Source organism: Boleophthalmus pectinirostris, unplaced genomic scaffold (assembly GCF_026225935.1).
Source record: "Boleophthalmus pectinirostris isolate CB_2022bp ecotype Guang Dong unplaced genomic scaffold, ASM2622593v1 HiC_scaffold_16, whole genome shotgun sequence".
Lineage (NCBI taxonomy): Eukaryota > Metazoa > Chordata > Actinopteri > Gobiiformes > Gobiidae > Boleophthalmus > Boleophthalmus pectinirostris.
The window spans coordinates 20,948,883-21,020,971 of record NW_026571095.1 but is presented as its reverse complement, the minus strand read 5'-3'; the positions used below and the strand labels follow the sequence as shown (position 1 = coordinate 21,020,971).

Genomic DNA, 72,089 nt, shown 5'->3' with positions numbered 1-72,089 from the left:
ACAAACACGAGCAAATGGGCCAGTGAAAATGTGTACAAGTGTTTACAAGTAGTTGGCAACACGGTTGACACTTTTTGAAGTATTTTAGTCATGTTATGAAGATACACAGAGGATTTCATGTATTATTGATAGTGAATATTTCCTGAATTTAGCACCAAATGAATTTTTTATCAACTGTATTAGAAAATTAACCATGCATACATTCATATTAACATATATTAGCAATATGTAGTATTAATATTTTATTGTGCAGTATTACATGGCATACACTGACCACATAAACTTTTACTGTTCGGTTAACCCTAACCCTAACCCCTAACCTAACCTTAAACTCTAACCTAAATTTTACCCTATCCCTCCCCTAACCTCTAACCCCAGATGATCACTAAATAAATCTGATTAGATGTATCGACTCCTACCTTCTTCTGTTTCACTGTCTTCAGTTATGTCATACAGCATAGCGTGGCTAATATTACTGACACTGGGGCTGTTGTCTGATGTCATAATTCAAGTGTACCTTTATTTCTGTAGACACAAATTATCAAATTAATTTACATGAATAATCAAATTATTTGTACAATTATTTGTACCATTTATATTTTTGCTCTTGGTTTATTATATTATACTATGATGTGTGAGTTACAATGTCCAAATAATACCTTAACAATAAAACCTTGTGGATCAATACAGATTGTCTTAAGGCAGCCACACACTACAGGAGAATTTGCCCAATTTAGGCTGTGATTTGCTTCTCCCTGTGTTCGGGGAGGGGTGACCCGACTTTGTGCCCTCATATTTTGAAGCTGCTGCGCCAGTCAGTGTTACTCTGAGCTGCTTTGTCAGATCCCAGTCTCTGGTCAGATCATAACCACCAAAAATCAGCAATGCTATGGGAAAAGGCAACAGAGCATCAGGGGCAGATGGAGTAACGGACACAGACACTTTATTACTCACCTCTCGTAAAGTTGTAAAGCTAAATTGCAGCATCTTTGTCCTTCACAAATAATGACACCAAGATCACAAAACCGCACTGTTAATCTAGTTTAAAAAGTTCTTTAAAGATAAAATGGTGAGAGTAGCTCGTCACATGTCTGTATACATCCACGCAGCGCGCAGCCAATCTTCTGCATTAAAAATCATGTCTCTTAAATATTGCACCACATTTCACAAATAATAAGAACAGTTTTGTATTGTATCTAAACTAAAAGTACAATGCTCTGATCGCTGGAACCCTTAAGAGTTGTTTCACTGTAGAGAGGAAACAGCTGACATGAGATGCACTCACATTTGTGTCACCTGTAGTACCAATGAAGCCATATATCCTGCAGCTGTCTTTGTGATCACAGATTCAAAATCTCATAAGATTGTCCTTGTGTCTGTGGTGTGCACTTTTTGTCGCATGTTTAAAAATCATTTAAGACCAAATAATCCTGTAGTGGGTCTCAGCTTTAAGTCTAAATCTGTCATAAAAAGCCATGAAAATCAATATAATAGTACACCCACTAATATTATAAGCATGAAACAGTTTATGTCCCTAAATATCTAATTTATGAGGAGGTTCAAACTAAGTTCTTCTTTTTGTGAATACAGAATATTCAGAGCTGTCACACTGAACACATTCATCTTACCTAGTGCTTTATTTCTGTTCAAAATCACAAATCCCCTGAACGCAGTAGCAGAATCAAAATGGACTTGTAAATATTACCGTAATTGTGTCCTCCTCACTCTTCATCGATTTGGTTAGACCTGATAAAGAGGCACACCTGAGACTCCCTCTGCCTCTGTCTCTTTGTAAGATGGAAGACAAAGAACCTTGACACTTTTAAAACAAACCTTCAATAACACAATGATTTAAATACCTGTTTGTTTATGCACTAGTGAGTATTTTAATTACATTTTTGTCTTTGAAGGAGTGGAGGTTAAATGCAGACACATAATTAGGCTTCTGTGTAAAATGCAACAAAGCAACTGAAGAGAGTCCCTGATTTTTATGCTAATGCACTATTTTTCTGCAGTTTGTCCTTACAGACTTCAAAAAGCTCCTATATTATGCAAAACTGACTCTTGTGGGCTTTTAGTCATGTTTTAATGCTGTTCAAAATCATACCTTGTGATGTCATGTAGTGGTAGTTTTCATTTAACCTTTGACCTTTTCTTCAGTAGCGTTTGGCAATTCCAGGGCTGAAATGATTTTAATGAATCTAGTGAAGGTGTATGGAGTTTAAAAACACAGTGGAGCACAGGAGCAGGGTTTGTGAGTAAAATGTGTGAATGAAACAAAACACAACTTCAGGCATGTTTTTGATGAGGACACAATATTATAACATAGATCAGAAAATAGTGTAATATGGGCTTTGTAACACTCATTATGCAGAATGACATGATTAAAATGGGTCAAGCTTTATTAAATCCATCAATGCAGTGACCTTGTTTGTAAATGAGTAACAGTATGGACCATCCCTTTGTAAATGTAGATTGCATTCACTATTTAGCAAAGATTTAACTGTATTATTCCGATATATTTTCTGTGGGATACACGTGTAACTGTAAGTTCTATGGCTTCATCCAGCATCCAGATTTGATGTTTTCTGTTTTCACACATTTCTGAATCCTGAAAGATGTTGTGGGTGAAGTGCAGATGTTATTTGTTGTGTCTTTATATTCTTTATATTATTTAGATCCTTCAAACACTCTTCAAAGTTATTAGAGTTATCAGAACTTTTTTTTTTTTTGCCTGAGACACTGAAGATGTACTACAAGAAATATTGCCCATATATCTTGCCTGTACACATACTTTAATGTCAATTGGTTGAACAACATTATCCAGGTCTTTTCAATAGGTTATATACATGTTATTGCTCTTGCGGGAAATGTTTCCTTTGCATTCGACCCATCAATGACCCCTGAATGATCTTGGGCTTGCTTGATCTGTACTATCTTAGCGATTATCTTGAGTATTCTTTCAAATATTTTCAACCCTGCTGGAAATATACTGTAGCGATGTGGGCTTTATTGCACCTTGAGCCGCCTATAAAAGTGGTCCTGTCGCCTATGTTTGGTCCCACCCAACGTTAAACCATGCCAGGAGGAGCTGGGCAGTCATGGCCGTGAGCCAAGGCGCGAGAAGAGCGGTGCGGTCATAGCTGACTTACTATTTATAGTTTGAACCTACAATAATATCTGTAGCTACAAGTTTTTCTTTGGAATGAAACCTTTGGAATGAAACATTTTTAGCACATCACAAAGACTGTATCAGACCATGCTATCTTCCCTCAGTAACTCTAGATTATGGTGAACTTTGGGCCACTTGTGAACAGAGAGCTCTTCCTGCTCCTCTCCAAACAGGCCTATTTTAGGTGAAACAGAAAGGTAAGAGCAGGGACAGACCTATTTCACACTTTCAGCTGGAGCATAAATGGCTGCTTCTTCACACTCACAACAGATGATAGGGGAGGTGATGTGTTTCTTCTATAAATCTTTCTAAATGCACTATTTAAGATCTCAATTTTAGGGTTATATCCACAGCTTTCAGAACACTGAGAGACTTTGATCCCAAAAGTGCTGGATCAGAAAACTCATGGCATATAAACCCCAAAAATAACAATAAATTCAAATATTTGTGCAGAGAAACACAAATCTATTACAGAAATGTTTTTTAATTGATGAACTCTTTCTTTTAAAAAAATATTATAATATTATGAACAACCTGAAACTTTAAGAAAAATGCAATTTTAACACAATGTTTTAACATGAACTTGTACGTAAACAGGAATAAGTAAATTTTTCTTGGAAAATCCTGCACTCGGCTCCACTTTTCTCATTTTTGACATTTTTCTGATGAGGGTGTCACGGTCAACAGTCAAAACGATCGTCCTTTAAGAGCATTTGGAAAGAGACAAGTCTTCATTTGTGCTGCTCTGGAGGGAGGGGCCACGTACAGAGACGCTGGAGACGCTGCTGTGATAAACACTGCAGAAAATTAACAGTATTTTAATAAAAATAGAATCAAAATATTTTAGTAGAAAATCAGCCGAGGGCCAGATTAAAGGTCTTGGAGGGCCGGATCTGGCCCCCGGGCTGCATGTTTGACACCTGTGGTTTAAGACAAAATATCCCTGGGTTGATTAATAAAGGCAAAAAAAAAAAATCCCAACTTGGAATGGTAAAACGTGCTCAAATGTTGCGTATTAACAAAGCCATGAATATTCTGAACAGTAAAATGCTTCATAACTACCTCTAATTATAATCTTGTTTCTTTCTTTGTTTATAGACATATGGAATGGTTGATGGATTCATATGGGACATGATCATTGAATTAGAAAGACCTAATCATATTGTAGTGAAAAACAATAGCTACTAATTCCACATAAATTTAAATTGCAATTTGGGTCTCACTAATTTGCTACCTCATAATACCAGTGCATGAACTAAACTGGCAGATTAGTAATCTAATGGGCATCATTCCCACAGTAACAAATGAGAGGTATGAAAACAAACCTGGTGTTGCATACGAAGAAGTACTACACCTGAATATGCATCCCTATAAGCAACTGTGATCTTTCCCTTTTGACAGGATAAAAGGCCAGAGGCTGAAATACTGGTTTGTGTGAATTGGTTATTATGCCAAACATCAACAGGCGTTTATTTATTATTCATATAACAAAAGGAAAATGCAACAAATCATATGGAGGATTGAAGAGGTGAAGAAGAAAAGTTAAAAACAAAACATTATTTAGAGATGATAGATAACTGTGTTATTGTGAATATCAACCTGAAGTTGTGGTATGTCAAAGACACTAGAGGGTCAAGGTTTATGTATAAAACAAGTTTAAAATACATTTCGCACTGTCCAAAGTGCTGTACAAATTTAAAATGAATAAAATACATAACAGTGATAAAATGCAATAAATAAAACTGTGTTATAAAAAAAGAAAAAGAAAAAAATATGTATATATACAGAAAGGTGTGTTTTCAGTAGAGACTTAAAATTTTCCCTGTTCGAGGCAGATCAAATGTTCAAAGGGAGGCTATTTCAGAGTTTAGGTTCAGCGACCGCCCTGTCACCCCTGGAGTGGGGACAATTTAAAAGCATCCTGTCACATGACCTCAGGACTCTGACAGGATCATACACAGACAGCAATCCAGACAATACACAAGTGCCAAACCATTTAACGCTTTCAAGAGAAGCAGTATGATTTTGAACTGAACTTGAAGAGGCATTTGGAGCACTTCAGGACCAGTGTGATATGGCCAGAGTGCCTTTTGCCAGTTAGGAGACACAGGTGTATTCTGTACCAGCTGTAGGCATCAGATGGCACAGGAATCAAGTCCATAATACATATACACAGAACACAAATACTGGTAGTTATAATAGTCCAATCATGTGGTGATGAACATGTGGATGACGTTCTGCAACTGATCTGATGGTAGAAATTGTTCCTACTTCTTTTAAATGTGAAATATGTAACTTTTGTGACAGAGGGTCCACCACCTGTTTTTCTACATTGATTTAATCTATTGCATTGTATTTTTTTGTATGCTATGGGGGCTTGCCTCTCTACAGATCTGACCTCTGCACCTTTAAAGTCTGTGTGCTGCTTTATCATGTGTATGTATGTCATGATCCCAAGAAAAATGCCAAAACCAGCAACATACGATTGGTATGTATAGGATACAATGGTTGCCCTTTCAAAACATATTCATAAACCTTTGCTTTGTCCATTTTAAATCAAGACTTGAAGTCCTATGGGGTTTCTGTTAAGGTCATCAGTAACACTGCCTATACAATACAACACTTCCAAGTTCTGCACATTATCTACCAGCGAGAATGACATGTGCAGAATAAACAGCGACTTTATTGCCTGTATTCTGTTTACATCCAAAGCCCAGCAGCAGTTGGCAGCAGAGAGATAGTGTTACAGCATATGGCCTATGTTGACTTTGGATCTCAGCGATCTGCCATAGTGACTGGCATGGTAATGACTGGTTTCAGCACAGAGAAGCAAATGCATGTCCCAGGGAACGTGTAATGCGCAGAAACCAGGAAAAATCACACATCAGAGCTAAAGTGTCAGTGATGAGGCTTCAGAGCTCAGATCAGTGCTGCTGGTTGGGCGGTGAAAGCTCAAAATTGGGATACAAATTGGTACTGTAGTTGATATAGGTACATTATAACCCAAATATAGAGTAAAGATAAAAACAAAACAGCATCTTTACCCAGCATGTTTGCTTTTTTCAGTGCATGCGTTTGAATGTTCTACCACATACAAATTAATATTCTGTCATCTCAGTATAAACAACTGGGAAACAATAGTGTATTTGTTGGTTGATTGTTCATCCTTTGGTCTGAAGGTTGGTGGTTTGAATCCTGCTCTTGACATAGGCCAGGCATGGTAAGTTATCTTATTTGTATTGCACAATTCGCACACAGAGTAATTCAAAGTGCTTTACAGAATAAGAAAGACACAATAGAAATCAAAACATAAATAATCATCATAAAATTTACATCAAAAGAGAAGAGAGAAGACTGTGGAATAAAAACCTTTCATATACACAGGTAAACAAAAAACCTTGTATAGTGGTGAGATCCCCAGGCCCTCAGGTTGGCAGTTTTATCTAAGCTACCACAGGTGAATTTTGTTGTTGTGTCTTTAGGCAAGACCTCAAGGATGTGTACCCTGGTGTGTGGATGTGTGTGAATGACAGACTGGTTCCTTGATGTAAATAGCTTTGCATGGAAAGTACAAAAACACCCTATAAATGTGACCATTTACCATTTGACAATAAAAGAGGAGGTATAGAGGAACAGACAAACTTACGCCATTGATCAAAGCGCAGATCTATCACACTAAAACACCAGTGGCATCCTTTCTGTCTTCCTTGGGGCATTTATATAGACTAGAAGCAGAACCTTCAGTTGCATGAAGAATCACCCAGCACAACTGCGTCCTCAGGCACAGAGCTGCAGCGCCAAAACAAGAATGAAATACCACTGCTCCTGTCTCTCAAGACCTCTGACTCATTAACGATACTGCAGGCTAAATTTAATGCATTCAGTTTCATTTTACAATTTATGTAATGACAAACATGCAAAAGTTAAAAGTGAGGACCGTTTTCTTGCCAATTACAGGTGCAGCATGTAACCTGATTGTCTCCATGGTGATGTTATGCTTTGGAAAAATCTCATTGCATTTAACTCATTCATCTCCATGGAGAGCAGCAAGGTATGCAAGAAATAAACACTAAAAACATGTATTTCAGATTAAAGTCTAATGCCATACTGTGGAACATTCTGACCTTAACCTACCCACCAGAAGGAATGCAGGTCAAAATAATTGATCTTGAAATAGAACTGAAATGGAACTGAACATGTAACACTCTTTCTTTACTTCTATCATCACCCTTACTCCTTAAAGCCCTCTGAATCCCATTGAGAGGCAGTTTCTTATCTTTCCAGTTCATCATGGAAAACCAGCTCGCTACACAATGGACTAGCTCTTTTAAAGCGGAAAGACTGGCTATGTTCCTCTTTATAGATTGAGGTCACATCAACAGCATGGCCAGAACATGAAAAATGGACAACACAGAGAATCTTCAGGAGGGCACAACAGGGATTTAATGGCAAATACAACACACATCTATAAAATAACAGGGACATACATTAAAGGGAAGTGGAGTGCTCTGACCTATAATAGCAATAATTGAAGCTAAAAGTAAGGCTCAGGCCTCGGTAAGGTTTGTTTTTATGCACTATAATGCTAGGAAGTTAAGTTGTTTGTGATTCCCAGACCTGACAGTGCCCATGAGTGTTGCCCTGATTTTGTTAAGTGGGGCCAAGATAGAAAAACAAATTAATAATAATAATAATAATAATAGAGACAATGGTAGAGACAAACAAATTACAAGCAACCTCCAGCCATAATAAATGATAAAATTGTACTCAAGTAGTGCTACTTAAAAATGATATGACTCAAGAAAAAAGTACAAAAAAAAAGTACTAGGGAATCTCTTAGGGGTGCTTAAGTAAAGCTAAGTTTTGACGGCACATCAGGTCATTCAGTTTACATGAAAAGTCTGTGTGGGCGTTATCATGCGTTTCTGCATCGCATCTTCAAGCGCCAGCACTGTGTAGAAATCTGGCATTGACTACAGGTGTTGGATGTGCAGGACATGAAAACATAACACCAGAGTTGAAAAAGGAGAACTTTCCATGTGCAGTGTGGGCCAATCAGGGACTACTCTCCAGTGATGGAGCAACATCATTATCTTGAAAAAGGAGAAGAAACAGAAACCCGGGTAATGCTGAAATTGGTGGTCATCCATACAGAGCTCCTATAGCAAGAGATGAAACTCGACAAACTTGGAACACCTCTGAATTGTGTCATGGACCCAGACATGCCACCGTCAAGCCACTTATGGGTTACGTCCACAGCAGCATCCAAGACATGCATTCAAAGTGTCTGCCCTGAAATGCAAATGTGTCCAACTAGAGGTGTCCCATGAGTTTTTCGACTCAACAGTCTGAACACAGTTTATGAGAACTGTCTGGACTCACATCTTATTTATAGTTTGAAGTGAAGTTATTGCATAGACAAAATATACTATAATTAATAAAATATATTACTATCTTGTCTTCAGTAGTTTGCATGGATGAGTAGGTGGGACATATTGTTTAGCTTCGTGAGACCACAAGCTAAACTTTGTCAGAGTCAGCTGAGTCTTCGAATGGTGAGAAATAACTTCCCTTTAAGCTGTGAGTATCTCCACTTCTCTTAATGATGAAGCCTGAGCATTTCCAGCTACTGCCCCATTGCACAGTATCGATTGTACGCTGCACATGGAAACAATCATTTGCCCAGGGCTGAAGCTCGGAGTATGAGTGTTAAGACTAGAATGATCCACAGTATGGCACTAAACTTATTTATCTTGCTGTTCTTTATTTACAGACCTGTAACTTGTCCTGGTGGCATCATCTATCATCGTCTCCATGGAGAGATAAGTTTAATGTCATATTATGGAACATTTAGGCAAATCAAGAGCATCTTTTTTTTTTTTTTTTTTTTACTGCATATACATTCACTAGAATCCTTTGGATAATTTCAACCCTGGAATTACCAATCTCTACTGAACTAAAGGTAAAAGGAGCTGTTAACCTGAAATCTAAAAAGGTGGTTCAGAGCATTTTTTGCTCTGGAGATGTGAACAGTATTTTCCGGACTATTGAGTGCACCAGAATATAAGCCGCATCAACAAAATTTTAACAAAATTTTTAAAATTGTACATACATAGAGCGCGCCTTAATATGAGTTTCTTCAAGAACGTTTTCAAGTTCGGACCGTCTGCTTTAATTGCCTCTGAAAGCTTTTGTCATCTTTTTGCATTGAGTCAGATTGTCACGCTGCTGTCGACAAAATCTCACCATCGACTCACCCATGCCGAGCTCACATGCAGCAGCTCTATTTCCTTCTTCAACAGTCACATCAATTGGCGTTAACTTAAAAACTGCATCATTTGCATTTCTTTGTGTATTTTCCACGAGGAGGGTCTGTGCATGAAGAGCAAAATAACTGTTCAAAACACAATCAAACAAGCATCTTCCTCAGCCCATCACCCTGTCTCTCCCCGAGCTCTACAGCGCATGTCTCCTGCAAGAGGCGCTGTCCTGTCTATATCATGTCAGTGTCTTGGAGGATTTCAGCAGATTTCAGGCTCTCTCAGGAGCAGGCCTAGTTCTATCAATCAGGTATAAGTGGATGTCCGGCTACTGAAGTTTGAGACGCTTCTTCTCATCATTTACGCTACGGGTAAAACGTTTCCTCCTCACTAATGTTCATTTAGCATCATAACTCATTTTATCACATGGCGATATCACCAGTTAGTGTAGCAACTTCATGTTAACCCTAAATCCACATGTTTCCCACACAGACAGCGGCGTTTTCTGCACTCATACTGCGCACACCCACTGTGTTGCCAAACCACAGACCGTATATATGAATGGACAATGTACCAAACAAAGAATCCACCCATATATTAGCCACATAGTTTTACTAACTGCAGGGTTCAAAGTGTGAGAAAAAAGCAGTGGCTTATAGTTCGGAATTTACTGTAATAACACGTGTGAATGAAACAAAACACAACTCCAGGTATGTTTTTTGATGAGGTAACTATAGTCTGACATGAAAATCTCACAAGAGTCAATTTTGTGTAACATAGAACATTTAAGTAAGTACAAGTTAATGGTGGACACTCCAACAGAAAAGTTACTTAGTACACCTTTAAGTGGTCATTATGCCGTGGCTCGTCAGTAACACTTTCTCTCTGTACAGCTATGAATAATGGATCTAAACACTCAAACACAAAAACATGGTTCGAGAGCTGCTAAAATCATTAGTAGCTGATGATAAAAATTCCCATCATGCACTTGGCGACGTGAAGCCTGGTGAAGCTGTTTATTCGACTCCTGAGTTTGGCACTTCTCAAACTCATTCTCCACTCAGCACTAACACCAGCGCCATGAAAGTCTGCTCCTCTGACTCCCGCAGCTTGTTTTACGTCAGCTGTCATTCAGACTAAGCCAAAGCATAACAGGGAAAAAGCAAGAAAGTGCATAAAAAGAAAATCTATTCTAACTTACACCAAAATTACTGTTCTTTAATCCATGCGGTGTTTGATTTCTTCTAGTTCAGGAAAAGGCCCGTGCAGTTTTGTCGTGTGTTGTTTTTCTGTTAAAAGCTTTGTTTGATGAGAACCATGTGGAAACAATTGACTGGGATTTTGAGAGAATGAGAGAAGAGGCAAAGTGGATGACACATTATTTCTAAATGAAACATGGCTCCTCATGGGTCAAAATCAGCTATAAGGTCTTTAAGGACTAGCCAGGCTGGCACCACCTAGTGCCTCCGCTCAATTTCATTTCTCCCCAGCGATTAGGTCAGGAATCGGAATACACTAGATGTTTCGCAAAAACCCCGAAAGTGGGAGTCCAGGCACCAGCCAATCAGTGAAGAGTCATACATTCTGTGTTGGCAATGATTCCTGAGATCGAGAATTTAAAGCTGGAACAAAGAGAATGTTTGGTGAATTTTATCAAGGGGAAAGACGTTATTGCCCTTCTTTCTACGGGATTTTGGCACATTAGACATGCCACGACCAAATAGCAGCGATTGGTTAAATAAAAAGCACCCACCTATCTTTAAGTGAACTAATTCTAATGCTGCGAGGTCAGCCGGTTTGTACAAATTTGAGGACAGCATTGCCTGGATTACCACCTGATGAAGTCATAAATTGGAACCAAGCCTTCTGAGCTCTTGAGAAAAAAATATGTCAAAAAATATATCAAATTTGCACAGTATTTCAGACATGTATGAATGAAACTCAATATCATGTACAGTATTTTGTACATTTTGTATGACATGACATCACAAGTTGAATGAAACAAAACTCAACTCCAGGTCTATCTGTGATGAGGAAACAACATTATAACTTAGAAACTAGCCTAATATGGACACTTAACATTGGACAAATTAATTAACCTATGAAGTACTTTTAGGCTACGTTTATATGATGACAGTCTGAACAGAAGATGCAAAAGAGTTGTCGCATCTTTACTTTTTATTCCGCAAAATCTGCGTGCATACAGTGATGCAAAATTGTGTGGAATTCAACTGGGTATGCATGCTAGGTTTCTGTGTACTGTATGTCTGTGACATAAACTCATCCACGACGTGAACAGATCTGACCAGAGTTTTGTATCTTGGGCAGTGTAGATGGAAATGCTATGGTGGAGTGTATTCAACTTTTCCATTCAGATTTTTGTGTTTTTGAACCCCAAAAAAGCCGTCAGCATCTAAACGAAAGGCACTTCGGATCAAATTTTTTGATGTTTTACCCTCAAGCATTCTCGTGTTAGCTTCCCTACTTTTTCAGACTCTGCTTTGTTTTTTTAAAACTTGATGTCCAAATTAATTTTATGGTAAAGACCAGCTTTTTCCAGTTGAGGCAACTGGCCAAATTGAAACCGATTTTATCTCATCACAACTTAGAAATTTTAATCCATGCTTTTATAACCTTTCATTTAGGTTATTGTAACTCATTTTACTCTGAACTCAGTAAAACCTCACTCTCCCGCCTACAGCCACTGCAGAACGCAGCCGCTCGCCTTTAACTGGATCACGTAAATTTGACCACATATCTCTCCACTGGCTCCCCGTGCACCTCCGTATTGATTTTAAAGTTATTTTATTTGCTTTTAAATGCCTCCATGGTATGGCCCCTCAGTATCTGTCTGACCTGCTTGTACCTCACACCCCCTCTCATGCTCTCAGGTCAGCAGATCACGCTCTCCACCACGTCCCAAACACCAGGAGAAAACAGACAGGAGATCGAGCATTTGCAGTGGCTGCTCCAAGGCTGTAGAACTGGCTCCCTTTGCACATCAGGCTGACTGACTCACTGCCTGTTTTTAAGTCCCTACTAAAAACGTACTTGTTTTCCTTGGCTTTTAACACAGTTTGAGGTTGACTTTTCACTTGTATTTGTATTGTAGTATATTTACCTGTAACTGTCACTGTATTTGTCATTGTTTGTTCTCTGATTGTGTACACAGTACACACTTTGGTCATCTGTGTTGTTTTTAAAGTGCTCTAGAAATAAAGTTGAGTTGAGCTGGGAGTTGTGTTGTTTTTGTCTTTCAATCCGCACACTCCTCACCTCGCCCTCTCTTGGGTACATCTTATTGCTTTCTTCTGGTCTTGTAATAGATCCAAAGTCCAGGTTGTCATTTGTGCCAAATGATCTGAAGCACAGATCAATACACTCTCATCTTCTATGCAATACAACACAAAAATGACTGCTTCTTCAAACATAAAGACCACAGGAGTGCAGACTGAGCTTGTGTTATCCGGTTTTATCATCAGAGCAATATTATAAAAGAAATAAAAATAAAATCTATTCAAATCCACATAGCCATCTTCTATAGCACATAGAGGACGACAATAGCAGGGATGATTTAAGGCGCATTTCTCATTATGTAGCACTTGTCACCAGGGCCATGTTTTTGAGTTCACCAGCATCTGTCTTCTGTTGTGCATTAGGGAGGTATTGAGGTATAGGATTGAGCTGCAAATTAAACATTCACTGTATAAGCTCAAGAGAGTACTGAATGTGTGAAATGCAACACTGAAGAGGGGAGCTGTTCTAAATGCTATTATGATGCACGGGGGAGAAGTCACTTAAAAGGTTCAATATAATCGACATTAATCAGAAACTTCTTTGATTGCTTTGTATTTATGTAGTAAGTAAAATTACACTATAACTTTCTTGGTAAATTTTTCTCCATGGAATTTGTGCTTTTCTGCTTGGAATGTGCCAGAGTATGGTATTACACTCACATGTCATAATCACTGGTTGAACATATCAAAAAATAAACCTTTAAAAAACATGCATTATTACTGTGAGTGGGCCTGCATTACCTCAGATCTGACCAGTAACTTGGCCCAGCGCATTTGGTAGGGTCCACTGATTTTCTCCATGAAGATAGAAAAGATTAATGCCATGCTATTCAGTATTCCAGGTGTTGCCTCATATTTCTCAGAGGGTTATGTAGTTCAGCTTTAGAACAATGTACTGTGTTGGAAATACCTCACAACCTCAGTAAGAATGAAATTTATCTATTAAACAACAACAGTAGATTGCACAAGGACTGCATCTGATGTTGCATTGAAGAGGCAAGGAGACAGACAATGATAACTGTAATCAAAAAGACAGTAATGGAAGTGGTAATAACATAATACAGATCATTAAGAACAGACAGCACTGAAGGTGTCTAAATTCGTTTTTATGGTTCAGCTGTTGTTACCTGTAAAATGTCCTGATTGAATGAGTCAGGCTTTTAAAATGTTCAAATGTTCTGCGGGTGATGATATTGGGGGTTTGGCTGGGGGTCAGAATCTTAGGTGTATTACTTTTTCAACTCTATTGGCATGATGCCTGATATTTTTGAAGTGGAAAGATGCTGCCCCAACCACAGTGTCACACTGGATTAAAGATGTGCTATTTCATCTTAAATCAAAGAAAATTATATTTGTCTCGAAGGGTTCAGACAATAAACTGTATGAGGTTTGGAGGCCTTTCATGATCACTTTTGATCAACCATCTACACAGACTTTTTGTTGTGTCTGGTATATTGTGGCTGACTTTGTCACTAAAGGTTTTTTGTAATCAACAGTGGATGTGGGTGTTGTTTTTAATAAATAATTTAAACACTAGAATGTAAAAGTGGTGGAAGTAGCAGAATAATTGGTAGTTTATTCCATGTATGTGTTGCACCTCCAAAGTGTACAAACAAACTCACGTTCATCTTAGTTTTGGGCAACATTTAAGTACAGTTCTCATTTCATGCATTTTGCTTTCTGCTGCACATAACAAATCAATGCACTCCTGTGCCCATAATACCTTGTTTATCACATTAGTAAGTAACATGACCATGAGTTTTTTTTTTAAATTAAAATAAACTTGTGGATTTAAAATTATATTTCTGCTCATTTATGGTTCATTTGACTGTCCATTCACTTCACTTTTTGTACAATACTCAAAGCTCAACTAAAGTCGTCAGATCACAGTTAGCTTGCGTTCTTGATTTATAGTTTATAAACTTTGACCAAATGGCTTGTTCACTTGTTTAAATTGTTAGATGTATTATCTGAGACATGAAGTTGGCAGCAGATGAAATTGTAGTATTCAGTAAAAATGTGAAGCAAACCTCTTCTAAAGCCTGATCTCTACAGAGAGGTGCTACTTCAGAATGAATCTGCACATCTGACTGTTTGTGTCTACGCAGCCATTAGACCTGTTTAATGTTTCAATGGATTTTAACTGTTACCTTCAATATTGTTCTAACATGTGGCCTCACCTCTTATCACATCAAATTGTTGTCTAAATTGTCTCCACTTCTCCCATAATTGGCCTGATGCTATTTTGCCAAAGCAGCTAAATCTACCTTTACTTTGTGCTTGTAAATCGGAGTAAGGATTGAATAAAAGAGGCAAAAGCAGCATAGGCAATATTTTCACTGCAATAGCTACCAATGTGCGTCTTATAGAACCTGGATTTAACAGAAGTTTTGGTTATTGGTTAGAATTATAGTACAGTCTTACTCCAATTAGCACATACATGTAAAAGGCCTTTATTGTGTAAATAAATACAATTTCACCTTTCATCTGTGTCCTATGTTACACATAACAGTAGAGGGCACAAAAACTCCTACTTGATTCTTTAAAACTGGAGCTTCATACACAAAAAAATGTGGTGTAGCCATGAAAATATATATTTATTTCTGTTATTATTATTAGGCTACTATGTACAAAATGTCAAATTGGAATCATTTAGTAACAATACTAATTCTGCACAACTGCACATTGTATTATCTTGTTCGGTTAAAGTAGGCTGGTGCCTGGTATTTTCATAACAGTAACAATCTTTTCTCTGCCTTGGCATAAAAAAAATAAAAAAGACAACAGCAGACAATGGCTGTTGTGCTCTGAATCATGCTGAGTTCCTGCATTTCCTTTCCCAGTGCTCTAAATATGGACTGAAATAACTCACCAGCAGAGGCTCAAGGATGCACCAGTGGGATGCCATACATTTTATATACTGTGGCTTTCAAACACTTTTTAATGCATCTGTTGAAATTTCATATATTTTATGTACAGCTGGAGCATTCCTGTAGGCAGTTACAGTAGACATATTATTCTTGTTATTGTGAATGTCATTATTTCTTTATAGTCTCTGAACTGGCTCTTGGCTTTAGTCTTGGGGATGCTATTAGGACTTGAGGGGACTCCAGGGGGCGCTGCAGTAAAATTTGTTCAAGTGACTGAGTTCATGCAGAAGAAACAGGTGATACATTCAGAGACATGGATCTATTAGAGCACATCTGAAGACTGTGTGGGATACCCTTGAAGAATTAGTGCAAGGCAAATGGGTTTAACTGATTGATCAGAGAGAGACATGCTCCATTCACATCAAAAACAAACACGGTAGTTTACAAGTGAAAAAGGAGGAAAAAACAACATAAAGCACTGAGAAATAGAGTGATGTTTTTTTCAGAATCAACAATCAAAGCACCAAATTATTACTTATCTCAGATAAAAGAAGTAATATGTTTTGTTTTGAATGATACAAAAGGAGATGTCTTCCACATTTGAGAGATACGTGCTACGAATTAGCGGCTGTAGTTTCAAGTTTGGGCGGAGATTTTTTATGCTCTGTGGTTCGATTCCAGACACTTTTGGATTCAAACTGGGTGCAGAAGGGACTGGCTGGTTTGGCAAGCATTTTGGTAGAAATGGGTGATGTCTGGTGGAGATCATATATTCCATAGTATTTTTAATCAGGCTTTTGAATAATTTCTTTTTGTTTTAGCATATTCCCATTTATTTAACAGGAATCCAACACCTGCTTGCCTCCATAGAAAATATTCCAAAATTATTTCACAGTATAACATTAGCATATATACTGGTGGAGCAAACATGAGCAAATTATGCCATACTGTGTAACATCAGTTGTAAATGAACATGAAATCTGAAAATGTTTTCTTTGCACCATTGCACACGTGTTAATATGTCCAATTATTTCACAGTTGTTCCCCATGTTTGCACAGTGGGTTATGTTGCAGGAAAAGTGTCACCTGTGCCTATTTTCTCCACACGTGCAGAGGTGGAGCTGCATTCACAACGATCAATTTACAGAGAGAAACCGACCATAGGCTCACGCAAGACTGAAACAATCCCCCCAATCTTTTATAGAGGCACATGTCAGTACATTATGGGACCATATGTGAATAGGAACACTGTGGAAGGTGAAAGCGCATAATTCAATTTTACGTGGTGGGCATGATTCTGTGGAATGAAAATCCAGCATATATCTGTATGTATCTGTAAGAAATGTACCTACTGTGTGTGCCATCATGAGGAGGGAGAATCTGTGAAGAAAAAAATCATTTAAAATTGTAAATGAAAGAAGGAAGTGGATTTCATGAGAGGCCATTTGATGCAAAAAGCTCATAACAATACTATAGATTACTACAGATGATTTGTTGTGATGATCCTGGAAGAACAAAAATAATTGAGATGATTATGTTTGATAATAGGAATTTCAATAGACAGATATAAAGCTAAAAAGACACTTCAGGATAATATAACATGTTGTTTCACACATTATTAACATTTCTGTTTTGTATTTGCAAGGCTAATTGCATAATTTGCCTTAGAAGTTGACCAAAATAAAAATGAAAACAGTGAGGATTCAAAAAACTGCACTCAAAAGCAAAGACGTGAACACAAAAGCTTAAGCGTTTGTAGATATGTTGATACTTTACAGTCACAACACAACACACACATTAACAAACACTGCCCAAAAAACTCAAGAATAAATACAAAACGGATGTAAACAACACATTTTCATGGTCCTGTTTGATTTACAACAGAACAGGTGAGAGTGACTAAATAGCTTCTGTAGTTTGTGACTGTAATTTTATTTGAGAGGGACTTGTTTAACAGCACTGCACACAACACTGGAAAAAAAAACAAATCTAGGTAAGTTAGACTTAAATTAAGAACATTTTACTTTATTTGAGTAGATTCAACTTGACAAGTAAAATGATCTACCAGCGGAATAAGTGTGTTTTTCTTAATTTATGCAACATTCAATTTTGTTTCTTATTTTAAGTGCCAAAACTTGTTGTTTGTCTCATTTTAAGTGTAGCAAGATGTATTTTCAGATTCTAAGTACAAAAAGTCTTGTTCCACTGGCAGATAATTTTACTTGTCAAGTGAAAATTACTCAAATCATGATAACATTTTCTTAATTCAAGTCATCTTAACTTGACTAGATTTTGTTTTTGTTTTTTTGCTGATACTCACAGCAGTAACATAAACATAAACACAGTGCAGGAATGTTGCAAGGATAAACACTGGATTGAAAAAACTAAAACAACAGAAACAAAAGCAATAGTGTTAACAAAAATGACCTGTTACCCAACCAACCTTTGTCCTTATCTGCGTCACTGGTGAATGGACCCACGTGACCCAACTGCCTCTCTCCTCTGGGTAGCAGCTCCCCACACACTCACAAAAACACACACACACACACTCAAGACGTGTCTCCTGTACCGTGCAGTTAGTATCTGGAGACTGCCGATTATGTGTTGAGGCTTATCTAACACAGGTTTATTTCGAAAATGCTATCTGTGCATGCAGGCAAAGAGTAGAATCAAGGTAATTACAGATTATGATTGCAGAGGGGTAGCACCTTGTACCCTCAGAATAGAAATGTTTTGTGGAAATGCATGTAGTGAGCTAATGAATAAATCTAAGACGCCATAGGTTTATTTTTTTATTGGCTGTACTACTCCAACGTGACCAACAAGAGCTCCTCTAATCATCTGGAAAATCTTTGAACTGTTGAACGCCTCTGGGTGAACAGTAAATCAATATCAATACATGTAATATTGAAAATGGTGTTCTTTTATTATTTATTATATATTTTATATTTCTGTTGTTTTTGTGGATATTTTAGCTTCTGTTCACTTTTTATGCTTGAATCTCAACCAAAATCTGCAGGCACATATTTACGGATTGTGAAAAATATAGTTATCAGGATAAATAAACAATATTAAAGGTCCTATATTATATAAAATTGATTCTTGTGAGCTTGTCATGTTATCATGTTGTAAACTCATGAAAAATGTACCTGGAGTTGCATCTCATTTCATTCATATGTTTGAGAAATTCTTTATTATTAGTATGTCTACATGTCCAAAGCTCAAAATCCACCTTGTGAGTTTTCAGGTTAACAGCTACCTTTTGCCTTTAGTTCAGTAGAGATTGGTAATTCCAATCCAGATGATTCCAGTGAAGGTGGATTGTGCTGTTGAGAGAAGAACTCAGCAGGGTGTGTGTGTTAAACATGTGTGAATGAAACAAAACTCAACTCAAGTATGTTTTTGATGAGGAAACAACACTATAACAATCAGAAAATTTATGTTATTAGGGTCGTTTTTCAGACCAAGAGTTTGTTTTCATACCTGACAGTTTCAACGGCTCACTAGCGGTCTTCCTACGAGTGGTCATGTGATGTTGCTGTGACGTGTCTGGTCATCTGATTTATACAGGTTTTGACACATTCTTCCTGCTGATGGAGGCAGGATGACAGCATCATCTGCAGTCCGACTTCCTCAGGACAGTATCTCAGGTGTGTGAGAGTAAAAAGCCCCTCTTCCCGGTTTATAGTCCAGTGGGCATGTTTCCCTATTTCGATTGCCTCTTTAATCTAGCGATGGTGTTTGTTTTCCTCTGTCTTAGTGATGTTTGCTCCATCCTAGTCCATAATGTGGTTCTCTTTTTAGATCAGAAAATAACATAATATGGGACCTTTAACATTTAAATATTTGTCTGTATTGCTTCCCCCAGTGGTAGCCTACTACTTCAATTGGTTCCAGTTGCAAGTATTTGTATATTAACATTTACAATCTACAATAGAATAGAAGTATGTCATAATCAATCTAACCTAAAATGTTAATATGGCGAAAATCTGGTAGCAATTAAATGGTTTTCTCAGAGCACACACTAATTAGAGCTCATGCATTAACTGTAACATCTTTTAAAAACATCTGAACATCTGAACTAATCTCACATACTGAGCAAACCGAGCCTCATTTTGACATAATGAAGGAACACCAGTGACCAGGATACAGAACCATCTCGGCTTAAGCTGCCTCATTACGTTCAACATTAGCAGTCAGTCGTGCCAGCTCTTACCGCTGAGGGATATTAAAGGTATCTGAATGACAAAGGGAAGGAGTCAAAGTCACAGCATGCACAGCCCAGCAGGAAATTACAGAAGGAGAGGATAAAGACAAGAAGAGGACAGAAGGAATTCATTGTCACATTGTTGATTTAAGCATCTTTAATGTAATGTAATGCAATGTTTTAAAGCAGAATTAGCAATGTTAGAAAGGCATGCATACACACAAAATACCATATTTAACGCGAAATGATGAAAATGGTTCAATATAGAATTTTTCCGTCACTAATCCAAAAGTTTCAAATTGAAATCTCTACTCCTTTTCGAGAAATGTGCTTTTCTGTTGTTTACAGTGTATATATAGTATGTATGATTATTGTTTCTCTCTTGGCACAAACTCGAAATAAAAACAAATCAATCAAATCTCAGTTTTTTTGTTGTGTTTCCCTATTCACCAGTGTTGCACCAATAGACTAAAGAAGAGGACTATGGCAGTGTAACGTCATCCATAGTGTTCAAGTCCACAAAAACAGCAGGGTCATGTAAAGTGGGTGACAGTTTTTCGATGTCAAGTCAATCGGACCCTTAGCTGATGGAGCCAGAAGCATCCAAGCCCCGGAGTTTCAAAATGGCCGCCAAAGTCAAGTTAATGGGCCAAGTTCAATGGCGCATGATTCCAGATTCGCCTTTAGCCCGACTAGGTACTTCCGGTGGCTGTGGGCCAATTGAGCATGCGCAGTAGTACTCTTTTCTCCCACAGGCACACACGTAATCTCGTGTATCACATAATCGCTTTGACCAAATTACAATACATTACCACATTACAATGCGTTTTTTAAGACAACTGAAGGGTTTTGAGCTGAGAAAAAGTTTATGATCTAAAAATAGGTAAAAACTGGCAACAAATCTGACATTTTTGAAAGTTGTAGGTGCCCTGTCAGCCGAACATGAGTAGCTTATGATTACATTGCTCTCTATGGGAAAAATCCTTTCTCAGCCCAGGGGATTTTTTCCGCTGAAGTTCCAGTGAGTGACCACTACATCAACTGGATACAGCCACAAGCAGCAATACCCTTATCAGTTATTTTAATAGATCCATTGAAGCACCCCCATGTTCACTTCCTTTTGGGAACGTGGCAGCTACCAGGTTAGCTATGTCCATTTGTATATACAGTCTGTGATAAGATAAGACTTGTATCATTTTGACTGATAACTCCATGTGTACGTCGGTAACCCTGCACGCTTCATAGTACAAAACATGTATTGCAAGATGGGGTAAAGGAATCAGTCACTTTTTATTTGAATATTTTGCCAAGAGATCATTTATTATGTGTCCCTATAATGAAAATACTAAGTCTAATATAGATTAACTATTGCTGTTGAGTTTCTATAAACAACATGCATCTATTTATAAACTGTATACCGCAGCTTTAATACTCCGGAGACAGGATATAGATTTCTTGCTTCCTATATCTTAAACATACACTTGACAGCTCATTTTGCACCTCAGCTGTTTCTATTATCTAAACACCATTTACACATTCACTCCTTATGTCATCTAGCAAGACTATTTCCAAATGTATTCACAATTGACTTCTTGTTGTGTTGATTTTGCTTTGAATCCTATGTCAAATATGGAATGGCTTGTATTTGATCTGCAGTCCCTTTCAGCCCCAATGGCACAAAATGAAAAAAAAATAAATAAATAAAAAGAAAATGAATAAAAGTTTAAATAAGTAAAATAGAGGATATAATGATATGGTTGCCAGGGAAACCGTGACATCAGCTGTTTTCATCCCGAGTAGCCCACGTGTATCGGACCCCCCCCTCCTCTTCCTCTCCTCTCTCCTCTCTTCTCCTTCTCTCTCCTCTTCTCACTGTATCCTTGCTCTTACTATAAAACGGCTGCACCAGACCCGGTGAGCTCTCAGTCTCTGTGAGGACAGCAGAGGCAAAAACGTCGCTCTCAAATCGTACACGCCACAAAGAGAAAATGAAAATGTATTCTCTGGGATGACTCTTTTGTAGCGATAAACTCTACATAATTGCTATGATCATGCCAGACCCTGCTGCTTGGATTGGAAGATTGGAAAAACCCTGCTTTGTGGACTGAATTAAATGGATTGTGAACCTTTTGTAATTGACACAGCCAATATTGCCTTGCTAACGAGATTAGACCCTATAGACTGATTCCCAAGGGTATTGCTTTTGTGAATTTCCAGTAGTAGCTTTTGGCAATTTAAAATAACTTTTTCAAATCAGGATTTCTGGGATTTTTGTCTTTGCAAACCTTCACGCAGCCCCTAATCAGATTTTGATAGCATCATTTCCTCACTTTGTCCCCTGCATCTTCAGTTGCAATCATGGACTACTACTATCAACTTTCTAGTATAGCTGCAAGACATGTTACGTTTAATCTTTGCTAATTGCTGTTAACGCAACAAACGTCCAACCAAAATGTATTCCTCGGAGGATCACTGGAACAGCACGGAGCAGATGTGGATAAATGCAACCCAAGCAAACTTTTCCCAAGAGAGCCGCACAGAAGGGGAGACTGAAAATCACCAGCATCCTTTCCTGACGGACGCCTGGCTCGTACCATTATTTTTCTCTCTAATAATGCTGGTCGGACTGGTCGGCAACTCTTTGGTGATTTATGTCATTACCAAGCACAGGCAAATGAGGACAGCTACCAACTTTTACATAGGTGAGTAGAAAGCCAATGGGATTTACACTATGGAAATTGTCCATGAAATATTAACGTGTCTTCCGTGTAATGCATATTCTACCCATGCATGCCAATTGTAGCATCAAAAAGAATACTAGAAAAGATCTGTTTCATTAGTGGGATATATACACAAGCATGTCTGTGTGAGCTGTTAGAAATTCACTGGAGAATCCAAAAAGATTCAAACACATGGGTGACTTTGGAAACTACACAAGGACTGTTAAAGCAAGGCATGCAAGCTGATAAGATCAGGTACTATGTGCTATCCCGAACTATACCTGGCTATAGGGTCCATCAGGAGCATGCAATCCATAATAAAACAGTGTTGGCTTGGTTAGGAAGGTCAGTGGAATTGTAATACATTATGTTATTTAAAGTACTGACAATCTGATTCAAAATGACATTGCCAAGGGGAAATTCTTGACAATGAAGAAATAACCTGGAATAATCAACATAAAGTTAAAGGTTCTATATTATGCACAATTATCTCTTATGAGCTTTTAGCCATGTTAAAATGTTGTAACCTCTACCCAAACCCAGAGCTGCGTTTTGTTTCATCCACACATATTTGAGTACTTCTTATTATCAGTCTGTCTATACCTGCAAAGCTCAAAATGCTCTGTTCCACCTTTTGATATCATGGAGTGGTAGTTTTCAAGTAAACAGCTATACTTTTTACCTTTAGTTCAGTATCGACTGGATATTCCAGGGCTGAAATTATCCATATGATTCTAGTGTAGGTGTATGAAGTTTAAAAACACAGTGGAGCACTTCCTGTATTACCACATGACATCATAAGGTGGAACAGACTGTTTTCAGTTTAAACATGTTTGTGAAGAGATAACAACATCAGATCAGAAAATAGTGTAATATGCGCCTTTTAGGAAAATGAAATTGAATATATAATAACAATTGGTTAAAATTAACTAAACATACAAAATGTAAACTAACTAGATGAAATGCACCTTAAATGCTGATGTTTGAAATCTGACCATATGTATTTGGATGACATTGTGCTAGAAATGTTTTGACCTTTCTAAATTATATGCAAAATTAAACTTCAGTTCACAAAATGTTTCATAATTTCACAGTTTTCATAACAAGATACACATACAAATATCTTATATATGAATACAAATGAAATCTCTTGTATCATTATCATCCTAACACTAGCCATGACACTTTGAAAATGCACATTGTGAGTAAAAATGGGGAAATCAAATAAATAGTGTGTGTGTGTTTAGTGTATTTATTTATTCTGTCTTTAACCAGGAAACCATTAACATTTCAAATCTCCAAGGTCACCTGCTATGTCTATACTGACAGGGCTGTACTGCCTCTTCTCTTTAGTGATCATTACCTTCAGTATTTCTATCTCACAAAATCTCTGTACTTCAGTTTGCAATCCCAACATTTCAGTTTGCACTTCCAAAATGAAAATCTTGAAATAATATGATATAATTTATGATAATTTATGTGTTTTTATTTATGGTCTTCTTTGGTGTAGGATGGAATAATACTATATATGATCAAGATGACAGCTGGGCAGAGTGAGAATCACATTAGAAAACATACATATACTTGTATTAAATTATTAAACAATGCCACGCAGTATAATATACATAGAATGCCAAGTAGCATAGCATTATCTTATCACCTTCTTCACCTAGTCCTGCAGCACACTTTGATGTCTTTTTGTTGAAGATCGAGAGAATAGAAGGCACGTCTGCATCATCGCCTCTGCTTTGAACTTTATATATGGAATAGTCTATGAGATGAGTCCTATGGAAATAAGAAAAGTGTTTGATCTGGTGTTGACAGTGGACTCGGCTTCTCCTCGTGTCATTAACTTGTAAGCAGATATGGTAATTGTCAGTTACTACATTGACTTGAGGACAGAGGCTTCTGACATCACTCTTATGTAATCCAGTCATGTTTTTGTAGTAACTGTGTGTTGGTGACTCTTCCCAATGTGAGGACAAATAAGTGTAAGTGCCAAGAAATGTATCACACCAAAGACCTTATTTTACTTTTTTTATAATTTGAAATGCTAATTTAAAAAAAAAAACAAAAACAAAACTAAACAAGTAAGTAAGTAATAGTATTTTGAAGTAATGTTACTCTTCCTTAAAGGTGCACTATGTCACTTTTTGGTTGGGTCCTTTACCTTCTTGATTCTATGGATACTTCATTGCTCTGTCTTGAATGTTCCACAATATGTCATTAAACAGCTCTACCTTACGTTTATTCAATTACTGGTGGCTTTACTGCTCAAAAATACTTGGAAAAAAAGGCATTCTGACTGTGAGCAGGGTCGCCTCTCCACAGATCTGACCTGTGACTTGACCTGGTTTGGTCTCCATGAAGATAAAAAGGTTTTCTCAATCAATCACTGCATTTATATAGCACCTTTCAAGACACTCAAAGTGCTTTAGAGAGCATTATCCATTCACTCAACACTCAGCGGAGGTAAACTACTGTGGCAGCTAGAGCTGCCCTGGGGCAGACTGTGCCATCAGCCCCTCCAACCATCACCAACACTCACACACTGTCCACAGTAATGCCATACAGTGAAACCTTTGCCATACAGTGAAACAAAACAATAACATTTCCATTGAGAAAAGTAGTGGCGGACCCTCCACCAGCAAAATTACACAATGCACCTTTCAGAACAGTTTCTGGCTACCCACTGCTGATGATATAGATTAAATGAAATGTGTTTTAGTTGCATTAAATGTTCCATAATGAGTGAATGGGATCTGGGATAGGATCCAGATCTCTGTAAACATGAAGTGATGCCCTTGACAGTACATAAACATTCATTTGAATTTGTTTCTTTTAACAAGTTTCTTTTAACACTTGTTAAAAGACACAACGTCATGTAAATCTTGAACATAAATAAATTTTTGTGGCGAGTGCAATATTTGAAAATCTAATCTGTCAAAAGCGTATTACAAAGGCTCCATTATTCCAGATTTTCTGATTCATTTTCTCAGATTGACACTCTTTGTTAAAGCGTCTTGAGCAATAAGATCCAGTGTCCCAGTGATGGAGCTACCAGAGAGACATTGTACTTTTTGAATAAATAGACCCCCCAATAGACTGTGTTATTTCTCTGACAGAAACCAACTGTGAACCAGGTTAATGCAAGCTGTAGTCTAAATGTACCAGAGAGTAAAACAGAAAATAGCTTTTTGCAGTGTATGATACTAAAATACATTTCATTATTTCGTTTCATCACCACAATGATACTAGAAGGCCAAGTCACAAAAAAGTCTTTTACATCAAGTACCATTTTAAGGAAACATTAAAATTTTCAAATAGTCTCTTTCTACAGTAAGGCTTTGAATTTCAATTTGCCAAGAAGAAAACAGGTGTAAAAAGCACTATTCTGGTGTTAAAATCAGCATCAAAGCAGAACTAAACAGGATTAAATGAGGAACAAACCAGAAACAAACTAAGATTAAACCAGGACCAGAAATGACCCAGGATCAAGCAAGGACAACTACATCAAAACTAAACTAAACTAAAAGTTAACCAGGATTAAACCAGAAATAAACCGGAACTAACAGAACTGAACCACAATGAATTCCAAAGCACCTGACACTTCTCGATATTCCTTTTACATAATGTGTGTCAAGTGATGTGACAAAGCTTCTGTTATGAAATGATAACATGATGAAAATATTAGATTCTCTATTATTGTTTCAGAGACGTTTTCTAGATAGCTGAAATGAAAATGTGTGTATGTGTGTTTATTTTGTATGCTATATGCTATGTGATATTACATAACCGCTTCTTGGGTCGATCTAAAATGTTTTCAGTTCACCTTTGGATTACCTGGAGACCGGCAACTCAAGATTACATTATGCCCTCTAAACGGGATTAGCCTTTGCTCTTTCCACTTTATACCTGATAAAAGGGGTTTCTACAGTTTTACTTTTGAAAATATCAATCTTCTAATCTTATTCATGTTGTTAAAACCTTGCTATGAGGTTCAAGAAAAGTTTGTTTAAAATTAAGCCTCATAATATGATCAATACAGATGAAGGATCGTGCGCTGTCTTTGTACTCGCTGCTAATTTGCTTGTAGCCAATTATTTTTACATGGAAAATAGCCTCAAACAGAATTGTGTACTCTTAACATTCAGGCACACCACTCCAATATCTCTAGTCCCATTAAAAGCTGTGCCTAGTGTTTTAGACTGTTGGGAGGATGGCATGTCAGAAGTGGTTTCAAAGCAATGCATTTGTCATGTTTAGTTCAGTGCGCTGGTCACCATCAGTATTCCCCTCACACTCCTCAAACCAAGGTGATTGATTTCTGTTGCTCAATTCAATTAAGGCATGTCTGAAAGATCTGTGATGCTTCTGCCACAGATGGTTATACAAGGAATTCCTAATGACAATATATTTATCGGTTACAAAAAGAGTTTCCCCCTTCAGCTGAATAAAACATTTAGACTATGGTGATTCAAAAGAAATGTCAATTTAAAGTTGTACCAAGCACCTAAACTAGACCCACAGCTACAATCCAAACAAGGTGATGGGCAGTCTCTGGAGGACTAAAGTGTAGAGTGTGTGTGTGTGTATGTGTGTGCTATTGTGGCCTGGCCAGTCCAGAATTATTACTGTCTGTATTTTTATATCAGTCCGGTCTCCACTGCCTCTGTCGTGCTTTGAGTTAGGCAAAATCAGATTTTATTTTTATTTTTTTCCAGAAACACATTTTGGTTTAAAGAGCCTATGTTACACTACTTTCTGATCTATGTTATAATGTTGTTTCCTCATCAAAAACATCTGGAGTTGCGTTTTGTTTCATTCACACATGTTTAACACACAAACCTGCATATTTAAGATATACTGAGTTCTTCTGCCATAGGTCGGAGTTTGCGGGGGTCAGGTCAGAAGTGGCACTGCCCCCCAGTGGCTGAATCAGGACTAAAACTGGACTGAACCAGGTCTAAACCAAGACTAAACTAAACCAGGACTACTCTTGGACTTGAGAGCAAGAGGGAGAACCTCGAGTTCGTAGAGTAAGGTGGTCACCTTAGAGAGTCTATGCAGGCGCACCTCTGCCCGTGTAGACTGTCAGGTGACCGCAGGCAGTACTGTTGTGTAATAGCATTATAACTATTCTGTTTAATGTCACAGAATAGTTATAATGCACAGCAGTGTGGACAGTAAAGCGATAATTTCATTGTACAGTGCAAGGTGTTTCCTTAAATCTTGACATTGTTTGACAATGTTAACCTCCCCAGCTCGAAAGTTACACTCTGCCTATGCTCAAACCAAAAACCTTCTCTTCCAAATTGTGATGTCATGTGGTAATACAGTAAGTGCTCCACTGTGTTTTTAAACTCCATACACCTTCAGTAAAATCATTTGGATGATTTCAGCCCTAAAAGTTCCCATCTCTACTGAACTAAATGTAAAATGTAGCTGGTAACTTGAAAACTACCACCTCATGACATCAAAATGTGAAACAGAGTATTTTGAGCTTTGGAGACTAAGGATTACTCAACACATATGAATGAAACAAAACATAACTTCAGGTACGTTTTTGGTGAAGTATGGCTTAAAGCTCACAAAAGTCAGTTGGTGTAATATAGGACCTTTATTAAGTAAACAGTACCAGCCTCTGAGAGTTGATACTTCACTATCATTGGTTGAATCTACCTGTCACTCATTCAAAGCCTTATAACTCACTGATGTTTCAATACAATATCACCACAGCACAAGCACATGTATTCCCAAAATCCCTTGTGTCTCTCCTTTCATTTTTTGATCTTAGCTGATACCAGAACCACTACAAGGAAGACTGTTTTAATATTCCCAGTGATAACAAGTTTGGACCTCACCATCTGCACCATCCTGAAAAATAATGCCCCAGCCAGCATGATTGGATTATACTGTTCCACAAACCACACACAAAGATTAAATGGGACACTGAAAAGGGACAGCACAATCATGCTCCAAGCTTCAATTATGATAACTTTTAGATTATCAGTGTTCTGATTTCCATACGTGCAAACGTTTGATATCTCCATGTCTATTTAGTGCCTATTCAAATAAATTATATATTTTCATCATTTTGCAGTCACTACGACAGATGGGGCAGCAGAATGATTTGTATCTTGGCGATTCAACATTTTTTCATAATTAATGAAGGCCTCACTCGGGGCTCTGTTTGAAAATACAGAAGGTGCATATATTATTCAAGCGGATGTAATTGTAAAAAAATAGGATAAAGGTAAGGTAAGGTTTTGGTCTAGTTATATTGTATATATATGTGTATATATATATATATATATATATATATATATATACATATATATATATATATATATATATATATATATATATATATATATATATATATATATATATATATATATATATATATATATATATATATATATATATATCTATATACATATATATATATATATATATATATATATATATATATATATATAATATATATATATATATATATATATATATATATATATATATATATATATATATATATAATATATATATATATATATATATATATATATATATATTTTTTTTTTTTTTACATTATGAGCTATGGTATTATGTTGTTTCCTCATCACAAACTTACCTGAAGTTGTGTTTTGCTTTATTTACACTTACAAGGTATCATGAGTTCTTCTCATGATAACTTGTGATGTCATGTGGTAATACAGGAAGTGCTCCACTGTGTTGTTAAACTCCATATGCTTTCACTAGAATTAATCAGCCCTGGAATTGCCAATCTCTACTGAACAAAGAAAAGGTAACTGCTGGTTTAAAAAAAAAATCAGCATTTTGCACTGTAGACAGACTAATAAGAAAGAATTTCTCAAACATGTGTAATTTTTTATTATTATTTTTTTTTAATGAGGTAACAACATTATAACATGGTTTAAAGCAATTTTGCGTAATATTGGACCTTTACCAACATGTATTGCTACTATGAGTGGGGTCACATCTCCACTGATCTGATTTCAATTGGCGGAGTAACCTGCTTGTCTCACTGGTGAAATGTAAATTTAATGCCAGATTGTGAAATATTTTAGGCAAAGTACCAACATCACCATTTAGAAACAAGCAGGTGGCAGACACACCAGTCAAAAAGTTACATAATGCACCTTGAAAGGGTTAGTGAAGTCAGATCATTGTGTATATGCAGACAATTTTAGAAGGAAGGGCATCAGGTGTAAAAATTGTAGAATAGCTTTAAGTCACTTAACAATATGTCAAAAGTAGTATAATGACTTTGAGTAAATAAAGATACACATTCTCAAGTCTACACTTTCCAAAAGCCAGAAAAATACATAATAGACTGTGATTATAAGATGTTTCTGTATCTTGCTCACTCAATGCATTGCATTTTATCACTTTAACTGGAATTGACTGGTTGATTTGTGTTTACCATAACAAATGATATGTTTTGTCTTTCTCTAAAACGAATTCAGAAATTGATTGATACGTAGGCTGCCTTAGAATAATTGCATATTGTTATTCTGGAAACAAATGGGCATGAAATTGAAATAAATTACAGTGGATTTGCATATAATTGTGTATTCTAAAATATTGACTGCAGAACAATATTAAATTTAATGATTCTTGGCAGGAAGTACACAGAACATATAAAAAAATACATATGTTTTGGTTTATACATTGTGATGCCTTGTTCATTGATTAAATTATGAATTACCCCATTTCACAGTTATGTTCCCATGCAGACCATAACCTACTGTATATACAGTACCATCTTTTCTCATTGTGGTATGATCTTAAGAATAACTATAGAGTAACTATAGATACTAAAATGTGTCGAGCATGGTTATTATTTTTTCCTATATTGTCTTAAAACTTATTTTCAAACGTACTAGTAATTTGCACTGAACATCTTTACCTTCCTTTCTCATAAGACTCTCTGATAATAACCAACATCCATTTTGCTTGAGTGTGTATTGTGAACATTTCCATTATCTTACAAATTACTTTTTCTTTTGGTAAGGATCTTCATTTATTCAAGTGCTATTTGTATAACATTGCATGCATTCTTACTATATATCATTTTCATGCCCATTCTGCACCAGATAGACCAAGTCATTTGGGGAGCATTTGGCATGTCCCTTATTCCTCTTATCTCTGTGAAGAATAGACTATAGTCTGGTGATAATGTTCTCATATAAGAGGCTTCTCCAGCTCTGACTCTCCTTCACTGAGATGTGTTTTTGTCCACAGCTAACCTCGCTGCTACAGATATCATCTTTCTTGTATGCTGTGTCCCCTTCACTGCCACTCTCTACCCTCTGCCCGGCTGGATCTTTGGCAACTTTATGTGCAAATTTGTGGCATTTCTTCAGCAGGTAAAGTCATGTGATTGTAGATTAGATCATCACATTTAAAACTGTTCTGTATTGTGTTAAAATATGTAAATTTTCTGTTTCCAAATGTCAGTGTATTTGATTGCCAATCATACCCTTTTCGAAAATGCTCACAGTATTCATAATTCAGTATATTTAAAGATGTTCTGTGTAACTTTTCTGGAGAGGGTCCACAACCAGTTTCTCTCCATGGAGATGTTAATGCTTTGATTTAAATTGTCCACAGTGTGGTATTAACCTAAAATGAGCAGATTTTAGTGCTTCGCTTGATGATTCTGCAGAAATCGCCATGGTTTCTCAATCTTCCGTATTGATTTTTATTTCTGTTTTATTTGTAAGTCGCCATGTTTGTTTTTTCTGATTGGTAAACCCAACCACGTCCATGTGAACTCACACACCCACACTATTACTCCTACGTAAAGCAAATGTGTATGGTCTTTGGTGACAGGGCATCATAATAGTTACAAGAACACCTCCACGTCTTCCATGGTTGACATGTCTGAGTCTGTCCACGGTTTGTGTCACTGTTACATAATTTGTTCTTGTCAATTTCCTTGGCCACCTCGTCACAGTGGCTTTACTCCTCTCAGCATGAACTGGCAAGTGCTGTATGTCTCACAATTGATTGTTTTAGTAATCCCCACTCAGAACTATTCAACCTTGTGTACAAGCAAACCTGAAAAGACAGCATTACTACAATGTGTTCACGAAGATGAGGGAACAATGTTGGCTGCAAAGACAATGTATATATTTTCTTTATCTTCTTCTCTTATATATTCAACAATCAACAAGAAAACATAACATGGACAAGAATAATGTTCTGTAATATATGGGATTAATATATAAAAACTGGATTATAACACAGTTTTACGTAATTATATTATAAATCTATCTGCCTTTCATTTATTCTGTTATGTGTGTTTTCATTGCTCAAAACAACAGCAAAAAACTGAAAAAATACACAGTACTCCTTTAAGCAGTAGCTCATATTATAGCCATTGCTCTCTCGAGGAACAATTATCTCATTGTGGCTTCTCAGACAGCCTCTCTAAAATTCTAAAAAGTTCTCATTTGCTCAGAAGGATTCCCATTATGAACAAAGAGAACATATTGCGGTCCCTCTGTTCCTCAGTCCCTCTCTTTCACCAACCTTTCGTCCCAATTCAATCAACAAACTTTCTCTAAATTGTCTCTCAAAGTAAAACTTGTGATAAGGCCTATTCATTACACTCATTTTCATAATAATACAATCAGGCTGTTGCAGACAAGTTCAATCTAGGCAGCAATTTTAAAAACGTACAAAACTCCACTCTCCACAAAATTGCCTCATACAAACTTACCCATGCTGTTAAATGTTTCCATCTAGCTTGTTTTTTACTTGTGCTGTTTTACCTCCAGCTGTCTTCAAAACAACTGAAAACAAAACATTAACAACAAAAACCAAGACAACAAGTCGGTCCTACGCAAAATTATTGAAGCAATAGACTTGCTCCTGTCTGCTTTTTAAAAAGAAATTTTGATCTAATCAACTGATCAAATCGCAAAAGCATTTATTTAAAATAAATAAAAAAACATCTTCTACCAACATCAAAAGATAATACCTTGCCTCTACGTGCATGTCCATGGAAGGTGTATGTGATTCTTGTGTTAGTTTAGCAGTTCATATTCCAATTCGTGATGCACCGATGTCAATATTGGTATTGAATATATTGACACCAATAGATATCGGTTGAGCCAATATTCACATCTTATTATAATTGAATATTTTATTCATATGAAGCTGTTCAGTAGTTATTAAAGGGATAAAAACAGTTCCATAACAGAATAATAAGTTAAAAGTGTTTTTTCAGGAAGTAGTTCCGTCCCTACACTGGTATCGGTTAATACCAAGTATTGGCAGATACTTAAAGTCAAAGTATCAATATCAGTATTGGAACAAAAAAGCAGGATTGTTGCATCACTAATTAATCTTCTCTCAAATGTTGAAGGTACACTAAGTAACTTTTCTCCACTTGCTAACCTCTATGGAGAAGTTATTTTCCACAGTATGGCATTAAATGTATCTGTCTTGCTTTTATACAATTGCAGGTGTTTTTATTTGTCAAAAAATACCTTGACCCTCCCTAGCAGGGTCACCTCTCCACAGATCTGACCTGTAATTACCCTGCATATGCCGCGTGCCTCTCTACATACATGGAAACAAGTAGGTGGCGTACCCTCTACCTGAAAAGTTACATGGCACACCTTTAATGTTCTGCTTTGTTTACAGTGTGTGTTCTGAAATTAATATTGATTTGAAAACAAAACTTGCAAAGAATGTTGATTTGATTATATTCTTTCCAAAAAGTCAAAACAAAATGTTAATTTCTTTTTTTTTTTTTTAAAGATTAATCTATCCAGCCATTTTATTTCCTTTTATTTCCCTTTATATTCCTCACAAAGCAGTCTTTGTGGATCTGGACTGGATTTTGAGGGATGATGAACAAATGGAGAAAGATGAAATATTTCACAAACATGAAACTAATCAGGCGACAGCAGGCAGCGCTTCTGACGCCAATTTGAAAAATGCATCGCACAAAAAACAGGAACAATGGAACAAAATGGCAAAAATCCATGCTTGATTTCATAGGCTTTTGTTAATACCAAAGCCAGGATGATGGAAACTATGCTCCTATGCTGAGAAGTGAAAGGGTCAAGGCAACATGACCAAATATCCAATGCATTTTTTCCATCAAAATCAGCTTCCACAAAAATCTATTTCAGCAACCAATAGTGGTTATCAAAAGGTGACAGGCCTTGCAGAGAAACTCCTACGTAAAGGAGAAAGAATATAGGTTTATAGAAATAGCAGGGAAGATATGAAATGTTATTACAAATCAATCCTTATTCTGTTACCATGGAAATGACAAAACAGTGTGGAGTAACATGAATATTTTACAAACTCTGTTGAATGTAAATAGGGATGGTGCATCAAGGTGGATCAAAATATTTCTTGAAATAGACTAAGCAGGAACCTGCCCATTGTTTGAAATGAATCAGTATAATTAAATTAGTATAAAAAAAAATGCTTGTATTAAAAATATTGTTGAGAAATGTGCCCTCTCTGATATTAATCGCAGAATATGATAAATTATTGTACTTTTGTCTATAGAAAAAACAGGGCATGAGCATGATAGAATTTCACATTTGATTTACTAAGAAATGTGTAGATATCAATTAATATTAAAGCAGAACAGCATAAAACATGAAACTATCAAGAATAAGTTACATAGACATTTGAATGATGTCACATTATACTTTGTGGCACCCAGCCTGGATTAAAGTCATCTGTGTGAATCAGTGCGGGTGACTGCAGGAGGGAGCTTAAGCCTGATTTACTGAGACTAGCCCAACAGGAGAACTGACAGTTGAGTCATTTATCTTTAAAACACATATTACTGTATCTCACTGTGACTCAAACAACGTCCAGCCAGTGTTATTTATAGTCATAAAACACCAGTGAGGGATGCGTGGCACTACCTTTCATACTCTAAACACCGGACTTGAACCACGGCCTTTCAGAGACAAAGATATACAAACTATCAAACTGTTAACTTTTAATCTCAGTAAACAGTACTTTTCATTTTTCATTTGCTTTACCTGTAGGTGAAGTTGGATTACCTTTAACTGACGATAGATTACAGGATAAGTTTAATGTCATGCTGTGGAACATTCCAGGCAGAGCAATAACATTTTCATGGAGACATAATTGTGACAGAACTTCCCCACCACCAGAAAAGTTATGTGCTGTTTACATATAATTATAAAGCATTTTATTTTCAGATAATCAAGATGTGCACTGTCAGCATGCTAGTTGTTGCTCGCTCTGGTCTCTGAAAAGCTGTTGAAAACCCATTGCGTTGAATGATTAGGATGCTTGAAATGCATAAAGTAAATGAGGAATAATTTGGAACACTGCAAACTGTTTAAAATGAGCTTGTTCTGTTCATTTAATTACATCTGCTATAAGAGTTATTTTGAAATCTCAGAAATTACATAAAGTGACAACCAAGGTCTGAAATATGGCTAAATATTTGCATCATAAAGTCCTTGAATATGAAAATAAATGAATCCTTGTCTACATTTTTATTTCAGTAGAACCCACTATATGCAGTTTGCCTATAAAAACTGTACCTTTTTTGTGATTAACACAGAGGACAGGGGTTTGAGTGGCACCTAATAAAAATACATTTACAGCTGAGGCAGAAATAACTGGCTGAATACGACCAGCGTGAGCTTAAAGAAGTAAATCATCACTCAGAGGGGGACGCAGAGGTTAAAAGGATTTTAATTGTGAATACTGAGATAGATACGCACTCATTGGGTCCAACTAATGGCTATAATGGGGAGAAGGCACCACATCCAAAGTGCTCTAAACATTATTTCATGCAGTGGTAAGTCATTGCAGTTTAATTGTTGTAATTAGAGGGAGCAGAGACTGTTATCTTTCACAAAATGGCCTTTGAAGAGGAGGGAAGGAACAGAAGAAGTGTTTAACAGTGAACTGTAAAGCCTTAAAGGACCACCCAGGGAACTAATTTATGTCTCCCTAATGTAATGTATTAATCATTTGAACAGCAGGAAACATAATCAAACTGAAAAAATGGCATCAACAAATCTCCAAAGCATTAATGAACTTATTGAAAATCATATTAAAGCTAATTTGTCTGTACGCCTTTTGAATGTTGTGTTTAAAGTAGGGATGGGCATTGGATTAAATTTTCTTAATCGATCTTTGGGAGAATTAACAATCGATTTTCAATTAGTCATTAACTTTTTTATTTTAAAATGATCATCATCATTATTATTATTACTAATCTGCATAAATAAACTCAACTTTACGACATATAAATCATAAGCACTATAGAGACACATCAGCCCATTTTACATTATAATGTGTTGAATGCAGCTTTGACAAATTTGTTTATGTTTTACAGAAAAGAAACTTAAAACCACATGGCTCATTTGCATAAACTAAAAGCACTGCTCTTAGCTCTTAGTAGCTAAACGTGCACTCAACTTTATGTTGCAGTAACCGGCATACTGCGTATACAGGCACCATGACGTAACTGGGATACTCAAAAAACCCGATCATACGCAGGATACAGTGATTTCCAAGGAGGTGCCAGAGCCCAAGAGTGGGACTGTGAGGCCGGAACTCCAGTGTTTGTGTCGGACACAGCCCTATCTCATTACACTACAGGACGCACGGCAACCTACATTCAGTTTGTCGATTAAAAATGAACGTGATCTACGAAATTCTTAATGATGAATTATCGATTAGTCGACTAATCATGCCCATCCCTAGTTTGGAGTCCTTTAATGCATTGTTATTGCAACAACAGTAACATTTCAATATGCTGCAAGATATGAGACTAAATGTGCCTTTGTGGTCCGTGAATATCAGAATGATGAAAAATTAGGACTGTTGCCATGGTAAGTAAATATCATGTTATTATATTATTATATCTTTGGAGTGGTCAACCGTCCTCAAAATGGCACCAACAGGAAGCTGAGCCCATTGGCTACTGAACCCAATTAGAAGCTCTACAATACATTTATATTAAAAACAAAATAATAATAATAATTTAAAAAAAAACCATTGCCTACCTTTTTATTTTCATTCACTTTCATTAACATCAGCTTAATTTTTATTTTCTGTATTTGCTTTTTGTTTAGTTGGTGCCCACACACATGAATAACTTTGCATGTTCAAACCTTCCAGTAACTTTATTTTTTAGCCTTTGTCTCATTTAAACTTCAAAACATAATCCTCCACTTTGGTCACCAATTTGATTTGTTTTCTTGTCTCTGACTTTTTCTTATCAATGTTATACATTTAAACTGCAAATTTGTTCAGTTTTGTTGAGCACTGCACATAGTCATTACCACATTTCCACGGATGTATGCACCATTCTTCTTAATATGCAACTTGGGAGGAAGACTGTCACTTTGCTGACAACACGACCACAGCTGAATATTTTAGTAAATAATGGATGCAGAGCCACTACCACCACAACTTCTGCACAAGTGAATCCCTACTTTTAAAACTGTCTCCTTGCCTCAAAAAGTGACAACCTAATAAAAAACAATCTGACACAGGTTTTAGAATTCAGAAGAAATGCCCTATGAATACATTCCTGATTAATTAAGGTAGTGATAATAGCTTTAGAGTATAATATAGTGGTAAAGTAGTTTAAAAAAAAAAGAAAAAAGAAAAAGGAAGAAAAGAAAAAAAGCTAAAAATGTAGACTGCTGTGTGTCTCAGCCGCATAGCATGTGGAACAGCAAGACATAAACAGCAACTCCTCTACTCAACACAACTGAGACTTGGGTCAAAAACGCTACTATTAAAACTTCAACTACCTGATTATTATCATCTTAAAAATGAGAAAAGCAGAACTAGTTCATATTAAACAGTCTTTCCTAATGTGTTTCTTGCATCCTAATAATTCACTGCGATGAGTTTGGATCACGTAAAACATTGTTTCGCAAAGACTGGTTCGCAACAATCAGGTGAATTGCAAGAGATTTTTTTGGGGTCACCTTGTTACGATCTGCATGTGGGTCTGCAATATACAGTTCTGACACATGAGAAAGTTAGTGACTATTTTTTTTGTTCCACTATTGCTGGTTCAGTTGAAAGTTGAAAAGAAAAAGAAATGGGCTACATTTCAGGTCCAAATAGGCGACTTATGGATCCTTTTATTCCTGGTTCAGTTACTGTTTTTCTTTGTTTTAAACTTGAATAATACTAATTGTTCAGAGAGACACAATCACTCAGTCAACAATAAAATATCCCCATTAATGTTCAATAAAGGTCAAATCCACCTTTATTTTGATTTACGAATAATGTCTGTTGACTTGGGTCATGAAGGTTTGTCACTTTTAAAATATGGGTCCCCAGAAAAAAGTTTGAGAAACACTGATGTGAAACTACCAAGAACTACCTACAAACTACCAGCAAAAAGCTAAACTTTCTGGTTTGAGGCCAGTAAATGTTACCTGACCAGTCAGAACCACTAACTTTGACAAAATAAAGACGAATGGATCTGGAGTCTGATCTCCCTGATTTAAGAGGGCGTGATTGACAGGTGAATTAACCAATGAGATGCATGCTCTGTTTACTTCAAAAACAAACATGGAAATTTAAATGTTTAAATATTTAAATAAAATGGGGGAAAAAACAACAATAAATAAAAAGGACTCAGAACCAACACAGATTTTATTCAGAAACAACAACTGAAGCATCAATTGAAGCATTTTAGAGACATGTGATATAGCTGTGGTTGGATCATCTCAAGTTTGTACAGATGATTTTCATGCTCTGTTGTCCGGTTTCAGTCCCCTCTGGATTAAAACAAGATACTGGCTGGTCAGGCAACAGTAAATGCAGCATAAAGACAGCATACAGAGCAACTGATATATCTGTACTAGAACAAAACACACTTTCTTAACTTGGACATAAAAGGATACAGCCGTTTTAACTAACCTAATCAAAATAAAATAGTAAATTCAACAGTGCACGTTCTTCCTTATTCCTACTCTACCTGTGAGCCATCAGTATGTACCTTTGCCTTTCAAACAATAACCTCTCTTAAAGGTGCATTGTGTACATTTTCTGGTGGAGGGTTTGTCAAATGTTTTTCTCCATGGAGATGCTTTGTTTGGAATGTTTCACACTATGGCATTAAACCCATCTTCATGGAGACCAAAGCAGATCAAGTTACATGTCAGAGCAGTAACTGAATACATGTGAAGTAGAGCAGTTTAATGTCATACTGTGGAACATTCCAGGCAGAGCAGTGACATAGAATCTAGAAACCAGCAGGTGATGGACAAAAATAGTGCACCTTTAAGCTTTTTCTATAAGAAGTCTGTTTTCTCTCATCACAGCAGCAGAACTATCAGTCATCTCATCTTTCTTTCTCCTCCTCCTCCTTCAAAATACCAACACCATTGTCTGTGTGTTTTTCTCTCCATCTCTCTCCTCCAGCATCTTACTGACAGACCTTTGACGATGTAACGATTCTTGTCTGGAGGCAAGTAATTAGTTAAATAGTCCGTGGAGATCTTTCTTGCATAATGTGGTTTGTAAGAGCAGAAAAATCTTTTGTCAGAACTTGCAACAATAACAACAGACTCATTTGTATTCTGTTCAATTTTAATATTGTGTTAAGTGCTGTTGTCTCTGTCTAACTCTTACGCTAATGACAGAAAACCTCAGGTAGGCAATTAGAATTCAATTATGAATCTCGTATGGTTAATATTTAAGCAATTTGTCTAAATACATGTTATATAATGTGAATTATAGCACCATTTGCTACAGTAGAGACATCAGCTTCATCATAGAAGTACAGTAATGCAATTAATTAGTAACAGTTGTGGTGGTATGTCGTAGTTGGAGTAGTTGCAGTAGTTGCACAGTGGTAGCAATACTGGGTTAATGTGTAGCTAATTTAACATTATGTCAATATGTTATATTCATGTGATAATTATATTCCATAGTTTAAAATTACAGATTTGTTTATAGAAAATCCCATACTTGTAAACAAAACCTCGGTCCAGTTTTTCATGTTTACATTTCGTCTACACGTTAAATAATACTTCTCATGGTATGAACATTTAATCCATCATCCAAAAATAAAACTATTAAGACAGCTTACTAAACTGGAGCCGTCCAGGGCTGGCTGTACCCAATGAGCAGACTAAGCAGCTGCATAGCGCACCAAAGCCACCAGGGGGCCCTCAAGAGTGAATTAAAATGTTGTTTCAAATGATGAAAAACTTTTCATTTCACTTTTGTCCACTGCAGAACATGAAATGATTTGGGGAACCAGACTAAAATGTCAGGCAGAAAAAGAATTTCCAGTCCACTGCTATATGCTATACGATGTCCTGTATGGTGTCCTCAGCCCATACCATTTTTACATCACCTTTGTATTTCTATTCAGTGTTGATAATGCATTCAATAGCTAAGCCTGAGTGGCAATGAAGTGACAAGAGCCCCTACAGGGAATCTTGGTTAGGGCTCCCAAAAAGCCTGGGCCGGCACTGGAGCTGTCACATCTTTGTCAATTCAGAACTTTAATGACCATTTTCTTTTCATTCCTAGACTAATTTAGTTCAGTGCAGTTTTGTTCACTGTAATGAACACAATACTGACATTGCTATAGTGATACACACAGCATGTGAAAAATAATTGTCCCTCCATGTACAATTTTCAGAGCTCAGCAGTATCCCATTATAAAGTGTGTATATGCAGCTTCTATAAGGAACAACCCACACTCTCAGCTATACTGTCTCTTTGCAGTTTCCTTCACACTGATGCTCCATACCTTTACTGTCAATTAGCACATAAACAATAGCGCCTCCCATTACAAAAGCAGCATGGCAACATTCTGTTCTCTAAATGTACACAAACAGACAACTTGATTGGGGTTGACTGAGCTCAGATTGTCCCCACCAAATTCAAAATGTAGTAGTATTGTTGAAAACTTAAGAAAGAAAAAAAGGCCAGACTGCAAGACCTCAGTCTGTCTTTTACTACCAGAACTGCCAATATTTAGGCCTACTATCTCTACTAGTAATCTACAAGTAAATGGACCTTAAAATGTCCACAAATATGTTCTAATTAACCGAGCCACTTTATCACACTACCATTAACCTTTAAGTCTTTGGAGATTTCAGTATTTCCATAATCTTATATCTAATCAAATGTATTTTCTGTGCATCGTAATAGGACTGGGAAGACCAGTGACTCACAGGAACACCAGCAGATGACCTCTCAGCACCTTTATGCCACTGTGCTTACACCAATGCTTTTTTTCTTACATTCATGTGGTTTAGAGATGTATAGAGAATTGCATCAGAGACAGCAGCTCATTGTAACTATGTTTGTTGGTGTACTTCTATAGCTATATTGTTCTATTATTACATACCACACATGCCGGTGTCTATTGTGTGTCTGGCTAAAAGAAAGTACGTGCTGTTCTTTTTCCTGCAGAGGTTGTTTACTATAAAAAAATTGCAAAAATAAAGCGTGAGATATAACTATGGGGAATAAGTAAATATATAATGTGTTGAAGATATGAACAGATCAAGGCATTCCCCAAAACAAATTTAAACTTTTCATGAGGTGTTTTACAGGAAAGTGTAATTTGTAAACTTAAATTATGACATTTTACAACAGACATTAACTTGTCTTGATGATTTTTAGAAATTATTTTTGAGTGAAATGGAATGGTTGGAAAGCCATGGACCAGTTTTGTGTCGTATTCATGAACTGAACGTCAATGTAACAAAGTGCCTAATATATTAAAGGGCCTATATTACACTATTCTCTGATGTATGTTATAATGTTGTTTCCTCATCATAATCACACTTGGAGTTGTGTGTTTTTAAAAACACAAATCCTGCATATTTAGACCAAGTTTTTCTCTTAAACCCACTGTATTTTTAAATCCGATACACCATCACGAGAGTCATTTGGATAATTTCAGCCCTGGAATTTCACATTTCTGCAAAACAAGAGGTAAAAGGTAGCTGTGGATTTGAAAACTACCACTTTACAACATCACAAGATGGAACAGAGAATTCTGAACTTTCGAGACTGACTAATAATAAAGGATTTCTTAAACATATGTGAATGAAACATACTCCAGGTATATTTTTGAGGAGGTAACACTATAACAAGGCTTAAATCTTACAAAACCTTTAATGTGATCACAACTTGGGGTCAATAGTGAAACATTTGCTGTACGATTATGCTACTCAATAGAAATAGCCTTTAGCCCTGAAATAAAAGAGACACTTCTTAACATATTGCCAACAGTGATTCATTCTGATAGCTCAACATTTCTAAGATAAGTTTTTTGTTTTTTTGTTTTTTTTTTCTTCTTAAGAATTTCATAGTTTACATTTTAATCAAGGTTAGAAAGTTTGAAAAACAATGAACAAAATAACAAGAATATCTTTATTTTTTCATAAGCATTACCTCAATACAACAAATAGACTGGCGAGAGAGGGCAGGGGTTGTGGCCATGAAATGCTTCTGAATCAGGCTGTCTGCATGACATAGGGATAATGTTATGTTAATAATGTAATGCTTTATGGTTGACGTTTTTTCTCCGCTGTCATTCTGTTAGTAAAGGTCTCTGGGCCACATGCTAATTAGTCCAGGGCAAGGCATAGAGAAATTTCATATTTCCTTGGATGAATATCTTGCAGGGATGACAAAAGTGTTGATTCATTACTAGCAAGGTTGAAGAAGTTTATTTTATTCATGACAATATTTATTCAGGGGTTTCGAGGACATGCCACTAACCAAGCCTTAACCATCATGCTGGTCTAAACATAAAGCCCCACTGTCTAATGTTTTAGCCTAAAAATAGACTTAACATACAGAATCATAGAAAAGCTTGCATTGTTACTGTGAGCGGGCTTGCTTCTCCACAAACCTGAATCTTGTTAGGCCTGGAGGAGGGACATGCTTGTCTCCATTGAAATGTTGTTCATTTGGCTATAATATTCTACAATAAATCATATCTATCTCCATGGGTAATAACCAAAAACTTTAAAGGGCCCATATTACGGTATTTTCTGATCTATGGTATAATGTTGTTTCCTTGCCACAAACATACCTGGAGTTGTGTTTTGTTTCATTCATGTTTAACACACAAACCCTGCATATTAAGCTTCTTCTCCCAAACAGAAAACACTCTGTTCTATCTTGTGATGTCATGTGGTAATGCAGGAAATGCTCCACTGTGTTTTTTAACACCATACACCTTCACTAGAATTATTTGGATGATTTCAGCCCAGGAACTGCCCATCTCTACTGAACAAAAGGTAAAAAGTAGCTATTATCTTGAAAACTATCACTACATGACATCACAAGGTGGAATATTGCTTTTTGAACTTAAGCGTTTTTAGCTTTGGAGATGTAGACAGACTAATAACAAAAACTTACTCAAACACAACTCCAGGTATGTTTTTTGAAGAGGTAACAGCATTAAAACAAACATTCAAGATCCAAGATTCAAATGTATATAATATAAGCTTTATCCATTTTCCTGGCCTTATCACAGAATCCATTTCCCAACTAAATTACAATAACCCTGTTCCTGAGCTTAACCAAAGAAAATGATTCCATAAGGCGCTCTCTATCCATAATCATCTAATCTTTCTATGACCTCCTCTCTCCAGGTGACAGTCCAGGCCACGTGCATCACCCTGACGGCGATGAGTGGAGACCGTTGTTATGTCACCGTTTACCCGCTCAAGTCCCTCCGCCACCGCACACCTAAAGTCGCCATGATTGTCAGCATCTGCATTTGGATCGGTCTGTACTCAACTGTTATCAACCTACAATAGCTGTAACACTGCATGATGTTAACACAACAGGAGCTGTCCAAATACTTTTACAAGAATCACAATTCAAACATAGAGATAGACAGACCTTTATTATCCTCAGGGGAAAATTATTTTTCACAGACACTGTCAAACATAATGTCGGACAGGAGGAGCAGTAGAGAGAGGTGTACAACAGTAACAGAAGGTGTGGGGTGACAGAGAGGGCACGGAGCTTGTGGAGGAAACAGATAATTAGGATAACTGTGTGGACATTAAAATAAATAGACAAAAGAAAATAATATCTGGTGTAAAATAAGAAGTGATTTATTTTATGTGTTTGAAGCAATCCAAACTTAGCAGTATATTGCCAACAACTAGCATGCTAACAGCAAACAAGTCTTACTTCCTGGTTTGTGAATGCTTTATGTCTCCTTTTGGTCCTAAGAGCTGATTTTCCAAGATAGTATTTGTACTACAGCAATACAAATTAACTTTATTACATTATTTATTATCCTTGTTTCTACCTGTGTGCAGGCTCTCTGATCTTGTCCACTCCCATCTTGATGTACCAGAGAATAGAGGAGGGGTACTGGTATGGCCCGCGTCAGTACTGCATGGAGCGGTTCCCCTCCAAAACCCATGAGAGGGCTTTCATCTTGTACCAGTTCATTGCAGCGTACCTCCTCCCCGTGCTCACCATCTCCTTCTGCTACACACTCATGGTGAAGCGAGTGGGTCAGCCGACGGTGGAGCCTGTGGACAACAACTACCAGGTAAGTGGGATTTGAACCCACGCCTCCAAGGGAGACTATGTGTTTAAATACAGGGCTGTTTGGGGTTAGTTAGAATTAATTACTTTTGTCGACACAACTTACAGATAATCGGGAATCACATTTTGGACATGGAAGTTGAAGTAATTGCACATATTTTGTTATGGATAGTTTCTAATATGGTCTGTAAACACACTTTTATAATAAGGGTTTATATATAAAAAAGTTAAAACATATTCTTATGGTAAATATGGTAACATTATGGTAATATTTTGCTTGGTGTTTGAGACACAAAGGTGATTGAGAAGTGCATTGGAAAACTGCAACAGTTTGCTGCACGAAAACTTTGCATCAGGATCAATAAAGTAGCTATATCTTTCTCTCTCTCTTATATATGTATATGTATTTAAAGGTGCACTAAATGATTTTTCTGATGGATGGTACACCATCTGTTTAATCTCCATAGAGATGCTGTTGATTTATGCAGAATATTCTACAGTATTGTAATAAATTTTTCTGTCTCCATGGAGATAACAAGCCAGTGGTTTAATAAAACATCTGCATTTAAATTAATGGTAGGTGCATACATCTCTATGAAGAGAAGCAGGTGTTGGACCCCAACCAGGAAAGGACAGTGCACCTGTAAATCAATGAAAACCAAAGGTTGGGGTGGTAAAATATCATCTACTTCTATTACAAAAACCTTATCGCAACATGATGCATCCTGTTCTTTCCAAATCTACTAAACTCTACTGATCTATACATCAAGCTCGTTTGGATAAAGTTTCAGAATAATAAAGCAGTTTCTTCCTTTCATAACCCACGTGCATTACTGTCAGTGCTGCACCCCAGAGGTGCGCCACAGCAGCATGCCGGCTATATGGCCCTGAGCGATTTCTATTTCTGTGAGATTCTGTGAGGCTGGTGAAAATATTGAATAATCCCACTGTTTTACCTGGAACAACTCAGTGTGTGACCAACTCAACAAGGAATCGACTCTTTTCTCAACAATATCTATTGCTGACATTAAGTTGGGCCGTATTTCAAAAGGACTGATTCTTCTTTATAACCCTCTGATGGTTTTCCCTCATACCTGTAAAACTCTAATAAAACTGTAACAACTTATTGTCAAAACATAGAAGTGTCTTTCAGTGATATAGGTACCAAGGGCAACAGGACAAGTATTTACTTTCAGTATTTAACTGTGTTCAATTCAGAGGGTATTATGCTAAATCAGGGTTTTTGAGCTTTTTATCATTTTATATAACATTGTTTTCTCAACAAAACAGACAAAACAGAAACTAATTAAAGTTTGGGTAATCTGAGACATCTAAAAAATTACTTTAAGAATTACAACAAAACATATATATTATCAACAAAAGCAAACTCAGTGAACCGCTGGCAGGGCAAAGCAAGTTTTTTTTTTTCTATAGCACAAAGCTTTTCAAAGTGCTTTACAGAATAAGACAGACATTACAATTTCAATACAAACAAATCAAAACATAAATAATAACAATGAAATTAGCATTAAAAAGAATAGTGCGGAATTAAAACTTTGCAGTCATATGCACAGTTAAACAGAACCAATTTGAGCCTGGATTTAAACATAGTCAAAGTAGAGGCCTGTCTCACATGTTCAAGAAGACTACTGTATATACATCTTAAACAGACTTCTACATCTTTATTTTCTCTAAATATGTGACAGTCTTTTTTGTTGTCTTCAGGTTAATCTCCTCTCTGAACGAACCATCAGCATTCGCAGTAAAGTGTCCAAGATGGTGGTAGTCATTGTTTTGCTTTTCGCCATCTGTTGGGGTCCCATTCAAATCTTCGTCCTGTTCCAGTCCTTCTACCCACACTACCGCCCCAGCTACGCCACATACAAGATCAAAACCTGGGCTAACTGCATGTCCTACGCTAACTCATCAGTCAACCCCATTGTCTATGGTTTCATGGGGGCCAGTTTTCAAAAATCGTTCCGAAAGACTTTCCCTTTTCTGTTTAAACATAAGGTCAGAGATAGCAGCATGGCTTCCAGGACTGCCAACGCAGAGATCAAATTTGTAGCAGCAGAAGAAGGAAACAATAACAACAATGGGGCAGAGTGAATCCAGTAATGAAAGTAAAAGATGAGCACTCAGAAAGGCTTCAATGTGTGCTCCTTGGTTATGTCAAAGGGTCTGCTTTATTTAAGTTATTGAATGTCTAATTAACAAGCTGTTTAAGTGGAAATACAGACTAATTATACTGAAAGGAGCCCAAGAGTTTGCTGCATAAATGTCAGTTGTCGTCACTGCCAAGACTAAGCAGAGTCCGCTGTAGCGCCATCCATCAAACTGCCAAATACCAGCGTATGTGCAGGCCAATGAAACGTGCTCTGACATACTGTAAGTGGGCTCACATTGCTGGAGATGGCAGACTGGAGCCATTATAGGAGCACATGACATTTTGGTGACAATAAATCCTGGAAAAATTGATTCATGCTGCTTTACAAACACTGACAGTTCACATGCATATTTCTAAGTCTAATGTATAGAGTGAAACCTGCCTCAACTTGTGTCCTCGGTCTACATTGTCTGTGTATTTGTATGTGTAACCTATGTCCAAAAGAAGCCATATTTGCACTTCAGTTATGTATTGTAACTTATTCACATTGATAAACAATTTTATGAATTCTCTACTAATATGTTCATAGTACACAAACTATTTCTGGCTAACAAGAAGAACTTAGGTTACTAATTAAATCTCCTCAAAGCCTACCTTATCTTGCCATTTTTAAGAGATAGTAAAATAATATGAATTCAGATATTATGGTTCAGGTGTGAAGTCCATATTGACAGGATTGATCTTATTTTCAATCTTTTCATTCATGTGTAGCCTAGAGGAGCATGGTCACCCTGGCACACCTGTTCTTTTATTAGGGGGGGTCATCTCACAGTGGAAAAGTATAAAGAATGAATCAAAAACATAGACTGTAAATATATAAATGGACATAGCTAGCCCCTTTGTATCCCAAGAGCCTTGCTCCTGGCTCTTTAACTGATTTGGCTCAGATTTCCAAATATTGTCCCTGGTTACAGATGAGCCACTATAACTGCTAGCCTCAATGAAATCAATGTGGTTGCAAATGATTGCTATAGGTGACATCATACTCCCTTAATTCTCTTATATGATACAGTCTATGACCAAAACCCAACTATAACTTAGCAAACAAACAGATAAACATAAGACAAGGCCAGCTGAAACTTTGCTGGCCATAGGAAATCACTCCAAACCTGTCAAGTGTTCAAATGTCAATGGCATTTTGCAGAAATTGCCATTTATTTTGTTATATCATATTCTATAAGTGAAGCTGGATATTTGAGTTTTATGTTGCAGCAGGAGGTCTTAACTCATCTTAACTCAGAGGATTGAAAGGTCAGAGGAAAATGTAAATATTAAGAGTGATCTAAATATATATTTATATGCTAATTTAGAGGTGACATTTACTTTTGTATTACAAAAGTGAATTTTAAAAGTCAACATACCTTTGACACCAGGGGCAGAATAGGACCCATATCTTCAATAGGTTAAATCTTTATGTAAATATCATTATTTATATTCATGCTACACAAACCGCCACTGGACATTACTAACATAATACATATGTAAAATATTTTGTTTTCAAATAAAATGCAAGACTGTGACTGTATGTACACTGAGGAGCAGAGATTGCAATACATTTTCCTTTGCATCAGAGGAGACACCAAGTCCTTGTTTTTCAAGTTTCAAGTATATCTCAAGTCTTTGTCTCAAGTCCAAGTCAAGTCTCCAGCCCTCTGCTTTGAGTTTCAAGTCCTTTCAAGTCTTCTACTAATACAGCTTGTATTTTTGAAATGTATATGAATTTTGTAAATTGGCCAACTTCTATGGAATGTTCATATAGTTAAGATTTTTTTGGTCAGATTTCATTTATATTTTATAAACACCTCATAGAGACTCAAAAAGAAGCATAAATTAATTCTAATGCAAAGGAATATGTAAGGGACGTCAGTAAGTAAAACTTACTGCAGGAAATGTAGAATAAAAAAAGAAAGTAAACTAACTTTTTCTTGTCACTGGCCAGCAATTAGTTAAATGTAAAAGTGCCCTGTGTCAAACCAAAGCTGAGCCGCTCCAGCAGAATTATCCTCTGTTCAACGTGACAGGTGATTACTGACAGGAGCTTTTAGCTCCAAAAAACATGTGTACCTTTCTTTCAGACCGTCACATATCATCCCAAATGTTGATGTATGCACGTGAGATCACAAAGGTATAATTCAAAGTGGTCAGATATGGCTGTGTGCCCTTTGGCGGCACATTTTCTGAAAGCATAGACTATTTAAATACAGCTTTTTGGCTTTGAGAATAGTGCACATTATGCCTGAGCCAGCCCTGCTATTTCTCATGTTATTATGTCGGCTTTTATGGACTCAGCGCCCAAGTGCAAGAGGATGTTTTTTTTTTGTTTTTGTTTTTTTCAAATGTAGATAATGTAGATAAAGACATTTATTTTGGGGAATATTTTATAAAATAGACATACCCAAATTTGAATGCTGATTTAAAAATGGTCAGGTGTCAATACTAAATTACTACATGTAATTAGTTTGAATGGAATGTAATTAGACCTGGCTAGTCCATTTTAACTGGGTTTATTGGTTGAAAGTGTTTCTCTTGAAAGTGTTATTTTCAGATGCGCCAAACCACCAAGTTTCCTGACATTTGGACACTTTTACATTGTAGTCTCTGTCAAAACGTCTATTTGCACATTTGTACTGTGATCCAGGATGCAATGTATTTACGTGTGACCCTCATAACTGCTGAAAATCGAGGCTCATTATCAACTTGTAAAATAAAACCATAGCTTTGAATGGAGAAATGTCTGAATGAATAAACATTTGCAACAGAAGCACTGTGTGGGATCCAAATCAGTGAACTGTTCATAAAAACCTTTCAACAGTTAAACTTTGAGCTAGAGACCGAATCTAATACTTTTATTATATTCTCTCTTATTTGATGATCTTAGTCGAGGATTTTCTAAGTTTTTATCATGAATGAATCCAGTCTTTTGCTATTGTTAACATTTCATTAACAAGAATCACGCCACAATGAATAAAAGATGCTATGGAAGTATTCTGCTAAACTCCTTCCAAAGTACTGTGTCCAGTGGTTAAAATAGTATTTCTGTGTAACAAAGAAGTGCCGCTTAGCAACAGTGTGCAAAGGCTAGGACGAAGTGGAACTAGAGTCTGATTTGATAACCGATCCCATTGTTTTCATTACAATAATTTCACTCTCTTAAAACAATTGGAACATTGGTCATTGAATTGTTTGTTACTTGAGTTTCTGTTCTGTCCACCAGAAGTGGGACCAAGTCATTGTTTACAAGTCTTAAGTAAGTCTCAAGTCTTTGAGCTCAAGTCCGAATCAAGTCCCAAGTCAAAAACAGGTAAGTCCAAGTCAAATCCAAGTCATCTGCTTTGAGCTTCAAGTCATTTCAAGTATGAATCATTATGGTCCGAATAGAAAGAATTTAAATTTAAAAGTGCTTAATATCAGTTATTTTGCCAAGTAGTTCCCTGTAGTTCCCTCTGTTTTACTGTAATGTACTTTAAATACTGTATTGTCCTGTATATTACTGTAGTACATTTGAGGATACCACATCACAGTACTTTAGTTCCAACGTACCAAACAGATAAGTGGGAGGGACATGTTTCAGTTTGTTCCAGCACCACATTTATCAACTGTAGAAAAGTATTTTCTAAAAACATGTATTTTTTTTTTAGCAGAAGCATCAAGTCTTCTCAAGTCACAGGCCTCAAGTCTGAGTCAAGTCCCAAGTCACTGACCTTCAAGTCCAAGTCAAGTCCCAAGTCTTAGTCCATTTTATCAAGTCAAGTCTCAAGTCCTAAAAATAGTGACTCAAGTCTGACTCAAGTCCAAGTCATGACTTGCAAGTCCCCACCTCTGCTGTCTACTGTATATCAAGTAGAGTTAGATCAATACCGGGACAATATTTGGACTTATTAGTGTATCAGCTATCGGCCTTAAATCTCTAGCATAGGCTGATTTTTTTTTTGGTCAATCTGCTGCCTAAAATATCCACACAAGGCTTTATATTAACATTTTAATACGAAGAGACCCCTGAAAGTTTTGTGATAAAAAGGGCTTGGGTGAGATTGCAGTAAATTAAAATGACATAAGTTGGGGAAAATTATCAAAACTGTCCAACATATAAATATCAGCAGAGCTTATTGCCCATTAGTTGCTCTGGATTCTAAACAATCGGTATTGCATCAGCCATGAAAAAGTGAGGTATCTTTTCATAAAAAATGTGAGTGTACATTTGATCAGAATATGCCATTTATCTCAAGTATAGCTTTAAATACTTTTACAACTTAAAAGCATTAAACAAAATGTAAATTAGGAAGACTGGAGAAAATGAATTAACTAAAAGCAGCTGAGCATTTTGAACTATTTGTGAGTTATGTTTATATCTGCACAGCAATCCTCTTCATAAATTACTAAAATGGATTCCAGTTGATTAAATGATGATAGAGCAGAAGGACAAACTCTGGGAGCAGGTGAAAGCTGAAATTTGCAGTGTACATTTTAATACATCATGAGATTCAGACTTATAATTTACACTTCAGTCAGAGAAAAGGTGTCATGTTCTCCGATGCCTTTTCTAAGCCACCTTCTCTTCCACACCTCTTATGCTTTTCTCTGATGAGTGTGATGATGTCCTAATATCTACAGCACAAGAAATTACTTAAAAAAATGATGAATGGAGGAAAAAAATATGTTATCTTTTGAAAAGTTTTTGCAGAATTTTAGGTATTCATAAAAGTGCTAAATTGTACACGGAAATGGCTGAACGCACGGAAATTCATATTGTGTAAAAAGCATAGTTATAACTAAGGAGTGTATAAAGAATCACATTTAGATTTTAACTTTTTGGGTTCTTTTTAAAGACAAGGCAGTAAAGTGCGTTTACCTTGTTGACATGTTTCGGCTGCTGGCTGCATGTCATCAAGGTAAACACACTTTACTGTATTGTCTTTAAAAAGAACCCAAGAAGTTAAAGCATATAAGAAGACAAACTGAACATCTTTGGCTTAATCACATTTAGACTTTGTTCTTTCTCTCTCAGTCAAATCCAATAAATTACACTGAATAAAGTTAAATGGTTGGATAGGTCAAATACAAGGAACATTCTCTTTTGTGTATTCAGTTAATTCCACTTGAACCTCTTCATATGACATTTGGATTTTTGTTTATTTACTTCATTTAACAAACTGTGCGATTACTGATGGCTGCAAAAGCACTTATTGTTACAAATTGTAGAAAACAATAGGGACCAATAGAAACCTGATGAATCATGCTTTCTGAACACAGCTGCCCACACAGTGTCCAATGAAATAGCTCACAGTAACCTTAACAAAAAAACAACAACAAACAAACAAAAAAAACAAAAAACAGTTTGTACTGTCCAGGAGAGTGGGACTTTAATGTACAAAGCAGTGTTTGACAAACTTTTTTTTTCTGGAGACCCATATTTTAAAAGTCACAAACCTTTGCGACCCAAGTCAATAGACATTATTCGTAAATGACAAAATAAAGGTAGATTTGACCACTATTGAACATTATTGTTGACTGAGTGATTGTGTCTCTCTGAACAATTAGTACTACTCAAGTTTTAAACACTGAAAAACAGTAATTGAACCAGCAATAAAAAGGTATAAGTATTCTGAAGTGTACTGACCTTTGCTGATTTATCACCCTTCTTTTTGAACAACCAAGCAAGCATTTCTCAAATTTAATTGCAACTTCATAGCCACGCTGGTGCCATCTAGTGCCTCCGCTCAATTTAATCTCTCCAGCGACTAGGTCAGGAATCAGAATACACCAGATGGTTTGCAAAAACCCCAGAAGTGTGAGTCCGGGCACCAGTCAGTCAGTGAAGAGCCATATATTCTGTGTTGGCAACAATTCCCAAGATCGAGGATTTATAGCCGGAATAAAGAGAACGGTGAATTTTCTCAAGGGAAAAGATGTCATTGCCCTTCTTCCTACTGGATTTGGGAAAAGTTAGCCCCATTAGCGGCGCATTACATACGTCACAAGCAAATAGCAGTGAATAAAAAAAGTACCCGTCTACTGTCGAGCAAATGAATTCTATTGCTGAGAGGTCAGACAGTTTCCACAAAGTGAAACTGGCTGATGACTCAGGCTAGCAACTTCAGGGCAGGCAGATAGAATTCGCTGACTCACTGGCTCGCTCATGTGTCAGAAGTGTATATTGCAGACCTACATGCACATCTTGACAAGGCGACCCACCTGAGGGTCATGACCCAGTCTTTGGGAAACAATGGAATAGAGTGTATAATAGAAAAGCCCTAATAGTCAATAGACAATCTGCTCCAGGAACCATATTTGGAAATTTGAGCATGAAACCAAAGAGCCAATCAGGATCAAGTCTGCTGAAGGTAACTCCCCTCTCCACTCGCACCGCTGGTTTAGGAGGGGCAGGAGCTTAGCAATGAAGCTGTCAATCAACCTGTTGCTAATGGTAGCGAACATGAGTGAAACTGCATGGAGTTTAAAAACACAGTGGAGCACTTCCTCTATTACCACATGACATCATAAGGTGGAACAGAGTGTTTTCTGTTTGAGAGAAGAACGCTGCCTAAATAAGCAGGATTTGTGTTAAACATGTGAATGAAAAAAAACACTACTATGTTTTTGATGAGGAAACAACATTATAACATAGACAGAAAATAGCATAATATGAGCCCTTTAAGACCAAAATGACGAGCATCATCACAGTTAGAGAGAGCGAGGCGAAGATTTTTTAATAGAAAGTGAACTGCAACCAAAGTTAGAGGGAACAAACTCATGCCCATGCGAGGAAAATGGCAGTTGGCGCATTAGCAATGTCCATTTACAGTCTATGGTACACAGCTGTGGCACTTTCACTTTCTTCTTCTGCAGCTAAATAAAGGTGAAAGGAAGTGCTAAGAGATACATGTGGGAGGACTGATTCAGAAGAGAACAGTACTGTGCATGTGGGCTGCGGGGCATTCACTTTCACTGTGTAACATTGTAGGATGAGATCTGAAAGACAAGAATTATACAACTATGATTAAATTTTTAAATGTATATATATATATTTTTTTTTGCTGTTCTACCTCAGTTAAAGCAGTGGGTTTGAAGGCTGGGGATCACTAAATGGGTTTGTATTGGTCTTTTGTAGATGTACAGGGCTCCGCCACCCACAAGCTAAAGTTAGTATATTCATTATGGATTGGGAAAAAATGAAATTGTATAAAAAAAAATTGCTGTTATTATTACATATGCAGTATCAGACTTGCAAATGACTATTGTAGTATCATAAAATCAATTGTTAATCTTAACAAACGGGCAAATTAAAGGTAGTGGGCTGGCGTTACTGCTCAATTTAATTTCTCTCCAGCGACTAGGTCGGGAATCAGAATACACTCCATGGTTTACAAGAACATTGGAAGTGTGAGTTTGGGCAACAGCCAATCAGCAAAGAGCCATACATTCTGTATTGGCAACAATTCCCGAGATCCAGAATTTGAAAGCTGAAATAAAGAGAATGTTTGTTGAATTTTTATCAAGGAGAAAGACGTTATTGTCCTTCTTCCTACGTGATTTGAGAAATGCTTAATATACCAGTTAGCCCCGTTAGCGGCGCATTACATATGTTAAGACCAAATAGCAGCGATTGGTTAAAAGAAAAAAAGTACCTGCCTACTGTCGAGCAAACGAATCCTAACTCTGCAAGGTCAGACTTCGTGGAAACCGACTGATGAATCCGGCTAGATTAAAGGTCATATGTTACGCAAAATTGGCTCTTGCAAGCTTTTAGTCGTGTTATAATGTTGTTATCCCCTCAAAAACATATCTGGAGTTGTGTTTTGTTCGGTATTATTAGTCTGTCTACGTCTCCAAAACCCCAAATGCTCTGATCTACCTTCTGATGTCATGAAGTGGTAGTGTTCACGTTAAGAGCTACCTTTTACCTTTTGTTCAATAGAGAGTAGCAATTCCAGGTCTGAAATTATTCAAATGATTCTAGTGAAGATGTGTGGAGTTTAAAAACACTGTATTATGATATGACACAGAGTGGAACAGAGTATTTTCTGTTTGAGAGCCTAAGCCTAAATATGCAGAGTTTGTGTGTTAAACATGTGTGAATGAAACAAAACACAACTCCAGGTATATTTGTGATGAAGAAACATTATAACATAGATCAAAAAATGGTGGAGTATGGGCCCTTTAAACTTTTCAGTCTAACTCAGTCCATGTTTCTCCTCTCTGCTTTGGTGCATATAAAGCCTATTAAAGTACTGAAGGATTTCAAACCTAATCTCTATGGAGGTTTTGCACTGCAGTTTCAAACACGATGGATTTTACTAATAACCGCCATTTTAAGACATTGAATCCCAAACTCTATAATGAACACATTGAATATACATCTTTTTGAATGATCTGTTATTGGGATGGAGTGTTGTATGAATGGAGCAGAGTGCTGAACAGGCTGGAGGGTGCAGGCTTTATCATGGAAAACAGTTGACTCTGACTCACGCGTCTGTGTGAATGCCAATGATGCTCAATATGAAGATTACCATCAAAGAAAAATGCATAAAACATTAGCATACATGCAGCGAAGGATTATGAGGAGAACCCTGATAATTGTGCACAGGAATTAACCAAGTGACGCAGAGTGTTGAAAGGTCATAAGGAACTGAACAAAACAAGAGTTGACTTGGAATGTGTACAGAGTGTTTATTTCACTTTATGTTTGTGTTAAAGGGCCCATATTATGCTATTTTCTGTTTCATGTTATAATGTTGCTTCCACATCAAAAAACATACCCAGAGTTGTGTTTTGTTTAATTCGCACATGTTTAACACACAAATCCTGCATCCTGAGTCCTGATCTCTAAAATTAACAAAAAGTAAAACCATTAACATAAGGTGGAACACAGCATTTTGCAGAAGTAGACTAATAATATAGGATTACTCAGACATGTGTGAACAAAAGAAAACACAACTCCACATATGTTTTTTTGTTGACTTTTCATATGATGCACACTGCAAAAACCAAACAGCACATCTTTATAAGAGGGGGTAACATGGGATAAGAAGTTGTGTGTGTTTTCTGAATTATTTCCAAAAACACACAGAGTCTGGGCAGGTTCAAATTAAGTGAGAGCTGGTTTTATTTTTCAGTTCGCAGAATGTACATTTTGTGTCCATTGCCCTTCTAAGATGATTCTTTAGGCAAGGCAAGGCAAGTTTATTTGTATAGCACAATTCATACACAAAGTAATTCAAAGTGCTTTACAGAAAAAGAAATACATTAAAATTATAATAAAAACAAATCAAAACATAAATAATCATGAAGATTAAAATTAGAGCAGATTACAGCGATGTAGAAGTTTGAAGCAGATTTCATTTATATGAATTATTATATTTGTGAGGTAATGTCCGTACATTTTTCCATGGAATATTGTCAGTAGAGTTAGACTGCTAACAGTGCACGAGTAGGACTGCATTTGGGAGGTGCACTTGGCGCGATAGTCGCTCTTTTTCCAAGGTGAATCATTATGAGGCAAGTTTAACTGAAAATGAAGTCAAGTAAGTATCTTTTGAAAAGTTCTTCAAAGTTTGGTGCGCAATGTCGTCACTCACGTCTACTCAAGCCGTCATCTTCGGGTGCTGGCCCTGCTGCTTTCCCAGTTTAGGCTCCTGGCTCCACTAATGACATCCACTCTGTTGCAGCCAATGAAATAGAGGTATTACTATGTTGTCTTCTCCAAATATTGCTTGTGACATGTCCCCACCGTCCCTATGCAAACCTACACCTTGCTTTAAAGATGCATTATACCTCTTTGCCTGGAATGTTCCATAGTATGACATTGCATGTATCTAACTTGTGTTTTATTTATCAAAAAATCCCCCCCAAAAACATGCATTCTTACTGTTAATGTACATTTTTGGCTTGCTGGCGTGCTTTGTTTGTTCAGCATGATTGGAGCTATTTGACTGGAGTGAAGTGCACATGGCAGCAGCCTCTTCAGAACTGCACGTGTATCTCAATCAAAGCTGTCTCATCATAAACAATGAAATAATCAGTGAAGTTATTTTTTTTCCTGCAAGCCCTAACATATGGTTTGCTGAATATCACACATTGGTATACCGCAACACACATTTCTTTCATTCACGTTTGCTTGATTGTACAGGTCAAATGTAAATAAAAACTTGTGGGTGAAATTTAAATGTGCAAAGAGACCGAAGTTGTGATGCTCAAAAGGTCAAGTAAAATTAAAATGATATATGGGGTATGTTAAGACAGAAATCAAGAAATATTTTGAAGAGCATTTGAATTCATGCACACACCTCTAGTTGATTAAATATATTAAATTTACAATTTAGCTTTTACATAAGGAAAATCAACACATGTGCCAAAGAAGCGAGACAAGTTTTGCCACTTTTCACTGGATATGATAAAGGCCTCATTTTCTATTTTATACTGTTATCAATTCATAACATATCTTTCACGAAATGGTCAAGACTGGCAAAATGTAATTCACATTCGGTTTGCTGTTTCTCATCACCATTAAAGGCTCATCTGGATTCTGTAAATTATTCACAAACTCAATTTAAAAAGCAGAAGAGTCAAATTGAACTTTTCATGATAAATTTAAGCAGTACAAGTGTTATGAATAGTTAAAGCTTTGAGACAAGTTTTCAAGCAAGTAAATTACCTCACCTAATCCTCTCCTCCTGGAAAACTCTGCCATGGAAATAATTATCATAGAATTCCAAATGTTAATTGTTAAAATGGCTGGTTTTCTCTTGTGACCTGCCCACTATGACACTTTTTAGCTATTTCTTTTACTTTACAAGCTGTATTTACTTCTCACTTGTGGAATAATCTCATATTGTGTCCTGTGTTACTATTTAAAGTTCCTATATTATGCAAATTTGACTCTGGGGAACTAAAGCAATGTTAAAATGTTGTTACCTCATCAAAAATCTTACATGGAGTTGTTTTTGTATCATTCACACAAGTTTGAGTAACCCTTTTTTATAAGTCTGTATATATCTCCAAATCTCAAAATGCTCTATACCACCTTGTGATGTCATGAAATGAAGCGGTAGTTTTCAAGTTAACTGCTACCCTTTACTTTTAGTTCAGCAGAGATTGGAAATTCCAGGTCTGAAATCATCCAAATAATTCTAGTGACAGTGTATCGGGTTTTAAAACAGAGAGCACTTCCTGTATTTCCACATGACATCACAAGGTGGAACAGAGTGTTTTCAGTTTGAGAGCCTAAATATGCAGGACTTGTGAGTTAAACATGTGTGAATGAAACAAAACACAACTGTGGGTATGTTTTTTGATGAGGAACATTATAATATAGATCAGAAAATATGAGCTCTTTAATATTACATTAACTCCGCTTAAGCACAGGTTTAGGTTTAGTGCCTTGTAGATAATCTTCTTTTGAATTTGGGATCTTTGTGGTGGAAAATCCACTGGGAATAAACCTCTTTTATGTGCATTGATGGTGAAGGACTGGCATTAACCTATGATAATTAAGGGCAAAAGGATTTCAGGATTTCAATGCACAGACAATGGCACTGGTGGCTAAGTCGAAAGCCAAGCTATATAAATGCTTCCTGAATAACTTCTCCATGGAAACAGCAGGTACCAGAGTCTCACACCAGAAAAGTTACATAATGTACCTTCAAATACTATATAGCATTTAAGAAAAAAAGAGTAAAAAAACATGTTTGATATCATTGCTGTCCTAGTATTTAGTGTCATTTAGCTATATTTTGGCAATCAAATAATAAGGACAGTGTGACAAAGTTTTTAAAAGTAGGCTTCCAAGATGGTTATATAGACACTGTGTTTGATTTAAAGGTGCATTGTGTAACTTTTCTGGTGCAGGATCTGTCTAATGCTTTTCCCCATGGAGATGACATTATTGCTTTGTCTGAAAAGTTTCATAGTGTAACCGGGTGGTTAGCAGGGACTACATTTTTTTTTTGACCATAAGGCGTCGGTGAATGCATCTGCCCATGACAGTCGAGGCTTTCGGAGGCTAGTGGAGACAGCGCGTGTAAGAAGCTGGAGTTGTTTCTCTGTCAGTGTTTTTAGAACTTCCCTTAATACGATGTTGCTGGTGACTACGTGTTACCTGGAGCAGGCAGGGGTGACGGCGGCTGCTCCTAACGCGCTCCAGGCCCCTGTTGATGTTTATTTGGGGTGGTGGCGTTTGATGCCGTTTGTGGGTTAACCTGTGTATTTTTATGTGGCAGATTACGCTGCGGCTGCTGTTTTCCTGCTCTCAAATTCTCTTAGATCCTCTCTTAAATCTGCTTTAATTCTCTCGCAAAATCTGATCTCAAAGTTCCCCCCAAGTTCCTTTTATCTGTGTAGTGTAGTTGTTGTAAGTTGGGGTAGTTTGTGCAATGGAGGACAGTGGAATGCACCTTGCACTTTAACCATCTAATATCTCAAAGCACTTTAAGACCACACACCTGGCACTTTACATCTAAAAAAAAAAAAAAAAAAAAAAAAATTCTACAGTTGTTTGCACAGCACAAGTAGCCTGATTCACTCCGTAGAAACCTTCTTTAATTTAACCAATCACTGCTGTTGTTATGTATGTAATGTGCCACTAACAGGGCTAACTGGTATATTAAGCTTTTCCGAAATCCCGTAGGAAGAAGGGCAATAACGTCTTCCCCCTTGATAAAATTCACCAAACATTCTCTTTGTTCCAGCTTTAAATCCTCGATCTTGGGAATTGTTGCAAACACAGAATGTATGGCTCTTCGCTGATTGGCTGGTGCCTGAACTCGAACTACTGGGGTTTTTACAAACCATCTAGTGTATTCCGGTTCCTGACCTAGTCGCCGGAGAGAAATGAAGTTGAACGGAGGCACGAGGTGGCACCAACCTGGCTATAGCACTAGCACTTTGGGTACTGAAATCTGGGATTCAACTTGTTTTGGTTTGATTAATCTTTGGTTTTTGCATTACTGATTTAGTTTTTTGTGTGATTTAGTTTAGATGAATCCCTTTTTTTTTTTTTTATAATATCCCATATTAAATTTGTACTTTTAAATGTGTAAGACAAACTTTTTAAAAAAATATATATTTCTGTTACCTAAATAAAGAATTGCATTGTTTCTACTATTTACTGCTTTATCCTTGTTTTGGCCAGACTTAACCATTTGACCAATGGAGAGGCAGACCCCGCTCACAGTCAGAATGCCTGTTTTTCCAGATTGTAGAGATCAAATGTAAAGCAGAGCTGGTTAATGTCATACTGTGTAACATTCCAATGACACATCCATAGAAACAAGCGGGTGATAGACCCCCCAACCAAAAAGTTACACAGTGCACCTTTGAACTGATTCAAAAGAGTCCAGATATCTGAAATCTCATTTTTTATGTATATGAAGCAATATTTAATTTAACTATATTACCATATTTTTCATCATCAAAAGGGACCAAATTACAAGCATGTACTGTTCATCTAATAGTTAAATAGTCATTTCGTGGTTGTTTGAAAATCGCACGGAAAATGAGCACTGCGCCTGTAATTAGAATCCCCTACATTCATATATGAAATGACAGTTTCTTTTGTGATAGACACTACAGACTGTACTGAATGAACTACTCTGCTCTACAGGGTTTCCTAATTGGGCCCATTCACAGCCCCTCTCCACTGTCTTACTGAAGCGCTGATGACACATTTGGATCTATTCTCTTTCTTCACCAGCACAAAACATCTTTCAGCTCAAAATGTCACTCCATATTCACGGTATGTTTGCTCCGTGCGCTCAAAGCCTCAGATTAGCATCATACTGTAGTGCAGTTTTATTCAGATTTTAAGGCCCATGTAGCCAGGCAGTGTACCGTCTTCTCATTTTAAATCTAGTGGTTGGAACACTTGTGATGCAAAATAAGAGTGTAAAAATATCACAATAATTTATTCATGGGTACAGGGGGAAACAGCGAAACTTTGGTACATTTAAATTCATAACAGTAAAAGTCTCTCCTGCCTTTTTTTCTCTGTGCTAATTCACAGCATGCACTCTGTGTGCATGCTGTGAATGAAACTACTGGACATCGAGTCAGGTTGAGAAGTTGTTGTGTATAGATTTATATCATGCTTTTGTAATTTCGTGTTGGAGCATGGATAATGTAGGCTTGTGAGCTGAGCATTGGACAGAATCTTACAGAGAACCGTAAAGAGGGATTAAATAGGGCCCAGGAGAGATACTGGAGCAAAATTACAGAAAAACGCATGGATGACATCTAAAACATCTTCAGGTATATTTTTAATAAGGGGAGAGAGCTAAAAAAAAAAAAAAAACTAAATATGAATTGTATGGGGTTCATATAATGCTGAACAGTCTTATCGAGCTTTTAATGTTGATATCATCCTCACCTTTAAAACATTTGTGCATGATTGAGTTATTATATTCTGTGTTGTCCCTCCTTCAAAAAACTGTCAAATCGTCCTGTTCCACTGGCTGATTTCACGAGGTTCTCAAGGATTTGCTCGATTGCTCTTTCAACAAGCTTTTATTTGGTGGCACTGGCTCAGTGACTAGTGCATAATGTCATTGTGTCTTTGTGCAAGACACTACACTTCACACTACAGCACGTGTATCCTGTATGTCCATTTACATACACTGTGCTAGAACCATTTGTGTATATTGTTTTAAGCCTTAATTGATTGCTTTGCAGCCTGAGGTCTGGTGAGAATGTGGCACAGAGCAAACCAAGGGGAAGGGGCAGTGCACGGTCACTCCACATGGTATCTGATAGTTTTGAACTCTGCAGGGCTAAAGCTCCAAAGAACACAAAAGTATTATAGAGAAACTATTTGATTCAAGAATATCTTCTGTGCTCTTTTCAGATGCCACATTCAGTCAGATACATGAAAGAAAAGCGATAAAGAGCCTGCATTACAAGTACAGAGGACACAGGGAACACTTGAAAGCCAAAGCTCAAAGCTTCAGCTGTGAATGGCTCTGCTAAGGGCTCAGGGCACCTCTGCAGCAGCGAGGACACCACATGACTGTGAAATACAACAGAAAGATTCTGGACAGCAGGGGTAAGTACACAACAGCAAATAATACATCCAAATATGGACACATTTGGTTTAAAATGGTCAAAGAAAAGATTAGAAGAGTTCATAATATTTAATTGTTTGAGTGTGTGTGTGTGTGTGTGTGTGTGTGTGTGTATGTGTGTGTGTGCGTGTGCATGCGTGTGCGCGTGTGTGTGCGTGTGTGTTTAACTACTTATGAGTACTGGTACGCTGTCGAGGGTCTTGTTTGTTTCCGTGGAGATGTTACTGTTTTGACCAGAATATTCCAGAATGTGGCATTATATCATAGACTGTATATATAAATGGACATAGCTAACGTTTTAGCTGTGTTAGAAATAGGAAGTGAGCATGGAGGTGCTTCAGGCTCCTTCTGAAAATGGCTCCCATTGACTTACACTGGAATATTGCAGTGCTGGGGACTTGCAAGTTGTGACTTGGACTCGAGTCAGACTTGAGTCACTATTTTTTGGACTTGAGACTTGACTTAATAAAATGGACTAAGAGTTGGGACTCGACTTGGACTTGAAGGTCAGTGACTTGGGACTTGACTCAGACTTGAGCCTTTGCAGAGTAGTCATTTTGTCCACGTCAGCATGGATGGGAGAAAACTGAGTAAAAAAAAGCTCAAAAATTAATCTTGCCTGGAAAGGGTTAAGCACTCTTAAATCTTAACTCTTTCTGCTGTGACCGTAATAATTTGCACTCTTGTCAAGACATTTAAAAAGGAGAAGGAGGAAAAATTTACATTTCTACAACTTTAATATAAATACTCATATATAAATATACCATGACTTTTTAAGTACAGTTTGGTATAAAATTCATATAAATTGCAAAAATCTAAGATATATTTAGTTCTTTGGATTAAAGACTTGAAAGGACTCTGAAGCTCAAAGCAGACGCCTTGGACTTGACTTGGACTTGACTTGGACTTATGGGCCAGAAACTTAAGACTCAACTTGGACTTGCATGTATTTGGCTGGGATTGACTTGGACTTGAGGTCAAAGACTTGAGACTTACTTGAGACTTGCAAAACAAAGACAATGTAACTGCTGCTGTGATGAGCCTCATCATTTTGGTGTTCATATTTTGTCCATTAAAAATCATATCCTGTAATCACTAGCCTCTTGAGCTTCATTTGACTGAAGCGACGAGGGGTGACATCACACTCGCTTGGTCCACTTCTGTATACAGTCCATGCATTAAACATCTGAATGGAGACAAGCAGGTTACAGAAGACGTCAAGCTCATAGCTCAGCTCTGTGCAGGGATGATCAAGGTGTTTTGATTAGGTGTTTTGACGAAACAAAACCTAATCAAATGCAAATGCAAGATAGATTTGAATGTCATACTGTGTAACATCGCAGCAATAACATGTCCATCGAGACAATTAGGTGACAGATCCTCAGCTGAAAAGTTACACAGCGCACCTTTAAATGCAGTCTGAGTATGTTTCACAACCTTCAAACACCTATCAAAATCAACATAAAAATATAAAAGTCAGTATATACATTTGAGAACAAAAATAAAGTACAAATAATGAATAAATGAATGAGGTGATTTTGGTTTATTATAGATAGTCTTGGTTTGCTATTGTTCATCCCTGGTTTGGTTTTCAGACTTTATTTTGCAGCAGCACCTCAGCTCACTCAGGACAGTATACACTTTTTGTTTGGACCACAAAGCCTTGGGCATTTTACACCTCCCCATTTGGACCAAAGTCAAAAGTTCAAAAACAAAAATTGTGTTGATAACAAACCCCACATTTCCTCCTCCTGGGTCTTACCTAGCCTTCTGGATGGTTTTGTTTTCTGGTCTTGGGTGTAATATCAGTAATATACCCTTTTACATGACAGTCAGTCTCATAAAATGAAACAGGCCGCCACTTTCCATCTGCAGTGATGGCATAATCAAAATCTAGAGTAGTCAAGATATAATATTTGAGTTACTATAATTCTAACAAATTTTAGTCACTATTGAATCCAAAAATGTGGTGTTTGATCAGACCTCCTTTAGGATTCTCCTTGGATAATAGTTTTCCCATTTCTTTTTATTTGTAAACGTTCAAAGCAACAGCTGAAATAGACATTGTGTTCTATACTGCTGGCATGACTCTGGCTTTTGGGAATGGGAGTGCACATAGGTAAATATAGGCTTCTCTGTCCCATACGCTGTAGGTAGAATCCTTAATGAACTCCATAGACAAAGGCTACCTGTTTAAATAAGCCTGTTACTGAAGGTTGAATGCGTTTTCTTTCTCTTTGTCTGTCTAACCACTCCTTTTTGATTGAATTACCACCAGGTTATGTTTCGTGAATAATTTAGACGGGCCTTGAGAGTGGAAATGGGTCTTCTGGGCTGACAAAACAAAGCTGAAGTTTATTTTTCCTTGCAGACGCTGGAGTTTGCTGTTTGGTAAGCTCGACATGTCTTGCCCACAGTCCTGACCCTAACCTCATCCTGGACCTTTGGGACCCGGTGCTCCATGAGCAAAATATGTGAAAAGTAATTTCAGTGAACAGAAGTTTTTTTCATAGACAAAGGGCTGCAGGCCAACAAATGTTACACATTACAACTTAATTGCTCAGTTTCAGTTGACATCACAACATTTTACAGGCCAATAATGTGGATATGTCATTGCTCTGCCTGGAATGTTCCACAGTATGACATTAAACAGCTCTACTTTACATGTGGTTTTATAGCTTAAAAATATTTATCAAAACAGGCATTCTGACTGAGAGTGGGGTTGCCTCTCCATGGAGCTGACCTGTAACTTGGTCTGGTCTGGTCTATGTAAAGATAGAAAGGTTTAATATCATACTGTGAAATATTGTCATGGACAAAAGTTGCACAATCCATCTTTAACACAATAAAATGGATATGGTTGTAAGATTTTGTAAGATTTTTGTTGTAATGCAGTGGGTTCTATAGAGTTGAGTCACAATAGAGAATAATCAGGATCAACATTTGTGAATTTAACTTAACGCTACTTAGGGAAATCTGGCTTTTGAGCCCATCTGGGAGTATGGCATCATCACATTCAATAGAATTTAGGTAAATAATCAGTTTTGAGTAGATTATCCTGTAGCTGTGTTCCTGTTCTACAGTCAGCAGCAGCAGTGTTGTGTGAAAAGTACTTACAATATACTTAGTGGCTTACAACACCATGCTTGAGAAGAAAATTTATGTGCGTGTCTTGAAAAATTAGCACTTTGAATTTGCTAAAAGGGACAAAAGATATGCGGGCTTGTAGCAGCAAGGTGTGGATGTTACCCACTTGTATAGTACAGTCTCGTCAGTGTCATTTGGGCCAATTTCAACAACTCTTACAATGTTTACATTTTAATGTCCCATATTACGTAAATTTCAATCTTATGAGCTTTAAGCCATGTTAGAATGTTGTTACCTCCTCAAAACATTAGTTATGCTTTGTTTCAGGTATGTTTTTAATGAATAAACAACATTAAAACATAGATGAAAAAATCACTAAATATAGGCCCTTTAAATGTTTTTAATATCAGCTATAACTATGACTATAACTAAGATCATGATAATAGTAACTGAATGTTTAAGTGGTAATCCCTATTACTGGCTCTAAAGTTGACATGCAGCCACACAGGTCTGAGGTTGCAGGTGGGCAAAGTGTTATTCATGATGATCTATTATAATTACATTTGTAGCGTTCAGATTTGCCCACTTTTGACCTCTGTAATATCAATTATCTAATCTGAATTCACATTTCTTCACTTCTGGTCTTGAGGATCTTAGCAGTGGTCTCATGGTAGAAGAACCCATTTTGTGTGTTGAAGCGTTAAATATTTGATGGCATTTATTTAAGATGGTCAAATGAGCTCACTTCCCATAGAGTATCTGACACAAACTCGTCACCCTCAGTTACTTCATCTCTCCATGAGTGGGCCTCCTCAGGGAAATTAAAATGCAGATTGGAAAAATACAACAGGTGAAGGGGGAAGTGTGATATTTGTTATTAGAGGTTCAAACTTTGAAGGAGATCATGAGATTGATGGGATTTTAGATGTTATCATATTAAGTTGAAACATGTTTTTTTGTTTGTTTGTTTTTTACATAAATGTATAATACACAAAATGGATTGTGACTTGTAAGTCAAGTTATAATACTGTTACCTCATCAGAAATATACCTGGAGTTGTGTTTTGTTTCATTCATACATGTTTGAGTAAAGCTGTTTTTTATTAGTCTGTCTACATCTCCAAAGCTCAAAATGCTCTGTTCCACCTTGTGATATTGTCATATAGAGGTTATTTCAGGGCTGAAACTATCTAAGTGATTCTAGTGAAGGTGTATGGAGTTTAAAAACTCGGTGGAGCACTTCCTGTATTACCACCTGACATCACAAGGTGGAAGTGTTTTCCATTTGAGAGAAGAACTCATAATATGCATCCGTATCCAAAGTTTGTGTGTGGATGAAACAAAACAAAACTCCAGATTTGTTTTTGATGAGGCAACTACAATATAACATAGATTAGAAAACAGCAGCATGATGCTTTATTTGCTCAGTTTGACCCATTTTTCCAAACCAGATGTTAAGCAGGAACTGGTAAGTTTAATTGTCTTGTCTTTTCAGCTTCTTGACCAGACATAAACCAGGCAACACTTTATTTCCAACATTAATATTGTTCAAATTGAAGCCTATTACAAACTAGTAGGGCTGGAGAAATGCTTGGTACTGTTTCCATACAGATGATAAATAACTTCTCGTGCATATGGGCATGAGATCTCTTCTTTCAACTCTCTATTTCAATTTATTCTACTACAGTAGTTGTTCCATAAATATAGTTAACATAGCAGGTAAAGTAGTTCCTCAAGAAGACAGTTAGTCATAATGCACCAATATTGACAGCACTCTCATATCTTCTATAAAATCATGTTTAAAAAGCAGTACAATACATTTCTTACAGTTGAAAATACATGAGTCTATACTATAGTGTGTTTTCTGTATGAACAGTCAAAATACTTTCTATCCTGCTGTTTTAACACTAATACTGTAGCTCATAATGAACAGGTGTGATCTGTCAGCCTCACAGACAATTTATGTTTCTAGTTATTACCTGAAATAGCATTCCCAAGCAATTTCACTCTCATCTGCTGCTGAGACTTAAGAGAAACATGTCGATTCTTTAGTATATTTGTACCAGACATTTTTCTTTTTCCAAACACAAAAATAATATGTGATTAATAATGTAGCACTAGACACAGTTTCATTTGGTCAAAATCAATGGTAATGACTTTAAATCTTGACTTTTTGGTCTTAAAGTTTAAATAAACAAACTGCATTGCAAGTGGTATTGAGGAGACTGCTATGTTTTAAAAGGTCACTTGTTTTTCGACCCTGTATTTTCTGCTCTGGTGGTTGTGACAAAGCAGCAGTCAAGCTTATTTTAAAAAAGAAGAGATATCAGAGAGTGAACCTTCTCTAGCACTGAAATGAATGGAAATAAATGTCCATGGGAATAAATTGGGTGCCACAAGAAACAGTGTTGGCAGTTTAATAATATATGTGTGTAATGATGTGTGCAATTTTATACTTGTGGATCAATAAAGTTTAAGTTAAAGAGGGAATATTATGCAAAATATAATATATAATATGTATATAACATATCATACTGTGGAACATTCAGGCAAAGCAATAACATCTTCAAGAAGACGAAGAAGAAGGTGGTGGCCCCTCCTCCAGAAAAGTTGCATAGTCATAGTGCATCTTTAAATTATATTTGTGAGCTACTGACTGAAGTTGTACATTTAAGTAATTTTAAATCACACCTGTCTACATTTTTCCTATTAAAAAATAATGATAATTTAAAAAATACATTGTCTGACTATTACCTCCAGAGGGGCACTTCACTGCTTCTCCTCTAGGGGGCAACACAGTGCAGAAGAGCCACTTGAGGGACTACTTCCTGAAGCTAAACATCCCTGTGAGAAAAGCGGTGAAAATAAGGCTTGCCAGTCCAGCTAATGATCACGGTGAAGTTTTTCTTGGCAGAGTTGTCCCATATGACTCACTACATTGTCGTGCATCAAGTCTGTAGGCAAAGTCTTAGCTCAAAGTGCACTGACGAATGTTGACAGCAGAGCTTCTGGTCTGGCCCAAAACCACATCAGAAAACACGGGCCCCTCTCCAGACTCCGAGATGTAAAACAGAGCCACTGGGACAGGCTCAGACATTCTGACACTACTGTAGTGCTGAGTTAGAGGGATTTACTCCTGGAGGTGTCAATGACTAAATGAGCTTTGTATTGGCAAAATCAGAGGGAAACTGGCTTAAGATTTTTCAAGTATTTTTTTAGGTACACAGCTATATATAACTATTCAAGAGGAAGTAGAAGAGACACAGTTAAGAAGAGTGAACTACAAAGTGTAGAGGAGTTGCCAATAGTTCCTAACTACTAGTATTTTTTACTACAAAAACAACTGCTGTTTCTAATCATATTCATCCAACTACAACTGTTACAAGTTAAACTGATACTTCTACTAAAAGTTTAGTACCTCAAAGTCTACAAATAGCACATACAATAATCCAACTTAAACTATCATAATCATTATGTTTCCCACTAGTACTTCAGTTACTACTACTTCTTGGAAGGATCCATGCATTCTGGTTTATGCATTTACTACTACTTCTACTGCTACTACGACTACTGCTGCTGCTGCTACTACTGCTACTGCTACTACTACTACTACTACTACTACTACTACTACTACTACTGCTACTACACCTACTACTAAACCTTCTACTAAACCTACAACTACTACTACTACTACTACTACTACTACTACTACTACAACTACTACACCTACTACTAAACCTTCTACTAAACCTACAACTACTACTACTACTACTACTACTACTACTACTACTACTACTACTACTACTACTACTAGTGCTACTGTTAAAACTACTACTACTGCTACTATTACTACTACTACTGGTACTGCTACTATTACTACTGCTACTGCTACTGCTACCACTACTACTACTGTTACTGCTGCTACTGCCACTACTACTACTACTACTACTACTACTTCTACTGCTACTGCTACGACACCTACTACTGCTACTACTACTACTACTGCTACTACTACTACTACTACTACTACTACTACTACTACTACTACTACTACTGCTACTACTACTACTACTACTACTACAACTGCTACTGCTACTACAACTAGTACCACTACTACTACAACTGCTACTGCTGCTACTACTAGTACTGCTACTTCTACGACTACTACTGCTACTGCTTCTGCAACTGCTACTACTACTACTAATGCTGCTGCTGCTACTACTGCTGCTACTACTGCTACTGCTACTACTACTACTACTACTACTACTACTACTACTGCTACTACTACTACTGCTACTGCTACTACTACTACTACTACTACTACTACTGCTACAACAACTACTACTACTACTACTACTACTACTACTACTACTACTTACTACTATTACCACTACTACACCTGCTACTGCTACTATAACTGCTACTACTGCTACTACTACTACTACTACTACTACTACTACTACTACTACTACTACTACTACTACTACTACTACTACTACTACTACTACTACTACTACTATTACTTCTACTGCTACTGCTACTACTACTGCTACTACTACTACTTCTTCTACTACTGCTATTACTTCTACTGCTACTGCTACTATTACTGCTACTACTACTACTTCTTCTACTACTTCTACTCTTTCTAAATGTCAAAATAATCACCTGGGTGGCAGGCTGAAGCAGACCAAACAAACCTTAAAAAAAAAGAAAAACGGTCACATTTTCAGATCATTTCCAGTAAGAGGAAAATCTCCAGCGGTATAACCCAACCTCACACAACTTTTGTTTTTCACCAAAACACAAAAAAGAAACATGACAACAACTTTAATGCTTCCAGTCGTCAGCTGAAGTTTTAGGAGGAAAATAATTGTCAGTGCGGTGGAAAGAAGGCGGTAGGAGCAGCACACATCGGACACAAAGAACCCTTTCTATTGCAATAAGTAGAACTGAATCACGTCACAACACAAGCCGGAAACCACACCACCATAACCACTCACCCCAGAGAGAGGGGGAGGGAGGGGGTGAGGGGCAGGGAGAGAGAGGGGGATGACAGAAGGAGACAGAGAAAAAGCAATGGAGAGGGTAAGAGGAAGAGAAAAGGAAAGAGAGACCATATTACCCGAGAGACAAAGAGAGACGATGACGGGTGAGAGAAACCATATATATCACTCACCCAGAGAGAGAAGGGAAGAGAGAGGGAGAGAAGGAGAAATAAAGAGAGGGCCGAGAGTGAACCAACGAGAGAGAAACCACAGGACTATACTCACTCACCCATAGATAGGGGGAGAGAGAGATCTGGAGAAGGGGAGACAGACCTGGAGAGGGAAGAAAAGAAAGGAGGCCTGGTACGTTTAATGAAAGCCAATATCCTGCCTCTGGCCTAAAAATAAATGGAGCAATGAGCACATAAACATGGATTCAGAGCTGGGACCGTTATAGACAAGACCACGGAGAGACCAATTTAACCAGAGGAGTGAGGTCAGTCTGCAGCCCAAAAACAAAGAGCCAGCTCCATGTTGAGAAAAGAAGACTGAAATAACTTTGGACACTTTTAAAACTGGTGTGGAGTTGATAGTTACCTGATAGTGAATCTTTAGTGATTATGAGGTAGAATATTTGATTTGTCTCATATCAGATTTTTTCTATTGCTAATAACAGTAAAACAAAACTCTTATTATGTTAAGATACTGACAGGATTTTTTTTTTGTTTCCATTTCACTTTTTTTCATGTGCAAAATGGTCATGAATTGATATGTTTAGAAATTTTCATTCTTATTGTCCATGCTGTTGAAACCCTTACTGTGTCAACCTTAACCAATTTAATTGTTCCTAAACCTAAACCTGAATGTACAAAAATTTACATTGCAAAGTGGCGGTTGTGTGTCATATCTTGGTTGGGGGGAAAAATTGAGACAGACTTACCAGTTACCAGTCAATTGATTTTGTACAACATTTTCCAAGATACTGTATTTTAACTTTTTTCCCCAACTGAACCTAAAAATGAAACCCCTCTAAAAAAACAAAAAACAAAAAACATCTCCATAATTTGGGGGGGTTGTACCAGCCTATCCATGGGTTTCACAATTATGATAAATCAGGGCTGCTGCCATCTAAATATAACTTTGGAATGGGAAAAAGTTCTCAAAATGTTGCATATACCAGGAAGCTGAAACCCATGAGACTGGCGATTTTGCTTTCACATTGGTTTATAATTCTTCTGAAATTGAAGAAAAGTTGCTAGAAGAGGCAGTATAGGACTCAGTGAAGTGTAAAGTGAAAAAGCTGTAGCTCCTCTGGTTTATTTGGTCTGAAAATGAGACGCTTACAGCCCCCTGCACCTGTAAAACTCTTCTCCATATAAACATATGAATGAGGTAGAGGCTCACGTCACTGTAATCCTGGGACTGAATGGACCATTGACTCTGCTCTATACACACAATTAAATGGTAGACTGGGTCCATGCAATTAAGCAGAAACTTTGAGCCGCAGTTTCCCCAGTGCTAGGAGCAGATAGTAATAATCACACATTACATTAACGTATAAGCCACATTCTTTTCTTTGGTCTGGGAGTTAGCTTATGCAGTGAACCAGTGCCATGACACACCAGTGGAATACATTTAAATAAAAATGTGATGAGAGTGACAGACAAACCAATGGGCGACGCAGTTGGTGGAAAAAAATAACAAAAAAATGGAAATGTGGGTATGGAAAATAACGGATCAGTGCATAATTTCAGTGTGGGTTACACTTAAAAAAAAAAAAAAAAAAAAAAGTTAAATCCCACGTCCTCTGTCACTCTTCAGCATGATCATGTAATCAGATTTGTTTTTGTTTTTTTTCAGTAATGCATCTGAAATGACGGAGCTCAGTGATGGCCACCTATGATTTACAAAATCAAATGTATTTCATCTCAGAGTTTAGTGCTATACTTATTGATTCTAAAGTTTAATGTCGGGTCGAGTTGAGTAACCTGCGCTCACACAGCACCTCCTCCCAACAAAGGTGAGGCTGGCTCCTTTTATAGGCCTCCTCCTCTAATTGGGTGAGCTCAACTTAAAGTGCAGGTAAGTTCAACCATTTACATTCAATATTTAAAAAGTCCGCTATCAACAAAACAGTGCAACGAATATTCAGTTAAATCTAAATACAAAAATAGCTCTTTATTAAATTAGCAGCATATATTCTTTATTTTAAAATACTAAATAGAAAAGTTAATATCTGTGCTCCCCTCCTCCCAACAAAATGGTTGCCTGCCCCAGAACCTTCTTAAGTTGTTCTGGCTCCCCGGGGACTCTTTTGGCCAGAACACCTGAGGCAGACAACAAGATAAGTACAACTATTTCCAAACACAATTACTTAATCAAAATGCACTTATTTATTTATTTCATTTTCTTTTACAGGTCTCTTTACTACACAGGCACTTCAATCATTTAACAATAAACATCCTAAAACTTTGCTTGTTTGTTTCCTTATTACTCTTCCCTCTTAGCTAGCACCAGGCCCATGGAATGGACCAGCTACATTACAGTCTGATACAAACAGACAGTGTGTCCCTTGGCTAATTGGCTAATTCACCTGTCAATCACACCCTTTTGAACGGGAAATTTCACTAGTGATCGGCAAAATGTGTATTCTGTATCACAGGGATACGTTTTATGCTTTGTAAAGGTTATGTACAGTAGATA

General features: G+C 36.9%; 1 protein-coding gene across 1 annotated transcript; it reads left to right on the top strand.

The window, feature by feature from the left end:
• The first annotated feature begins 22,257 nt into the window (after window positions 1-22,257).
• Window positions 22,258-46,207, top strand: kiss1ra (KISS1 receptor a). Its single transcript, XM_020929151.1, has 5 exons — window positions 22,258-22,507; window positions 30,794-30,918; window positions 43,183-43,318; window positions 43,864-44,102; window positions 45,824-46,207. The coding sequence occupies exons 1-5, from the start codon at window positions 22,258-22,260 to the stop codon at window positions 46,205-46,207; spliced, it is 1,134 nt and encodes a 377-aa protein (XP_020784810.1).
• Window positions 46,208-72,089: the final 25,882 nt, after the last annotated feature.

Coding starts and splice junctions, on each gene's coding strand:
- kiss1ra (XM_020929151.1), top strand. CDS start 22,258: ATGTATTCCTCGGAGGATCACTGGAACAGCACGGAGCAGATGTGGATA. Junction 22,508..30,793: donor AGCTACCAACTTTTACATAG/GTGAGTAGAAAG, acceptor TTTTGTCCACAG/CTAACCTCGCTGCTACAGAT. Junction 44,103..45,823: donor CTGTGGACAACAACTACCAG/GTAAGTGGGATT, acceptor TGTTGTCTTCAG/GTTAATCTCCTCTCTGAACG.